The sequence below is a fragment of the Rutilus rutilus genome (assembly GCF_951802725.1).
Source record: "Rutilus rutilus genome assembly, chromosome: 20".
Classification (NCBI taxonomy): Eukaryota; Metazoa; Chordata; class Actinopteri; order Cypriniformes; family Leuciscidae; genus Rutilus; species Rutilus rutilus.
The window spans coordinates 24956866-25028954 of record NC_140225.1 but is presented as its reverse complement, the minus strand read 5'-3'; the positions used below and the strand labels follow the sequence as shown (position 1 = coordinate 25028954).

The 72089-nt window shown below is 38.2% G+C and overlaps 2 protein-coding genes across 2 annotated transcripts in view; one reads left to right on the top strand and one right to left on the bottom strand.

Annotated features, from left to right (window-relative positions):
- epcam (epithelial cell adhesion molecule) overlaps positions 1–4266 on the bottom strand; it is an 8596-nt gene extending 4330 nt beyond the window's left edge. The window contains exon 1 of the mRNA XM_084390523.1: positions 4202–4266. The gene's annotated coding sequence lies outside the window, so the exon portion shown is untranslated. The remainder of the gene's footprint in view (positions 1–4201) is intronic.
- A 55188-nt stretch (positions 4267–59454) lies between these two features.
- On the top strand, positions 59455–70688 carry LOC311279632 (mucin-like protein; the record flags this gene model as incomplete). Its single annotated transcript, XM_084391259.1, has 14 exons — positions 59455–59667; positions 59760–59835; positions 60636–60923; positions 61674–61910; positions 62989–63141; positions 63343–63521; positions 64129–64321; positions 64467–64586; positions 64666–64785; positions 67688–67752; positions 67871–68063; positions 69077–69205; positions 69301–69472; positions 70165–70688. 14 exons carry the CDS (start codon positions 59455–59457, stop codon positions 70307–70309), a joined length of 2283 nt encoding a protein of 760 aa, XP_084247385.1. The 3' UTR covers positions 70310–70688.
- Positions 70689–72089: the final 1401 nt, after the last annotated feature.

Genomic DNA, 72089 nt, shown 5'->3' with positions numbered 1-72089 from the left:
AAAATGGCCATAAATTAATATTCCCATTCAATGCAATGTATCTATACACTGTATCTAATGTGCACATTAATGTGTTCTTGGAGCAACATTTAATGAAAAAAGAAGTGTATTAATTGGAGTAATAATTAGCAACATTTTAATAATAATATCTAATATTTCATCGGAATATTGATGTATAACTTATTTCCATATTCACTTGTTGTGTCTCCCAAAATGCCTGATAAACACGATTTAAGTCTATGAAATACATGCCCTGTTCTGTAACAGAAAGTCATTTTTTGATTTGAAACCCCATAACATTTTCCTGAGATGTTGGTTTATGAAATACAAAAAAAAAAAAAAAAAAGTATTCCAATTTAAATTATAATTACAATATATTATCATATTTCCATAAGAGTGCTACATTTGATCACTAAATTAATGTCAGACATATTTAAAAACCAAGGAGAAGTTGTTTTCATGGTGAAACCTCCAAACATTTGGTATCTCTGAAAAGCCCTGAATGTGCTCTTTACAGGACACCCAGGTTGTGTCATGTGACATGTATGGTGTCAGAGAAATTCACTAAGTCTATTCTTGGGTTTATTCTACCACTGTTAATGGTCAGTGTTGGGACATCAGTGTTACAGGTAAAGCCATTCAACTAGGCATCAACACTCAGGCTCTCTCTGTTTCTCAAGGGAATGCAGTGAAAACCAGGTGAACAAGTTTGGACAGAAGTGGCCCAACCCCCAACCACTACTTTCTGAACATTTCACAATCAGGATATTTCCTGTAAACAATTGCTTAGACTCCTTAAAGCGATTCTGTGGACACCAAATTTTGGATTGTGTCGAAAATTCAAATTTGTCTTGTAGTTGTAGCCTACGGGTATCATGACCTCATGAGAAGCACAGCACTGTCAAAGCTTAGAAATTAGTCAAATGGACACACCCTTCCAAACTGATACCCACAACAACATCGAAACTGACGTCATACTCTCTGTATGTAGTGGTATCTTAAACAACATCACATAGACAATTTCAAATCATAGACATACATCTGGATTTGTGTTCTATGTATATATTTATGTTTATAAGTGTTTTATATAGGTCTGGTCATGTGGATCTGAAACCTTATTTTTATGGTAGTGAAACCTTTTTTTAATGTAATGATGTCTTAGTCTAAACTAAACAACAAGGGCAATGATCTGTGAGTCCAATTTAAAGTTACAGTCAGCCTATTTATCACACTCTTTGTTTATATATTGAAAAAAAAAAGATGTCAAGATGGCACACATATTGGTCTGGTCTGCACTGCTTGTGTTGAATGAAAATATGTAATAACTGACAACTGAATGCATTTAAAAGTTGTTCTTCTTTGTTATTTTTCCACATCGCCACTTGATGGCGCTCTTATATGTTTTTCTACATTGATACTGTGTCTTATATTTTTTTGTTTACACCCTGATCTACATCTTCAAATGTCCAGAATTGCAGTTCCAAAGGTATGACTGGATTCTGCAGAAACTATGACAGACACTACAGGTCATATTTTTTTGTTTTGTTTTTAGTTGTAAGCAATTGTATTTTGCCCATTTTTCATCAATATTTTTATTTCTCTACACCTAAAAACAACAAGCCTTATGAAAGGTGTCATCCACGAGAATACAACCATCTTAATTAAAATTAAAAGCGAGTGTTACTGAATAAAGCTAAATCATCTCAATAATTACTTAGGTTTCTCAAACTTTATTAAACATTGTAAGACATTTAAATTACGTGTGCTCATTTACAAATTTTAAAAACAATTATTTGTTGCAGCTTCTATTTTTTTCAAGTCAGCTTTAGCTGAAGATAGTTGATGAACCAGCTAACTTAAGAAACTGCTGAGAAATTGTATCCTTTTCTATTACTTTATAAATTAATTTATACACTATACTAGTGTTGCTTTCGTCAACGAAAATTATGACTAAATATTGTTGACGAATAAAAACGAGACTAAATGTGGTTTACAAAATAAAAACTATGCTAAAATGTCTCTTCATTTTCGTTTACCAAAACGAGACGAGACGAAATGTTATGACGTTATTTCGTCTATTATTTTTGCAGTATTTCTGTTTCCCGTGTCTCACTTCAGGGGCTGCATCAGGTCGCACTGCCAGACGCAGGCGATGTCGCTTCCTCAAGCCACACTCGCAGCATTATTTAGAAGATGCAGCTGCAGCGAGTTAGCGTAAACGACAACAAACAAAGTTAAGTCTGACGCCCGTTTCACACATAGCCTACTCTGTGTGCAGTGTGTATGCGGTGCAGGAGCAGCACACGCTATAGTGCTTTCAAATATGCTGCGATTGCAGTGCGTAACTGATCCATGGCTGGACCACAAACACATAGGCTACTCACTATTTTGATTTCAAATCCAATATCAGCTACTTTTATTTAAAAAAAAGTTTTGTCAGCATTGCGATTCTCTTTGTACACATACACTCTTTAATAGACGTAATTCACGTTTAAACACTATTTAAACAACGTATTATTCAATGCATTACTTTTATTTATATATTAAGTTGCTCAAGCAAGTGGTAAAATATTTAACCATGTACTTATATTAAAATCACAAACATTTTAAATTAAAACTTAAAATTGACATGTTTTGATTTAATACAATAAATCTTGCATGTCACAAAGAACTTGTTTATCCAGCTCCACGAATGAGACAGTGTTACTTTTCTGTTTGCTATTTTTGCTATTTTTCCATAGTGGTAGGCTACACTATGTTGACTGGGTTAAATAGAATTGCATTACTAAAAAGAGACTAAAATACAATTTTCATTGACTAAAACTAGACTAAATGTCATCATTTTTTGTCAACTAAAACTAGACAAAAATAGTCATGGATAATTCTGACTAAAATAAGACTAAAATGCTCAGACTTTAGTCGACTGAAACTTGACTAGACTAAAAAGAGTATGAACGTGACTAAAACTAATAAAAACTAAAATGACAGCTTGACACAAAGACTAAAACTAAAATTAAAACAGGCCGCCAAAAACAACACTATACCGTTCAAAAGTTTGGGGTCAGTACGATTTTTTTTATGTTTTTAAAAGAAGTATCTTCTGCTCACCAAGGCTGCATTTATTTGATTAAAAAAAATAATATTGTGAAATATTATGACAATTTAAAATGACTGTTTTCTATTTCAATATATTTTAAACTGTAATTTATTCCTGTGATCAAAGCTGAATTTTCAGCATCATTACTCCAGTCTTCAGTGTCACATGATCCTTCAGAAATCATTCTAATATGCTGATTGATGCTCAAGAAACATTCATTATTATTATCAATGTTGAAAACAGTTGTGTACAATTTTTTTTCAAAATTCTTTGATGAATTTTCTAACATTATAAATGTCTTTACTGTAACTTTTGATCAGTTTAACTCATCCTTGATGAATAAAAGTATTGATTTATTTTATTTATTTCCCCCCAAAATAAAATTAAAATTCTTATTGACCCCAAACTTGTAGTGTTTAATGTTACAAAAGCTTTAGATTTCAGATAAATGCTGTTCTTTTGAACTTTCTATTCATCATAGCATCATGAAATAAAAATTTAATTAACTGTTTTCAACATTGATAATAATAATAAATGTTTCTTGAGCATCATATTCGAATGATTTCTGAAGGATCATGTGACACTGAAGACTGGAGTAATGATGCTGAAAATTCAGCTTTGATCACAGGAATAAATTACATTTTAAAATATATTAAAAAAGAAAACAGTAATTTTAAATTGTCATAATATTTCACAATATTACTGTTTTTTTTATTTATTTTTTTATTGTTTTTTATCAAATAAATGCAGCCTTGGTGAGCAGAAGATACTTCTTTTAAAAACATAAAAAAATCTTACTGACCCCAAACTTTTGAACGATATTGTGTATATATACATATATGTATATATTACTTTACTGTATATTATATTATATATTACTTTATATATAAAGTGTGTGTGTGTGTGTATAATAACTTAAATAATGATACAAAAAGATAAAATTTCTCCGCAGTTTCTTAAGTTAACCGGTTAATATTTGTAAACAGGTCATGGAAACAATACTAATGCACTAAAAACATCTAACTATAGTTTTTTTTATCTTTGTCTGAAGAAATTTTAAGCTTATTTAACAAACAAAACGCAAAGAAATGACAATCTACTCACCTGAACTTCACAAATATTTAGTCATTAGGATAGAATCAACTCTGTCTCAAAAACTATTTTATTTAAATGAACACAGATGTTGGCTGCAACTTCCTGTAGCTGTTGTAACCACAGAGGCAAGGAGTGGTTTAAAAGTGTCACATCAAGAGTTTTTCAAATAACTAACTAAATAGAAGCATGATAAAAGGGTTAGGCTACTTTGCATTACCCTTCGTGTGAGAAATTAACCGAAATTAACCAAGTAAAAGTATAAAGTACAACATATTCCACCAGAAAAAGTCCCAAGCACAGGTGACTTTTGCAATTTGGAGGCCCTACAAGTGAACTTATAGCTGTAGGCTACTGATATTTTACTAGTTAAATACTTCTAGCATATTTTTTAGCTTATGTACAATTTGAAGTATATACTCTCAGTAAACTAGCTTAGTATTTGCACTTGAATGTGGGAAAGTTATTATTATTTTTATTTTGAACAAAATGCTATTTTTTAAAAACTTTTTGTCAACATCTAGGCTAGGCCTACATATGATTCAGCAATCTACGGATTTAGAACTATGATCAAAACAGGTCGAGTAGAACGTTTCCATCAACTCCCCCAAACTTTGTTTAGTCCTGTAATTCTTCTTGTGTTGACATTTCATTTGGTAACTTTTGGCAGTTTTGATTTATATCCGATTTATGTCTGATGATTGCGTTAGCTTACATGAGTGTAAGAAATGCTTTAGACCTTATAGCCCCGCCCCCTTTCCTTCTTCCGGTTTGTATTTCCACAGCTTGAAGGTAAGATCTTATGTATTTATGAATGAACCTCTCGTTTTGAAATCTTCCTGGTTTACTGACATTTGTAATGACATCTGCTTCAAACAATACAATGCCCATGATGACTTTCGTTAACTCTACAATAATCACTTCAACAGCTAATTCAGCCTGGTCTCATTGTTAATGACGTAATTTTCAAAGATAGAAAACGTACGTTTTGTACGTTTGGATAGATGCTGAAATGTATGATATGGACGTATCTGCAACAATTAAACGTAACATTATTACGTTTTTACAGCTACAAAACATAAAATATGTACGAATCTTTCATATCATTAAGATATCTGTATAATTTACCTTTTACCGTTTTATAGATAAATGGAAGATCCCTTAACCCTACTCCCAACCTAAACATAACGTTACCCATTTTATACTGAATATAAAAAGGATAAAACGTACAGAGATGTGTAGGGAAATGGAAATTTTATTAACAATATACTATAGCATTCAAATATTTTTTTAGTTTTAGCAGCTAATCCTACTCCTACCCCTAAACCTACCCATAACAATTTCTTAAAACTAACGTTACATAGGCTACAATTATGAAGAAAAACACCATATGTGTAATCACAATAATTTTTATTGCGAAAATGTCAAAACCGGTACCAAAAGTCGTTCACATGACGATGTGTTGCAGTCACAGTCCTCTCTTTCAGTATAATAGTTTTGAATGAGGTACAGAGCAGAATTTAAGTTATTAATCAATGAAAATGTTAATCCGGCTTCGCTCTGGCTCTGTGTGAAGGCGCGCGCGCTTCTCCATTTCAAATGTAGTTTACCGACTGAAATACGGCATGTAGCAATCTGTGACGAATATAGGCGAGAGCCAATGAGCGTTTGATATCACTGCCGTAAACATTTCGTAACACTTCTTGAGGGCGCAATTTTTGAATTTGAATTCATCACGAGCGCGAGATTTGACAGTTACGGACTGAGCTGCTGTGATAGCCTGTGGAATGGAGATAAAGATCACTCGCTGGATAAAGGGCTGAATGTGGATATCTTTCTTGCAAACGTATGGATTCTAAAGATTTGGATTATATCAAGCTAATAAAATTGATGTCTTTTGTGAATTTATGTTGGTTTTTGGTTTATTATTGTTCTATTGGACAAAACGCATTTTGTGTCTCACTGTAAATAAACTAAATATTGCAAAATGGTTAAACGATTAAATAAGGTTTTTAAGGTTTTAAAGTGTATTGTTTAACTGCATGTAGGCTAGCTAATCCTCCGAAACGAGTTTGCAGCAGAAGGCACGAACAGGGAAATGTTATTAGCCTGAGTAAACTGCATTTAAATGCGACTGAAAACGTTAACGTTAATTGATAAGACATTTTAATGCAATAGAGTCAAAACATAATGCCACTATTTTAATATGCATAAATAAGGTATACGTACAAATATGTACGTCGGTAGAGTTATTCATACGTAAATAATTTACGTTTTTGTGCTGTTAATACGTAAATATTTTACGTTTTAGTGCTGTAAATACGTCAGTATTATACGTTTCTGTGTGTATAAAACGTAAGTAAATGTACGTATAACGTATGGTAGTTTAAGTAAAAATACACACGTATTCTCATGAGATCACATTGGCTAATTACTCTTCGACAGCGATGCTAAATATACAGAGCTAAAAACGGAAGTTCAAAGACAAAATTCTAAAGATGGCTTGTTTCTCTGGCACATAAGGGCTGTATCCAAATTCAGAGAAGAATATAATGACAAAATCACATCATGACATAGACTGAGACGCGTGAATATAAACCACAGCAGCTCGGTGCCCACTGCCCAGTCTCTTTCACTTTCTTGCTTATTACTGTAGGTATTCGTTTTGCGCTGTCTCGTGCAGCTTACCTGAGTTGCGTATGGCAAGCCGTTTTAACTTTTATTCATTTCCAGGATATGAATTGTTGATATCAAGAATTACATTTTTGATATCAACAATTACATTTTTTGATATCAAAAATGTAATTCTTGATATCAACAATTTCATTTTTGATATCAACAATTGAATTCTTGATATCAACAATTGAATTCCTGATATCTGTAATTATTTTCACTAGTGAAATCTCACCATAGGCTGCCATTCAAAATCAATTGTTGATATCAAGAATTGATTTCTTACTAGTAGAAATATAATTTTTGATATCAATAATTACATTGTTACTAGTAAAAATGTGAATTACTGATATCAATAATTCAATTGTCACTAGTTGAAATGTCTATTCTTGACATCAACAATTGAATTGCTACTAGTAAAAATTTTCATTTTTGATATCTGAAAATGTATTTTTGATATCAATATTATTTCAGATATCTAAAATGGCTTTCTTTACTAGTAACGATCACATTCATGATATCAGAAATTAACATTGTCACTAGTGAAAATGGAATTATTGATATCAAAAATGAACATTGTTACTAGTAGGAATTCAATTGTTGATATCAAGAATAGAAATTTCAACTAGTGACAGTTTAATTCTTGATATCAAAAATAAAGGTTTTTACTAGTAAGAATTGTATTTCTGATATGTGTTTTCAGAATTTTAACTAGTAAGAAATCCATTTTTGATATCTGTAATAGTAGTCAAGTCCCAAAATAGATAAATAGCCCTGGATAAGATGCAGTAGGCATTTTTGAGGAAAAGTACTTCAAGTGTTGTTTCTATATGATTTTTAGGTGCTGAATCCATTTCTGCCATATAACAAGTTGTAAACATCACTGTTTTGGCATAAACAATAAAAACAAAATGGCTGCCAAAAAAAAAAAAAAAAACCTTTTTAATGCATTTATTGCAGTTTAAACATTAAACATTATAACTATAACTATAGCATTCTAAGAATATTTAAACATGTAAACAATGAAAAAACAACATTAACATGAAAGGGACAGTTTTTAATGGCTGCTGGAATTATGCCAAGGTACCAAGGTACACTGGGAAGCATATATCAGTGGAAATATGCAATTATGCCCAGCCCGAAGGGGGGAACTTGGAATACACATGACCCCAGGGGGCTGCATATTGAGAATCACTGGGGTGTCCAGCCGCAGGTGGAATATTTCAAACCCAGGGGTGGCAAGGTGGCTTGCCGAGGGAAAGACACATGCTCAGAGAGGCTTACAGTGGACTACACATGTGGGGTCGCCCAGAGGCCGTGTTAGGTGTCGCCCAGCCTGCAGCTCTACAGATGTCTGTTAGCGAGGCGCCATGCGCTAGAGCCCAAGAGGATGCCACACTCCGGGTGGAGTGGGCCGTCACACCAAGGGGGCATGGTCGACCTTGCTGCTGGTAAGCCAAAGCAATGGCGTCCACTATCCAGTGAGACAACCTTTGCTTGGAGAGAGCCTTTCCCTTCAGCTTCCCACCATGACAGACAAAGAGCTGGTCTGAAGTCCTGAAACACTGCATTCTGTCTACGTAAGCATGGAGGGTGCGTACTGAACAGAGCAGTGCCAAGGCTGGGTCTGCCTCCTCCGAGGGCAGCGCTTACAGGTTCACCACCTGGTCTCGAAAGGGTGTGGTGGGAACCTTGGGCACATATCCAGGCCGGGGTCTCAGGATCACGTAAGAGTTAGCCGGTCCAAATTCCAGGCACGCTTCGTCAACCGAAAATGCCTGCAGGTCCCCTACCCTCTTGATGGAGGCCAATGCAACCAGGAGCACTGTCTTCATTGACAGGAACTTAAGCTCCACTGATTGCAGAGGCTCAAAGGGAGCACTCTGCAGAGCAGTTAAAACCACTGAGAGGTCCCAAGAGGGAACGAGAGGAGGGCGAGGAGGATTCAGTCTCCTCGCTCCTCTCAGGAAACTGATGATCAGGTCGTGCTTTCCAATGGACTTACCATCAACTGCATCATGATGTGTGGCAATGGCGGCACCATACACTTTCAGGGTGGAGGGAGACAGCCTTCGCTCCAACCCTTCTTGCAGGAAGGAAAGCACGACACTGATCGGGCCTTTCGTGGGTTCTTGAAGTTTAGAAGAACACCAGTTGACGAAGAGGTTCCACTTCAGCGCATAGGCATGTCTCGTGGACGATGCTCTAGCGGAAGTGATGGTAGCCACCACCGCTGGTGGTAGGGTACTCAAACCTGCCTCGTCCCATCCAGGAACCACACATGGAGATTTCAAAGATCGGGACGAGGGTGCCATAGGGTGCCCCGTCCCTGAGAAAGCAGGTTCTTTCTCAGAGGAATTGGCCAGGGAGGTGCTGTCGCGAGGAGTACTAGTTCTTGGAACCAGGTGCGGTTGTGCCAATACGGGGCAACCAAAATTACCTGCTCCTCGTCCTCCCTGATCTTGCGCAAAGTCTGCGCAAGAAGGCTCACTGGGGGAAACGCATACTTGCAGAGGCCCCGCGGCCAGCTGTGCGCCAGTGCATCCATGCCGAGCGTGCCCTCGGTCAGAGAATAAAACAGGTCGCAGTGGGACGAGTCGTGGGAGGCAAACAGATCTACCTGTGCGTCCCCGAACTGATCCCAAATCAGCTGAACCGACTGGGGATGGAGTCTCCATTCTCCAGCGAGAGGCCGAAACCGAGACAGATCGGCTGCACGGTTCAGGTCTCCCGGGATATAAATGGCTCGAAGCGACCTCAGATGCTTCTGACTCCATATGAGGAGGTGGCGGGCGAGTTGCGACATACGACGGGAGCGCAGACCACCTTGTCGGTTGATGTAGGCTACTGTGGCGGTATTGTCTGATCGGAATAATACGTGCTGACCCCTGAGCAACGCACAGAAGCGGTGCAGGGCGAGACGTACAGCCTGCAACTCGAGGCAATTGACATGCCAAAGGCGCTGGGGTCTTGTCCAGGAGCCCGCGGCAGCATGTCCATTGCACATGGCGCCCCAGCTCATTGTGGAGGCATCTGTTGATATAACAACAGGAATGCCAGGAAACTCGTTCTATGGGCACTCCAGCCCATAGAAAACTGAGGTCCGTCCACGGGGTGAAGGTCTGACGGCAGGTCGAAGTCACTGGGACTCGGAGCGTGCCGTGTTGCCATGCCCACCTCGGGATTTGATCGCGAAGCGGTCTCATATGAAGCAAACCGAGTGACGTTACTGCGGCTGCGGATGCCATATGCCCCAGGAGCCTCTGAAATAGTTTCAGTGGAACCGCACTCTTACCCTCGAACTGACGAAGGCAAGTTAGCAGTGACTGCTCGCTCGTAAGCTGCGCGCACATGGCGACCGAGTCGATTTCCATACCGAGAAAAGAGATCCTCTGCACGGAGCAGAGTTTGTTCCTCTCCCAGTTGACCCGGAGGCCCAGACAAGCTAGGTGCCGGAGCACTAGGTCCCTGTGTTCGCAAACCTTGTCTCGAGAGTGAGCTAGGATCAGCCAGTCGTCGAGAGGAACAAGGGCTGCCTCGGCAACCTTCGTGAAGACGCGAGGAGACAGGGCTAGCCCGAAAGGGAGAACCGCGTACTGGTATGCCTGCCCCTCGAATTATATATATATATATATACTGGTATGCCTCATTTGCATATGTAAACATGACCTTTCAGAAAACTTGTAATACAAAAAATGTCTGTCTCTATGTAAGTGAAAAACTGGAAAGGTTTTATGGTGATATCTATAACTTAAAAATTTTACCCTATCCACCTGTAGTGTTTCGGCTGTGAATAATGCACCTATTGTTTCAATAACAATTACAAGAAAATGGGACCCTTATTTCAATGTTATACGGTGGATCCTTATTCAGGAGACATTGAACTTTCTAAAAATGTGGTATAACAACTTTTCCTCAAAAATGCCTACAGGGTTACACAATCTTGAAGATTCGGACCTGACTATAGTTTTGTCGCCCTTTTAACATTTAAAACACATGTAGGATATGAATTCTTGATATCAAAAATGTAATTGTTGATATCAAAAATGTAATTGTTGATATCAACAATTTAATTGTTGATATCAAGAATTATATTTTCACTAGTGAAATGTCACCATAGGCTGCCATTCAAAATCAATTGTTGATATCAAGAATTGAATTGTTGATATCAAGAATTGAATTGTTGATATCAAGAATTACATTGTTACTAGTAAAAATGCAAATTCCTGATATCAAGAATTCAATTGTCACTAGTTGAAATGTCTATTCTTGATATCAACAATTGAATTGCTACTAGTAAAATTTTTTATTTTTGATATCTGAAAATGTATTTCTGATATCAATAAAATTTCAGATATCTAAAATGTCTTTCTTACTAGTAACAATCACATTCATGATATCAGAAATTAACATTGTCACTAGTAAAAATGGAATTCTTGATATCAAAAATGAACATTGTTACTAGTAGCAATTCATATGTTGATATCAAGAATAGACATTTCAACTAGTGACAACTGAATTCTTGATATCAAAAATAAAGGTTTTCACTAGTAAGAATTGTATTTCTGATCTGTGAAACTAGAATTTCAACAAGTAAAAAATCAATTCTTGATATTAACAATTGATTTTGAATGGGGCAGCCTATGGTGACATTTCACTAGTGAAAATATAATTCTTGATATCAAGAATTATAGTTTTTACTAGTTGAAATTCAATTGTTGATATCAATAATTATCATTTTAACTAGTGAAAATGTAAATGCTGATATCAAGAATTAGCATTGTTACTAGTGGAAATGTAATTCCTGATATCAAAAATTGCCATTGTTACTAGTAGAAATCTAATTCCTGATATCAATAACCATCATTTTAACTAGTGAAAATGTAGTTGTTGATATCAAGAATTCATATCCTGCGAATGATTAAAAGTCAAAACGGCTTGCCTATTGCCATTCCCAGGATATAAATTGTTAATATCAAGAATTATAGTTTTTACTAGTTGAAATTCAATCGTTAATATCAAGAATTATAGGTTTTACTAGTTAAAATGTAATTGTGGATATCAAGAATTAGCATTGCTACTAGTGAAAATGTAATTCCTGATATCAAAAATTGCCATTGTTACTAGTAGAAACATTATTCCTGATATCAATAACTATCATTTTAACTAGTGAAAATTGAATTGTTGATATCAAGGATTCATATCCCGGAAATGAATAAAAGTTAAAACGGCTTGCCATAGTATGCGAGGATTCGCCCTCCCAAGCTGTGACAGCACACTAGTGGTGGTGGGCGATACTGCAAATTTCGGTATCGATCTGATACCAAGTAAATACAGGGCCAGTATCGCCGATATCGATACCGATACCAATACTTTTTCATTTTAAAAGCATGCACTTGAACTTGTATGCACTTTCCTGTGCTAGAGCAGTGTGTCATGATTTATGAGGTGAATGCATCATTAATATGCTAAATCTGAATACGTTTTCATGACTACTAAATATTTTGTGATTTGTGCTCTCAACTCGCCTGCAATTAGTCAGTGACTTTTACAAAACTACCCTAATTATAGTACTAGCCTACTGTTCAAAATTTTGGGGTCTGTAAGATTTTTTTTTTCTCTTCTGCATTTATTTGATCAAAAATACAGTAAACAACATAATATTACAATTTAACATAGGTTTTCTATGTCATAGTAAACTGTCATTTATTCATGTGATCAAAGCTGAATTTTCGGCATCATTACTCCAGTCATGATGATAATTCATTTTAATATGCTGATTTGCTGCTCAGGAAACATTTCTTATTATTATCAATGTTGAAAACAGTTTCATAATTTTGTGGAAACCATTTTATGCAGAATTATTTGATGAACAAAGTTGAAAGAACAGCATTTATATTTAGTAGATTTTTTTTTTTTTTTTTTGATTTTATGCAGAATTATTTGATGAACAAAGTTGAAAGAACAGCATTTATATTTAGTAGATTTTTTTTTTTTTTTTTTAACAGTGTAAAACCCTTGACTGTCACTTTTGATCAATTTAATGCATCGATCCTTGTTGAATAAAAATATTAATTTCATTAAAAAAATCTTACTGACGTCAACATTTTGAATCGTTACGTACACTTTTGGTTTGTTTATTGCGAAATAACTCCCGACTGTTTCTCTGTCATCTAAGCAAGGCTTCGTTTCCCAAACGCACTGGGACTGTGAGGTCAGTGAAGCACCAGCATCGAACGCTCTCTGTGATTGGTTCGTCTTGTATCCAGATGACTAGGAGAAAAAGTTCTATCCTACACAATTATCCGCTAACATTCGCTTATTTTTCCACTTAGAAGCTTATTTTACGCACTGAATTGTGTGCTAAATTAATAAAAAATTACTGGTAAAAAAACACACATTTGGATCGATATTTTTATGTGAGGATCGATCCTTTTCGATACCACGTCAGTATCGATACTTCAGGATCGATCCGCCCACCCCTACCGCACACTTTGCTCTACACTATCATCAGGACGGATATCTCTGATTCCCTTTCTTCACATGAGTGCATACTATTAAATTTGCGATACCCTGTGCTTCACGGTACTATCTGGTGACTGGTTTCGACCACGCTTTGGTAGAGTTTCACCGCAAACCTATATATCTGCTTCATATTATCCTAGATTTATCGCATACACAGTGTCGTGCTAGTTATTGTATGCCACGTGGTTCTATTCGAAGGCAGATTTGACTTTCACATGCGATTGTGTTTTCATGTTATAAACCTTTTGGTTCTATCTGAAGATTTAATCGGTCTTTCTGAGTGGGTGTTATCACAGTTTTGAGTGCCTACGGTGCTAACCGAGGATGTGTCATTGACGGAGTCATGGATCATAGCTCTCTCATCTGTTTCAAGTTGCAAATTGTGTCCGAATATGCTTCTTCCCGACGACGGACACGATCGATGCCCATCATGTTTAGGCATTCAACATCTGAAAGAGGCTCTGACTGATCCGTGTTTGTAATGTAGTATGCTACTATTGTCAGAGAGACACCTTCGCCTTGCTGAGTTAGACACTAACTCATCTGTTAACCTCGCACAACAGCCACGGCACGCTCAAAGCGCTGCACGGCAGCAGCTGAAATCTGTACCACAGACAGAAACTTCAGAACATTTCCTATCGAAGACTGTAGCTACTCTCTCTTCAGAACTGCTGGAGATGAAACGGCTTCTTCAGTCTCTACAACCACCTGTGTCGGCCGCACATACTGATAGCACACCAGTGTATGAGAGCGATTTCCAACCCCCACATGCTATAGATTTACAAGCTCTCTCTATGAGCGCGTATAATTCACATTTTCTTGATGAAGAATAGGTGGAACCTGCCATGCAACCCACACTACCACATGATGTTTTCTCCAACCGATCTGCTGCAGGTGGTTCGAGCGGTGGGTCTGTACATTCATCGGGCGCAGGCCCATCTTCTCCAGATGATGTTTTATCTGTTATGCAGATGTTTGTGGCTCGTTTGGGTCATGACAAATCACCTGTCCAGCCCATTCAAACCATTCTGTTCTTCAGACAGTAATGTGTTTGCAATGCCACATGTAAGGATTTTGTGACAGAATTCTCCAGTGCACTTACAAGTCCCAATGTGCCTAGAAGGAGGTCAAAGACAGCCCGCACTCTTGCCTCCATGGCCGAGACTGACTCCATTGGGTTAGGACGGGCGCCTGAAATTGAACATCCGGTAGCAGCATTAGTGATATCACCATGCACCATGAGGCTTTAAGAGGCAATGTACGCTGTCCGAGTGACACTTTCTTGAAGAAGGCATACGAGTCGGTAGCATATATAACTTGAGCAGAGAATACTATCTGCCAGCTGCTTCTTGCTTGTAATAACACATTAGAGTCAGCGAACATTGACGCTTCTATATCTCAGTTCTTACAGACGACTCTGTTGACTGTGAACTTGGGACACTTTCAGCGACCCTTCTAACAGCCCGTAACCAGGTATGGCTTGCTCTGGCAAGGTTACCTTAAGATTGTAAGAAGACATTGAGAGAACTGCCAATTGTACCGGGACATCTTTTTGGCCACAATATTTCTGAGGTATTGGAGAAGAGAATGAAGTTGACAGAGGCTACACGACAACTAACTTAGGTCCCACAGGCACCACCTTTTATAGGATGCCACTGGCTCCAGCTCACCCTCTCTACCCGGGCTTCAGAGCAACGAGTGCGCCAACAGAATGCTTCTCAGTTTCAGTCACCACAGGCAACATAGATGGGCTGAGGAGGCCCAGGGATGCCGCCCTTTTCACCGTCACCATCAGGAGGGACCACATCAGCTGGTCAACAAAATCCCACCACAGGTCCTAAAGGCAGAAGCCAAAAACCCTGAAGCTCTGGGGCCGGCGGTCGGTCGTTTCGCTGTGCAACATCTAGATTACTGGAAAAATTCAATGTCCGACCCTTGGGTTCTGGCGATTTTGAGCAGGGGATACACTCTGCAATTCCGACCTTCTGAAGTTTTCAGGAATCCTTCTGACAGTTGTCAAAAATTTCACCAGTTCAATGGCCCTTTCTTTAGAAATGAATTCACTGTTGCTGAAAGGAGCCATAGAAAAAGTTCTTCCCCTCAGTCAGAGGGATGGGTTTTACCCCACATACCCCGGGTGTAGTACAGTTGATTTGGCAACAGTTTGGCAAGGCAGAGGTCGACCTGTTTGCCTCAGAAATGACCACTCATTGCCACTGGTGGTTTGCGAGAGTCGAGACGTTGCCTGTTGTACACGCGCCCTCTTTTACACTTCTGTGGGAAACAATACACTGAACATTCATATACAAACACAGGGTGCTTTTAGTGGCGCCACGATGGCCAGCCAGGCTATGGTTTCCTCTTCTTCTGAGTCTGTTACAGGGAGAACCATGGCAGCTTCCCATCAGATGGGACCTCCTTTCTCAAATGCATGGCCGTGTGTGGCACCCAGATCCAAATTGTCTTCTGCTCTGGGTTTGGCCATTGAGTCCAGTTCACAGATAATGGATTGTGAACCTGCAATAGTGAACACTATCAGCAACGCTAGGGCTCCTTCGACACGACAGCTTTAGGCTGCTCGTTGGAGGATATTTTCTTCTTGGTGCGGGGATCAAGGAATTGACCCAGTTCAGTGTACTATGCCGAAAGTATTGAGTTTCTTGCAGCATCTATTAGATGACAACAAGGCAGCTTACACTTTAAAAGTTTATGTTGCTGCCATATCTGCTTATTACGACCCGGTTACTGGTGCTTCCTTGAGGTCTCATGTGTGTAGTTTTCTGAAGGGAGCAAGGCTTTAAAGCCTGTTTGTTCTACTCCGTTTCCTGTGTGGGACTTACCGCTTGTTCTAGAGTTCCTTTGTACACCACCATTTGAACCGTTGGCTGTTTAAAAGTGTCCTTAAAAGTGTCTTTTTTGTTGGCCGTTGCTTCCACTAAACGTGTTGGTGAACTTTATACCTTGTCAGGGAGTGAATTGTGCTTATGAAACAGAATGCTAGTTACATGTAACTGTGGTTCTGTGAATTGCGGATGACCGCCAGAATTTCAAACCGGTGTTAGTTTAGTTTATTTACGGGTCAATGCACATTAATAAACAAATGTAAGCGTTTTTCATCTGTAGACCCTTGACAGAATGTTAAAAGGTCACCCTAAAAACAGAGACAGAGCATCACACATAATACACATCATATGAAAAAAATAAATAAAATAAAATAAATAAATAATAATAATAGTAATTCAAAAAAACAAATTCACACACAACCAGAGAAATCACTATTAAAATACAAAATAAACGTGAATTATCTAAAACAAAGTAAACATGAGAGAAAGGAAAGAGAGAGAGAAAGAGAAAGATGGCAACAGAAAAGAGCAACATAGCCAAGAACAATTAGTAAAAAGAAGTTTGTCAAGAATACAATACTAATGTTGACAGTGCTGAATTGTCAGTAACCATTTTTTAAGATGAGACTGAAAAGAGCCAAAACCATGTAATCGTCTAATAGTTGATGGGACGGAGTTCCATTCCCTTGCAGCTTTGACCGAAAATACAGACTGGCTAAAGTTACTTCTTTTGAGAGGGATAATACAGTCCCCTTTTTCCCCACCCCTTGTAGATCGGTGAGCAGTTGTTCTAATATTCACAAACTGTTTTAGTGGTGAAGACAGGCTATGTGTAGTCTTAAACAGCAGACAAATATGTACATATTTGATCAAGTTATCCCAGCAGTTATTAGCAAGTTGTATTTTTGGTGATAAACATACACACTGTTTTAGAGATGTTTAACTGTAAGCAGCATTGTTCTAGCCAAGCTGCAACATGAACCAGGGATTCTGTAAGTTCATTTGCAACTTGTGACACACTACTTCTGTGTATATAACAGTATACACGGAAGTATTTACTTGGCTATCCGTAACAGTGTCATCTGCATACATTTGAATGTTAGTGTTAGGACAGACAGATGGAAGATCATTGATGTATAACGTAAAAAGTAAAGGACCCAGAACAGATCCTTGTGGAACACCAGTGGATATACTTAGAGGAGCTGACTTATAATTCTGTATACTAACATACTGTGTGCGACCTGACAAGTATGATTCGATCCATCTCAACGTGTGTGGAGAGAAATTAAAACTTAATCATTTAGACAACAGAATTCTGTGGTTTACGGTGTCAAAGGCCTTCCTGAAATCAAGAAACACAGCCCTGACAACCCCTCCTTTATCTAATAGAGACTTAACTTTTTCAGTGAAATAGCAATTTGCCATCTCAGTTGAGTAGTTTGCTCTGAAGCCAAATTGCATTGGATGTAAAACAAAATAACTATTATTCAAATAATTAGTGATTTGTGCAGCCATCAATTTCTCTGCAACCTTTGAGACTATAGGTAAAATACTAATAGGTGAGAGTGAGGAACACCACTTTTGAATATATGCACAATAACAGATGACTTCCAAGCACATGGGAACATCCCCTGAGAAACTGAAAGATTGATAATTTTAGTGATAGGGTTAACTAACGACTCACTAAGCTCTTTAAGCATTACCACATCCATACCAAATATATCCTTTGCTCTGGATGGTTTAAGAGGTGTAATTGTTCTTATGACGTCTAATTCAGAGACTGCCCTTAGAGTAAGGGCTTGTTCACCTGTATTAACTGTATACATTTCTGTATACTCAGGGGAAAAACATTGTGTAATTGTGACTACCGAGTCAACAAAATAATAATTTAGTGCTTCGGCTACATCAGCTGGATTGTTAGTCAGCTTCCCGTTAACCATTAATTCAAGTGATGAACTATCTTTTCTTTTGTCACCTTTTAAGTAGCTCAACTTATTCCAGATTGTTTTTGAATTACCTCTAGCCTCATTAATTATCCTCAGAAAAAAATCAGCCTTTGCTTTTCTCAACGACTTTACCACCTTGTTCCGTAACATAGCGAAATGTTGTCTATCATGACTAAACTTTGATCTATTTGCGGTTTTTAAAGCAAGATCCCGTTTTTTCATTAGTTTTAAGATATCTGAATTAATCCAAGGGACAGTATATTTTTTATTTTTAGGATTAAGTTTACAACTGAAATCATTAATAGTGCTCTCTAATTTTTTGGAACATATTTGACTGTCTTCGTCCTGATCTTTTCCGATTAATAAATCCTCCCATTCAATCTGATGAACTGCCTTTCTGAAATCATCTAGTTTACGTTTTGGAATGCCATAAGAGTCATATTTCCTTCTGAATTAATTGAATCTCTTGCTAGATAATTTTCTGGCCACTAGAATAAAATTGTGATCAGAAAGGCCTGTTAACAAAATAAAAGTTTTTAAAATTCTCTCTGCTCGGTTACTAAAAATTAAATCAATTTGAGAACTTGTTGAATTAGTTATTCTTGTAGGCCCATTAATCATTTGCTTCAGATCAAAGTGATCAGTTATCTGTTTGAGATTCTTTCTGACGGTTTTATCTTCCCAATTGATATTAAAGTCTCCCATTATAATAACTTCTTTGTTGAAATCACACTGCTTTAGTAATTGTTTCAAATTTTCATAAAAACTAATATTAGAAGATGGTGGGCGATAAATTACAATTAATACAAAAGACATTTGTGGTGATAATTTAAGGTTCAGACCAATACATTCCAAGTCCATACAATTTGCCCAGGCAATTTCATTACACTGGATGGTAGTTTTCACATAAATCATAACACCACCTCCCTTAGAATCAACTCTATCTCTCCTAAAAAAATTAAAACCAGGTACTTCTAATGCTGCAGACGGAGAATTTTCATGAAGCCATGTCTCAGATAAACAAAGAAAATCTAAGTTAGAGTCTAGTAAAATTGATGAATTTGATCACTTTTTGATGTAATACTTCGTATATTAAAATGCCCAAGAGACCCTTTGGCTTGACTTTAGGATCCCAAATTGTCCTTGATTGATTTACTGTCTGAAAGAATCCCCATTTCTTATTTTTTTAAATACCTTGATTTACAACTTTACTTTTTTTTACATTTTGCATAGACTTTGCAGACACTTGTGAAGTACCTAAACCAGAGTTAACAGAAATGGAATTGTTTGGTGACTCCAACGGAGCAGAACTCCCCTCACTCCCCATAGGTCCCCCATTACACACTACTTACAGTTGAAAAAGGTGCAAAAAAAAACATTCTATTCTTTTAAAAGAATATAAATGAAATGATTATATCACTCAATATAAAAAATAAACACCTTTCTAAATTTACTGAAACGCTGCATGTGAACCAATTATTTTAGTTTTAGATAAACAAAAAAATAAATAAAATGATCTTACATTTGAAAAAGAGCTGAAAAAGTAGTACCTACCACATCAATGTCCATACCACGTATGAATGGGTTTACAAAAATGCAAGTTTAAAGTTGAAATACAAAAGTGTTTCCTGAAGTGTTTCTCACTCACACCATTGTTTGACAGTCTCTGAGTCAGAGGGGAAGATGAGACATTGTGTATGTTTTGTTAGTGTTGAATTTATTTCAAAGTATAATCTTAAAAGTTTAAATTAGATCTTTTAAAAATAAAAGATGTTTTAAATTAAATTCAATTAATTATTTAAAGTCTTAATAAAAACAAATATTCTACATCGATGGTCTGTGGAAAAAACTTGACTTAAACTTAAAGTTATAGTGGAGGATTTTCTTTTTCCGGGTGGATCATCAAGACTATTGGTCCTCCTAGTTGTCAATCATTCTGGTGATATGTTTACGTGAGGCCGTCGTACGTGCTCGTCCTTAGGTAGTTTTCGCTTTCTGCGCATGCGCACTTTCGGGTGTATGTGTGTGGTGAGCTATGGTTTCAGCCATTCATTGAAGTTCGCCGTTCTCACCGGGTTTTTTCAAAATGTCTGAGGGTCGCAAGAGAAAAAGTGTCTACGAATTATATGACAAGAGAAAGGCCTCTGAAGAAAGAAACAAGACCAGAGTGTTTTTGGAAGAATATTTCACACGCTGGCGTGCGCTAAAAGTACAGGTTGGGCTTCCCACTGATGCCTCAGTCGCGAAGTTTCTACTCGACAGGTAAAGTTTGGCATGCTATTTGGAGAAATCCATTTAAAATCACTGCTAGTAAAAGTTAATGTAAGCTATGATTAGCAATGCTAGTCCTGGCACAAGTCACGCACTAGGCTCGTGCATGCTCTCTCGTGTGCACGTTTAATAGGCGTTCCCTCTCGGGAGCAGGTAGTGCATGTAAATTTTTTCAAAAAGTGGAGAGGGTGGTTCTTTTCTAAAATTCGGGGAAATCCTCCACTATACCTTTAAAGTATATTTTTTAGTTATCAGGGCGCATGTAAAAAAAACCTTTGAAATTTGGGGGGGTCTCACAAGTCATCTCACACATTGTGTGAAATGTTCAATAATTCCTTAAGTTGTATCAGTGAGAAAATCACCACATAGGCCTATCTTCAGAGAGAGAGAGAGCGAGAGAGAGCAACAATGAAGACATTTAGAACCTGTAATGCCTCAGGCCGCCCCTTATTGACGGGACACTTATAAGGTCCTTCTAATCACCACCACATCTTCAGAGAAATAAGTTCCTTGACAATCATTAATGATAGCTTCAAGATATAGGGTGACAGACCAAATGAGCCTCTGTGCATCATGTCACAGCGTATGTAATGAGTCTGCTAACGCCTTTCCAGAGCAAAAGTTTTGTTCGTACTAAATTTATTTCAAAGCATAATAAAATATATATATATATATATATATAAAAATTATATATATATATACTGTATATATATATATATATATATATATATATATATGATCTTTTAAAATGAAAAGATTGTTTAAATGAATTCCATAGCCAAAATTATATTTTGTACTATAACTGCATATTCTATCCCGTACACCTAAACACGACCATCACAGAAAACTGCATTTTTACATTTTCAAAAATAAATACATAAAAATAAATAGATAATTTAATATAATTTCTAAGCTGTTTAGCACACACACACACACACACACACACACACACACACACACACACACACACACACACACACACACACACACACACACACACACACACATAAATATATATAAATATAAAAACACCTTACATTTTCAGAGAGCTGAAGAAGTACTCCCAGATCCTTCAGGGATAAACTACACTGTGAAATGAATGCTTGAGACCCTCACAGAGACGGGAGGAGTTACAGACCAGATGAGCCTCTGTGCATCAATTCACACTTTGTTAATTTAGTCTGTTAACGCCTTTCCAGGGTGATTTGTTTGTTTGTACTAAATTAATTTAAAATATAATCTAAAAAAATGTATATTAGATCTTATTCAATTAATTAAATCTTTAAAGTTTTATAAACATCTTATCTTCTATTTATCTTCCTAGAAGATAACTGTATCCAGCTGATCCCCGATGGTAAAAAAAATGTTTTGCTTAAATTTAACCTAAAGTATACTTTTTATTAAACTGCGTCTGTTCAAAAACTTTAGATTGTTTAACATTTTTAAGCAAAAACTGTGCTTAGTCGTATTAGATTTATACAAAAAGATTAAATCAGCACTTTTGTCCATCCACGTGAAACATGTTGACAAAGTTTGTCACAAGAAATCTGTGTGTGTTTAAAAAAATTAACTGGAAATATTTCATTTATTTGATAAAGATTCCAAATGTGAAGGCATCTGTGTGTTTGATGCCGCACAGATGCAACTCTCACATGGGTTGTCAGATAAGGACTCAACATTGCTCTTATTCTTATTTAGTTTAAGTTGTATCTTTAAGAAAACCAGCACACATTTTCAGAGAGACTAGTTGCAGGGGTTGAAGCAAAAAATATTTTTTAATATAATAATTTTTCCTCGGCCGAACCCCATTCCACAGCCTGTCACACACCCAGTTTAAGAGCAGTTTTTTATTAGGAGTATAGTGAGTACATGCTTTACCTTCACAAATGAAATACTCAAAGAACATTTTCATTTAAAGAAAGGCCATTTTGAACTGCATTTCTATTGTTTACACACTTTATGAAATTTCAATGTTTTCTATCTAATGCTTTTACAAGACTTGACTCTTTGTGATGTCATACAAATAATGAACCATTTGCATAACTTTAACACAAGTTTGTATTTCTCAAATAATAAAAGCCAACAGAGCTTTTGCCGAAAAGTGAGCTAATATCACAAACTATACATAATATAATATCTGTTTTTAACCTAGCCATTATAAATAAATAATATAATGTTATATATATATATATATATATATATATATATATATATATAATATATATATATTATTATTATTTTTTATTTTTTTAACGTCCCTCTTAAGGTGGGGAAATTTGGTGATAAAATGTGAACAGTGGTCATGATAATCTTGTTAATATGACTAAGACTAGTGAAGGAAAATGACAATTGATCAAGAGTGGTTCTCTTGTTTCATCATGTATTAATTTAATATTCATCAGGCTGATAAAAGTAGCGTGAACCTTTGTAGAAATAAGAAAAGTAAATTTTATAAAACAAAGAGATCCAATTAATGGTATTGTGTCAGAATACAACAGGGATGAAGATAGGTTTGATTGTAACTTTTTTTTTTTTACTTTAAAGCATGATTATCCTTGAAAAAGTTGGAAACTAGCATACATATGTAGTGTTTTCACCCATTGTCCTGAACTGTGGGCCTTCTTTAATGGTGTTATTGTGACAGGAACTTTTGAACTTTTTGGAGTATGGTAAAATCCCTATTTCTTAAAAACATTGCAGCAAACATATTTATCATATATCATATCATATTTTTTTGTGTGTGTGTGTGTGTGCTTTATATTTACCAAAAAATTAAATAGAAACTTTGTAGAAACAAGAAAAGTAAAATCATATAGATCTGTTTAATGTGTGTCCCCTTAAAAATTAAAACAATACAAATATTAAAACAATAATCAGTCTACACTTTTTTTCCTTTTTAAAACAAAAAAAAGCATACATTTAATACATATTGTACTCTAGGTTTTTGCAGTATGTATGTATAGGCCTATATATATATATATTTTTTTTTTTTTCCTTTTTTTTACCGCAGGACATCAGAGTCTGATGTGGACATGCCAGGTATAGTCCAGTTGGGTAGTGCACATATTAAATAATACCGTTACCGAAGTGATAAAAGCACCAAATTTTACATGAAGCTTCTTTAGGACCTCCTAAATGATTTCAGCCTAGGAGCCCAGCTGAAATATTGAAATTTAGTGTCAAATCACTTAAAAAACAATATTCATGAAAAACGTTTTTAGTTTTTTTCCTCTCAAGTAAAACTTTCAGGGTAATTGCCTTTTAAGACCAATGAATAAGCTTCCTTTTGTTAATTTGTGCTCAGGCCAGTAGATCTTCCAAATTATAAGTGTAAAACAGAGTGCTAAGACACCTTATACCTAAAAAAAAGGTAAGGGTATGTAATCCTGTTCAGAAACATTTTTTTTATACTGGGTGAAATGGTCCTTCCATTCTGAGAGTAGTCAATACATTATGTGTTCAGAAAAAGGAATAAAAAAAATCTGACCTCTGTAGCAGCTGTAGGACAGTAAAAACTCTGACCAATCACTGCCATTCGGTGCGAATGTAAAGAACCAATCAGATGCCTTCATGTCTCGTGCTGTCACTCACTCTCGCAAACATGGCTACCACCCCTGTTGCTAGATCTGCCCATATGCGCGCGCACCCGTTTGATTTGAGGAGTCAAGAGTCAAGAGATGCGCGGAACCTACGAAGAGTAAAATTATGGCAGAGAAAGAGCATTCAAAATTCAAAGCACCTGCATATTCAGTCAGCGAAGGCAAACAAGGCAAAAACTACTTCCTCGGACCCTGGTTGCCCGCACTCTTGAACGACCTCCTCTGCTTCGCCCTCAACCCCGGACCTGTCTTCGAACCGACGATGAGGTACTTGTCACCGGACTGTAACGTTAGTCTTCATTAGAGTCAACAATGTTTTCATCATGGGAACTCTTACATGCAAAACACCGTATATGTTATAAATCTAACACGAAATTCACCTTCATCACAGTGTAACTGATGGTAATGGAAAAACGTGTATCAATGCAACCTGTTTTTAGCTTTGCCTTATAAATATAGCTCGTTAGCTATAAATATAGCTCGTTACCGAATCAAACAAAGTAGCCTATATTTTAAACTTTACCAGTATCGATATGCTAGCTTGATAGTGAGTACTAAAATAAATCTTATTTGTTTATATTTATAGTGATAAAGTTAGGTATTTTATTACATGTGAGTGATTCTGACATGATGTCACAGTATGTACTGCGCTCCTTCCTCTCCACTCGTCTCAGGTAATAAATGCGTCTTGTTCCAGCCTGAGCGTTTGGCGTCGCGCGTTCATGTGTTTTGGGGGCGTGGCTTTGGAAGGAGCTCAGAAGGGAGGGAGTGGGAGTGAATGGAAATAATGAGCTGTGTTTATTGCAGATTAAAAGGTCTACAGTCACTCGATTTTTATACTCTCTTTTTCAGAGCACTTACATTTTAATTATGTATTGGTATATAAAGACAGTTTAAACAAATTTGAAAATATAAAATTTGATAAAAATCCTACCTACCCTACCTTTAAATGTTAAGAGATATTGGTTTTCTCTTTTATTTTTCAATTCAACTAGGTCATTCATATAGCTATCTACTGAGTTCATAGTTTGGTCATATAGGGATTGTCAAAGTTTTTTTTTTTTTTTTTTCGTCATCTACTGAATTTTTCGTCAACGATACCAGGGACACCGAAACACCGGGGAACATGAAATTTGGTGGGCATGTAGCCCCACTAGACTTTTACGGAAAAATTTCGTTTGGTCCCCGGGGGCCACTCCCCCCCCGCGCTGGGCCACCCCAAACCCAAAAAATGCAGTTTTTCCTAAATAACTACCTGAACCGTGGCACCGAGGATGAAGACATTTTTATGGTATGTTGCTCTTAAGGGCCCACATCAACCTAGCCCATAATCACTCATTTGTGATTTGCGCCCCTCCCATAAAAAATGAAAATGCAATATTATTCTGCTTTAATCGCCCCTATCTTCAGTTGAGATGTTCAGAACTGCACCATATTTCATGTGTATGATTAACTTGACATCCTCTGGGGGTATGCTAAGTTTCGTAGAATTTCATCCATGGGGGGGGGTATAAAATAAATTCATTTATGTGCACATTTAGTGACTGTACACTCATCGGCCTGTAGAAGGTGGTGTTGAGCGAAGGGTTGCTGGTTTAGGATGATACTGTCACACACACACATGCAGGAATACAAACAAACGCAAGCATGCACACACACTGACATCCACACGCACAGCAAACACCCATACACACACATACAAATTCACATGCACAGACACACACACACAAACACACACGCGCACACGCATGTACGCACGCATACATACACGCACAGACACACACACAGACACACACATACACAAACACACACACATACACACACACACACAGACAGACATGCACATACTACTACTTTTTTTAGGTATATACATAAACACGCAATACAGCCAAATTGCTCCACGTCATTTATTTTTGTGGAAAGCCAGTGCAGGCCTGAGCGGTGGTCATATTTTGTACCGCCATGCGGTACATCTAGTTTTATGTTAGGCTGCATCACATCACATTAAATCCTATTTGTGTGTGACATTACATAGCTAGATGTACTTTCAGTTATTTTGGTTGCCTATTGTAGACATGTTGCAGGTCATAATTCGTTCGTTCTTTTATGCTTAATGTCCAACTAAGGAATACACTTGGCGACCTATTAGAGATTCCACAGCACATCAGAACTATAACATCAATAAGACTATTTAAAATAACATTTGCTCGCCATCTAATGGACAGGTATATCTGTGACCACTGAGATGGCTTCATGGCCCCCTCCTGATGCTCATTCTCTTGGTTTGTGTGTTTGTTGCTGTCTTGTCTAGGAGTTTTGTTCTGTATGTGGTATTTATGTTCTGCAGAGCAGGAACCTGCTGAAAATCAGTTTTATACTGAGTCAGGCCCGATTGTCTTTAATCTTTTCCTGTTTAAAAAAATAAAAATAAAAATAAAATTAGAGTGCTCTGGTTGGACGACAGCACTCACTGAAGCAGAAGTAGCATCTTCTGGAAAGGCTGACTCATTTCTGAAAGCAGCACACCTAACTCGCACCAGGCATGGTGCGAGTCATGGAGACCAAGTCACTCTACTGTCACTTCACAATCTACAGCAGGAAGCTTTTAGGCTTATTGCTGGCCACAAAGATAAAGATACCTTTACCTCTTGAGTATCTTGAGGTTCAACGAGGGTACGCTGGCGCGCTTTGGCTGCCGCTCCTCTCACAGTTTGTTTGTTTTTATGTTGACGTGGGGTTTTCTACCTGCTGTTTTTAGTCTTCTGACTTGTTGCAATGTCGCGGGACTATTTTACATTCGTTGGATTATTGCTTGTATCTGCCTGCGTTCTCTGGAGGACCCTGGAGCCTTATCGGAGGAGTTTACCCTGTGGCCTTACTTTGGACTTTCGCTGCCTTGGGACTGTTGCGATCCTGGATCAACGAAGCATGGCTCTAAGGTACACTGCACACCAGTTGCTGAACTTAAAACAAAACTACTATTTACAAAAAGATGCTTATGAACTCTGTCGTAACGCTGGCCTGCTGAGACAAAGACGGTACATACATCGGAGTTTTGGCCGCAGATATGGCCTCTCTTCCTCTAACAACATCTGCGTACCTATGTGTCGCCGTCAGGCTAAAAGCGCATTTCGTACTGGTGCTGTCTTGAGTAACTTATCTTCGTTCATTCGATCAGAGTTGCATTCTGCGATGTGCCAGAGCCCCGTAAATGTTGCGTTGCTCAATGCACGCTCAGTAAACAATAAAGCCCTGCTTTTATCGGATATCATCGCAGAGCGAAAACTGGACTTATTGTTTTTAACTGAAACATGGCATAAACAAAACGACGGTCTCCTCTTCAACCAGATCACTCCAGAGGGGTATGGACTGTTTGATCTCCCGCGACCTACTGGTCGAGGTGGGGGCATTATTGTGGTTCATAATCTACAATCAAACATCAGCGCTGTGAGTGTACCACAGTTCTCATCATTTGAATGCCTTGTTTTGAACCACCAAAGCCTTTGACCACCAAAGGCAAATGAAGCTTTTATGACTGAGTTTGCTGATTTGTTGTCAATGTTGTGTTATAAATTTGAGAGAATCCTCATTCTAGGGGACTTCAACATACACATTGATGAAAATGACTGTGTGATGGCAAAGGACTTCCTATTTTTATTAGACTGTTTTCATCTTAAACAGTTTATCAGCGGCCCTACACATAACAAAGGTCATACATTAGACCTTGTGATTGCAAACGAAGCAATTGTATCACAGCAGTGTTCAGTTGATATTGGTCTCTCTGATCATCTGGCAATCTTTTTTAATCTAGAACTGCCTCTTCCGCCTGTGTCTTCCTCACACTCTGTTCATTTTCGTAAATGGAAATCAATTAATCCGTCAGACTTTGCAGACTCTGTTGTTTCCTCTCTTAGTGGTCTTCCGTCAGCTCCTCTGGAAGATAAGATTTTGCACCTGAATACTGTTCTTGCCTCTAATTTAGATTATTTTGCTCCCTTGAAGTCACGCAGAGTCTCTTTTACTCGTTCTGCCCCTTGGTATAATGACGACCTGCGCTTTAGGAAAGCAGCTTGCCGTAAATTGGAGCGCAAGTGGCGTGACTCGGGCCTGAATGTGTTTTATCAAACCTGGAAAGATCACCTGGGGGAATATAGATCTGCAATTGAGTCTGCCAGATCTGTTTATTTTTCTCAGATAATAGATAATAATCAAAGAAATCCGAGGCATCTCTTTCATACTATAAACAGACTTCTCACATGTAATGTTGGTACCTCTCTGCCTGTCTCAAATCAGGTGTGTAATGACTTTCTTCATTTTTTTAGCTCAAAAATTGACAATGTTTATAAAATCATTCATGCTATACCTGGTTCCTCTTCTGTACTTTGCTTGCCTAGTTTCTCTGGCACATCCTTTACTGCCTTTTCTGAAGTTGACTCTGAGCTGCTCACTAGCGTGGTATCATGTATGAAAGTTACCACTTGCTTACTTGATCCCCTCCCTACAAGCTTGTTTAAATCTTGTTTTGACTCACTGTGCCCAGCTGTTCTTGGCATTGTCAATGAATCTTTGTGTTCTGGTGTTGTCCCAGCAGCATTGAAAACTGCTGCTGTAACACCTGTTCCGAAGAAGCATGATGTAGATTTGGACAACTTAAATAATTATCGCCCGATATCAAATCTTTCATTTGTGGCAAAAATTTTGGAACGTGTTGTGGCTTTGCAGCTACACAGTCATCTCACAGTAAATAATCTTTTTGAGCCCCTTCAGTCTGGTTTTCGGAAATTTCATAGTACTGAGACAGCCTTGGTCAAGGTCACCAATGATCTGTTAATAGCCTCAGATTCTGGTTCTCTTTCTATTCTTATCCTCCTTGATCTTAGTGCCGCTTTTGATACTGTTAATCACAATCTTTTACTCAACCGTCTGGAAACTGTCTTTGGTGTTTCTGAGATTGTTTTAACCTGGTTTAGATCTTACCTCTCTGATCGTAAGCAGTTTGTCTGTATGAGTGGCTTTCGGTCTGAGCTCGGCTCTGTCCGTACGGGTGTTCCTCAAGGTTCAATCCTAGGCCCGTTACTTTTTAGCATTTACATATTTCCACTTGGACTGCTACTAAGATCACTTGGGCTTAATTATCACTTTTATGCAGATGACACTCAGATTTATATTCACTCTAAACCTGGTCAAAATCTGGATGTTCCTTTTTTAACACATTATATTTCTGAGATAAAAACATGGATGTCCCAAAATTTCTTGTGTCTCAATAGTGATAAGACTGAGGTCTTGCTTATTGGCACCCCTCATCAGCTTCGTAAGGCTGGTTCACTAATTTTAAACATAGATGGCTCTGATTTGGAGGCACAGACTAAATTAAAAAACTTGGGAGTTATATTTGATTCTAGTCTGTCCTTTGACTCTCATGTGCGGTACATTGTTAAGAACTCTTTTTTTCATCTCAGAAACATTGCTAGACTCCGCTCTATGTTATCCCTCTCGGTGACTGAAAGGCTTATTAATACCTTTGTTTTTTCTCGCATTGACTATTGCAATGCACTTCTTGCTGGGGTTCCTAAAACCACACTTAACAAATTACAATGTGTACAAAATTCTGCTGCTAGGATTTTGACTGGAATCAGGAGAAATGAGCATATTACCCCGATTTTAAAGTCTTTGCACTGGCTCCCGGTCAGGCTCCGAGTTGATTTTAAAATCCTTATGCTCACATATAAGGCACTGCATGGTTTGGCACCTCAGTATCTGTCTGCGCTTTTAACTTTATACACACCTAAGCTTCACAAGCTGGTCTATTGGCAGTCCCACAGACTCGATTGCGTACTGTGGGGGACAGGGCTTTCTCATCCTATGCTCCTAGGCTTTGGAATGCTCTACCTCCAAATATCAGAGATGCACAGTCTCTGAGTAATTTCAAATCTCTTTTAAAAACGCATTTTTTTAGGTTAGCTTTTACTTGATTTTTTTTTTTTTTTTTTTTTTTTTTTTTTTTTTTGCATCTTGTTGTATTGTTGTATTGTATTTTATTGTAGTGCTGTATTTTAATTTTGCTTGTTCTAGTATGTAAAGCGCCTTGAGAAGCTGCTTTAAAGGCGCTATATAAGAATAAAGTTATTATTATTATTATTATTATTTATCACTTGGAGAAATGACATGCTGAAGAAGAGTCCAACTTTCATGTATTGGGGTCTAATACTAAGATATGAAACCCTCATTCTCATTTTTGTCAGAGCTCACAGAGAGAAGAACTTCCTTCTATATGTAGAAGTTTTAGAAGAACTCATCCCTCTATTTTTTGCCTTGGACCATAGAAACTATGCAAGAACTACAAGAACTATGCATGTCCGTCCACATCAGGGACATGAAGTCTTTGCCCAGCACCATCAAGGATGAGTTTGAAAAGCATTCACACTGGGTTCTCTCAAAGACATACAACAAGTTCTCTGCAATACCTTTCGACCAAGGTCAAGAACAAGAGAATATGATTGTGAAAGATTGCGGTGGTGCAGTTGGTCTCACAGAAAACCCAAATGATTTCAGACAATGGATGATCTCTGGACCAGAGTTGGGAAGATTGCTGAAAGAATTTGAAGAGGACTTTCTTCCTGAAAATGACATAGATAATCCTAAGAACTTCCAGCATCATGAACAGTGTCTTTCCACACAGAAAACATTTCAAAGACATGTAGCCAACCTGTCTGAAACTATTAAAAGAATGGGCAACCCTTTCTTAGATGATTTTAAAGATCTAGTCACTCTTCACAGCCGTAACTGTGCAGATGAATCTGTAGCTAAAACAGAGTTCATCTTATACCCCTTTTCCACCAAGGCAGTGTTGGTGCCGGTTCGGAGCCGGTGTCTACTCGCGAACCAGTTCTTTATGTTTCGACAGCCAAAGAACCGGTTTTCGACCAGGAAAATTGGTTCCAAAGCAGCACCAACTCTTTGCTGGACTAGAACCGTTCTTTTACCACGTCATGGTTACGTCGGGGGCAGGGGGCAGGGTTAGTGTCAAACTTCTTCTCGAACGTAACCTCCGTCTATAGTAATCCAGACGAGCAGCACAAATGTGTTCTAAACGTCTTCTTCTGACCCCAATATAGGATCGCAAAGCCAGGAGAAACATTTGCAGAAAGACGATGTAGTCCGCCATTGTAATTGTTATGCTTGAAGTTGGCGCAAGCGTTTCTAGGAAAGCAGGCTGATCTCATGAAATGGCGTATGTATGACACGCCAATTCGATTTCCATTTTGGGCGTGCTATCAACACGCATAATCGCTTTTCAGCGTGTTTATCAACGCCGTTGACTTAACGTTACATTATAAATATGACCTACCCCAACTCCGTCCCTAAACCTACCCGTCACTGGGGTTAATACCATGTATAGATTATAAATGTAAGATCCCTTAACTGTACTCCCACACCTAAACATACCCATTTTATGGACAATATTAAAATGTATAATCACAATAATTAACCTTACAACACAACATCGATTCACAAAATACACCAATTTTATTAGCTTGATGTAATCCAAACCTTCAGAATCCATTATTTGCAAGAAAAAGATCCAAACTCAGCCCTTTATCCAGTAATCGTCATCTTGACCGTAAACGTCAAACCCCGCGCTTGTTATGAATTCAAATTCAAAAATTGCGCCCTCAAGAAGCGTTACGACAGGTTACTATGGTTACGGCAGTAATATCAAACGCTCATTGGCTCTCGCCTCGCCTGCTTCGTCACAGATTGCGTCATGCACATTCACATTTGAAATGAAGCGCGCACTGCCGCGCAGGCGGCAGCCCTCAGAGCGAACCGAACCGAAGACGGATTAACATTTTCATGGATTTGAATTAATAAGTTAAATTCTGCTCTCATACAAAACCACTGCCAGAGAGGACACATCGTCACGTGAACAACTTTTGGTACCGATTTTGACATTTTCTCATTAAATAAATTATTGTGATTATATTTGTCTGTCTGTTGTTTTTCTTTATAATTGTAGCCTACGTAGTTTTAAGAAATGGTTATGATTAGATGGTAGGATTAGCAAACGTCCGGGGATAATGGTACGTGTAAGATTCACGTCTGAGGCTGTTAAACTGTGACATCTACACGTTTTCCAAAGGGGACCAACATGATTAATTTCACGTACATTTTGCTCCGTTTCGCTCGGACATTTAATGGCGTAGACATACACGCGGAAGATGACGGTTCGTTTCGGCGTGAACATACACGCGGATAGCTCAAAATGCGTATAAATAACACGCCACTTTTGACTTGAAAGTGGCGTGTATGTTTACGCAAAGTCATGATGTCATGTTGCGGAAAGCTAAGACGTAGCCTATAGCAACGTACACAGTGACGTAACAACGTCGTTCGCTGGGCTCTCTAGTCAGTGGAAAAACAAAAAAGGTTCTGAGAAGGTTCGCAAGTTGAACCAACTTTAAACCAGCACCAGTTCCGAACCAGTTCTTTTTTGGTGGAAAAGGGGTATTAGAAGACACAGGCTATATATCACATCAGGGCAAGCTGTATCTTCATTTGGTTCCAGCAGCACCATGAGCAGTTGCAATCATGAAGACACCTGGATTGTGGTTCATATACAGCATGAAGCAAGGAGCAAAAACTGTCCATATGCGTACTGTGGACACTGATGTCATTGTGATTCTTGAAGGTCTATTCCATGATTTACTTGTGATTCAACCTTTGACTGACATCTGGGTGGCTTTTGGCATGGGCAAAAAGTACAAATTTTACCATGTCAATTACATATGTAAAAGTCTGGGTAAGGACAAGTTTCAAGCACTGTTGATGTTGCATGCCTATTCAGGGTGTGATACAACATCTGCTTTCACTGGGAAGGGTAAGAAGTCAGTTTGGTGGGCCTGGCAAGCCTATGATAAAGCCACTGAAGTATTTGCTTCCCTTGCCAGAAATCCATTCCAAAAATTAGATGCTGCTTCATGGCAGTTTCAAAAGCTTGAGAGACTGACTGTTATCTTGTATCCATTGTCTCCATTGAGCTCCATTGTCCAGAAGAGGAAATAACTCCTCTGCCATGGGAGTAGGACAATGGAGAAACTGCCACCCACCCAAGATACTCTACTGCAGCACATCAGATGGGCAGTTTATCAGACTGGAATCTGGGCGACCAGCACACTCTCACAGCAAGGTATTCCTTCTCCAAGGGACTATGGATGGACCAAGGAATTAGGGTCTTGGGAACCAGTTTGGATGACACTTCCAGAAGTCCCCACAGCCTGCAGAGAACTTATCAAATGTTGCTGTAAGGGGGATTGTTCCACCTGCAAATGTGTCAAAGCAACTCTAGACTGCTCACCTCTTTGCAAATGCAACTGTAACGACTCGTAATTATCAATTACAGGGCCAATAAAGATCATATTGCTAATATTTTAACATGTATTGAAGCTTTAGTTATGTAAAAGTTCATAAACATAAATAAACATATAAAAATGTTAACTTTGGGATTCATTTAAATACTTTTTCTTGTGCAGGAACTTGAAAATCTCTGTGTTTTTAAGCATATTTCATTGATAATGTTATACTTCTAATATAACATGTTACAACATTTATTTCCAAGGGCTCCTAGGCCAAAATTACACTATAGACCCTAAGGAAACACCATGCAAAATTTGGTGCTTTTATCACCTCGGTAACGGTATTTTCACTACGCCACCAGACAAGTAGGGATTTGACTTAATCTTTGGTTTTTAAGCGCAACTAAATATTCCCAGGAGAACCATTAACCCAGAAAGTCACAGCTTCTGAAGACCTCTCATATGCAGATTCACTCAGTTGAAAAATGTTGTTTTGTAAATAACACAACTGAAATTAATGGCTACATTGTAGTGTAACACCCTCCAAAATCGTTGGAGTCAAAGGGCATCCTTCCACTTTTGCTAATTTAACGACGGGAAAAATGGTCGGTGCATGGTCTTAAAGGGTTGCCCCTATTCCTTAATAAGTAATGGGTGTGTTTTGGGATTTACGTGCGTTAAACCAATCAGAGTCTCATATCCCATTCCCTTCAAATGCCAGTTGCGCTCGCGCCATGGCAGATTCGCTATTTACATGACGGAATTTGATAGTGGAAAGACTGAACGCTTCTCTAGCGAGGAAACGGATCTGCTCGTGCACGAGGTAAAAGTGCGAAAGCAGACCATCTACAGGACAAGCCGGATTTCACCATATCTTTATGTAAACAATAATAATCTTTTACATTGTAATACTTTTATTTTAAATATTTGGCATGTTGGTGTGCTGCTGTGCATCCATGTGTGTGTAATAAGCAGAGTGTACACACGCTGTGGACCCGCCTATAGGCGCACATTACTAATACGCTCTTTAAATAACAAAAAAAAATTATATTGCGTCATTGACTTCAGACCAGGTTTCAGTTGGTCAATGGCACAGTCTATTGTTGCCTCAAAATAGCAACGTGCCAACAATGCGCCAGAACACACCTCGTTTTCAGACCAGCACACCCATGTGCTCACAAATGGGTGCAAATGCATTTGCTATTTAAACAACGTGGCACAGGACGTGAAAATTATATCTGCGTCGGACTGAAACTAGCAAAAAACACTTGCATTGCGCTTGCCTCTGCGTTGCGCCGGGTGTAAGATAGGGCCCTAAAATTACATACGCTGTGACATGATGCACAGAGACTCATTTGGTCTGTCACCCTATATCTTGAAGCTATCATTAATGATTGTCAAGGAACTTATTTCTCTGAAGATGTGGTGGTGATTAGAAGGACCTTATAAGTGTCCCGTCAATAAGGGGCGGCCTGAGGCATTACAGGTTCTAAATAGCCGCTTTCCGACCGGAGGAACCTTTTCACAGTTCCTAGAACTATTGGCTAAAGTACCCGGATGTCGGCGTGTTCGCACCGCAGGAACTAGGAACGATTTTAGTTCTAGGAACTCTATTTGGAGGAACTAATTTAGGTCCTACTTCAGAGTAGGGTCTAAACCAGCACTATAGGAACTACCCGTGACGTTAGTGTACGCTGATTGACCGAACGCACGCGGAACACCAGCACCCGCCATTTTTAAAACAGCTAGAATGTAAACACACAGATTATAGCCTATATATTTACTCCAGAAACTAACTATACAAACATGGAAAACAGTGATAGATGGGTCTCTAAACCTTTATGCTGAAGAGAAAATCCAACGCAACTTTGAGGGGACCAAGCCAAACATGATTATGTTTATCTGCCCAGCTAGCAACACTGGACATCAACCACACGGCATAGGCTAATAACCTTTTTTTCATATACTGTCTACTTTCTATAACAGTTCTATCTAATAACATATTAAACAGTACTGTTAGACAGATCGCTAACTAATAAACACAGAGAATGCGAGCATTGTTTGCTCTGGCGTTCTCAGCGCCGCCAAAATAAAGGTCTGTCGCGCCGTCAAAATAAAAGTCACCGTGCTTGCGTCACTCCCTTACCCCTCCTACCAGTTCCTATGGCCACTTGGCCAGTGCGAACGCAAACAGCAAAACCGAGTTTGGGGGAGAGTAGTTCTTAGAACTGTTTAGAAGTGGACAGTTCCTAGAACTAAGTTCCTGTAACTACTTGGTCGGAAAGCGGCTAATGTCTTCGTTGTTGCTCTCTCTCTCTCTGTGAAGATAGGCCTATGTGGTGATTTTCTCACTGATACAACTTAAGGAATTATTGAAGATTTCACACAATGTGTGAAATAACTTGTGAGACCCCCCCAAATTTCAACGTTTTTTACACACCCCTCCCCTCTGACTCAGAGACTGTCAAACGATGGTGTGAGTGAGAAACACACGGGTTGTATTTCAACTTTAAACTTATTGCATTTTTGTAAACCCATTCATCCGTGGTATGGACATTGATATGTTAGGTACTACTTTTTCAACTCTCTGAAAATGTAAGATGATTTTTTTTTTTTTTTTTTTTTTTATCTAAAACTAAAATAATTGGTTCACAGCGTTTCAGTAAATTTAGAAAAGTGTTTATTTTTTATATTGAGTGATATAATCATTTCAGTGTAATACTAATTTGAAATGCGTGCGTGTGTGTGTGTGTGTGTGTGTGTGTGTGTATGTGTGCATATTGTGATATGGTCTGTTAAAAATGTTCCTTAATCTCATCATTAGAGAGTGGACCCCCATAAAATATAATGAGATGGAATGCGGATCCAACATGTGGTGTACAGACCCAACCTGATGTCATAGGTCAAAAATAACCCTCATGACTTCAATTATAACATGTCAAAGCTCAAAAATGAATCAAAGGATATTATACTCAGGAGGTCATAGGCCAACATTGGCATTCCAATTATCCAATGGTCATAGGTCATTTTCATCCCCGGAGGATACCCAAGGTCAAAGGTGACACCAATATGGGTGGTCCAGGGGCGTGACAAAGGTCAAAAGGTCACAATCAATCATTTTTGACACATGGTGTTGTATACTAACTACTAAGTACTAGCACACTTGAATAAACTTCTTTTTCGTAAGGGTTCTGACGAGTTTAGTGATGGGAGGAATGTACTTTCTGAAGCTTTGAATCAATTGAAACCATTTGCTTCACAAAATGATTCACAGTTTTGTTTTTTTTTTTTTATATATATTACATGGAGGACATATGCTGGAACCCTACTGTGCTCCAGAGGTACAGTATGTACTGTAAGTACATTTCCCATTTCGCATTTGCACTGCATGCCTTAATGATCAACTTCGATTTATTGATCAGATTTTTTTTCCCCACATGGAATCTGATCTTTTCAATTCTGATTTGGGCCACTTCCATATGTGGTACTAAATCCGATACAGGTCAGATGTTTTGAAATGGTACCTCAGTCTGAACAGTATCGGAAATCATGCGACTTTGACATCAGTCTAGAGCAACGTTCGTCACAATTCTGCTCTCATGATGGGATTCACTTCAAAGATTAGGAAGGATAGTAATGTGTCAGAACTTATATGTATTACAGTGATAGGTCTACTGTATTGTACTGTCGCCTTTGGCTTTTGGCTTGCTTAGTTAGGGACATTTAATATTCAACAATATTTTTGATCTGCCTGCATTGACACCATTATATGAGAACTGAACTGAGCTGGACGATGACATCACTCCAGAGCAGATAAATATAAATAAATGAACTAAATTAATAACTTTTTTACAACAAAAATGAACCATCACTGAACTTACTTAGGCTGGACTATGACACTATTTTCTTCTAGATCTGCTGTACAGCAGAAACAAACTTCGTTGCATTATTTTCCTGTTATCACTGTAAAGCTGCTTTGAAACAATCTGTATTGTAAAAAGTGCTGTATAAATAAAGTTTATACAGTGATACACAGTGACGTTTATACAGTTTATAGTGACTTGACGTGACTATATACAATTGTAATCACGATTTCCTGATATACAAAAATGAATCCATCTGGCCTTCCACACGCTGCAGGTTTCCAGTGCCAGAGGATGCAAAGCAGCGCCAGAGCATCACCGAGCCCCACCATGCATAACTGTAGACAGAGTGTTCTTTTCGGCATATGCTTCATTCATTCTTCCTCCAGACATACCGCTGATCCATAGGGCCGGAAAGTTCCAGTTTTTTTGTTCATCGCTCCACAAAACAGAATCCCGAAACTTCTGTGGATTATTTATATGATTTTGAGCAAATTGGAGCCGACTTTTCTTGTGCTTTTTGGTCAGTAGTGGTGTACGTCTTGGAGTACTGGCATGGAAACCATCTGTGTGTTTAGTATGTAAGCTGAAACCTCAGTGCCTGTTGCCACCAAGTCTTACTGCAGGTCTTTTAGGGCACTTTCACACTTGGTTCGATTGCCTGTTCCGAACCCGAGTTCGATTGCTCCCCCCTCAAAGTGCTAGTGTGAAAGCGCCCTTACAGTCACTCAAGTGTTTTTCTGAACCTGCCTTCTCAGAAATCTGGTTGCAGTTTACAATTTATAGCTTCCTTTTTCTGCCCCGTTCAGGTAGTGTAACTACTGTTCCTTTAACTTTTAACTTGCGAACTATGCTTCCAACGGTGTCTCTAGGAACATTTAGTGCCTTCACTTTTTGTGAAGGGCGATGATGTCTTCTCTTAAGATATCATCTATGATATCTTCTCCCTTTTTGGACCATTCTTTTGACTTTGATATTTGTAACATGCAGTCAAACGTGAAACTCCACAAACCTAGCCAGTTCAGATATTTCATGTTCTAGCTCAACCACACCTGGTGCAACTAATGAAGCCCTTGATTAGTTGCATCAGGTATGCTTGAGACAACACCTGTTTTGCAGATTTGTGCTGTTGTGAGGGATTCTATTCAGGGGTTTGAATAATTTTGAGACTGCAGAAGTCATTAAAAGTTGCATTTTCAGTTGAATTTGGGGAAACCACTTGAAACATTTGTTGTGTTGAGCTATTTCAATTACTTTTTTTTATTTATTTGTTCAGTGCAAACAGCTGAAAGTCTGTACATTTTGCCATAAACCTAATTTGCAATGGGGTTGAATAATTTTGATTACAACTGTACAAGAATCACAACTCATATCATAAATGTTTAAAAACTCTACTTGCTTTAATGTTCTCCATGTTTACTTCCATTTGACAGCATGCTGCGTGATGTCTTTTTGTCGTTCTTTTGCGCATGCGGGTGAGTTCAGGACCATGATCTGTTTGCACTAGAATCTGATATTTGCCACATTTAAAACTATGTGAACAGCTATACAAAAAAAAAAAAAAAAAAAAAAAATAGCCATAGCCATAGCCTATGGAAGTGGCCCAAATCAGAATTGAAAAGATCACATTCCATGTGGTTTGTGCTGTTCACGTTGTCATGAGAACAGCAGATCTGAGTCACATATGAGCATCTTTAAAAAACAAAATTCAATACAATATCAAATTCACACAGTTTCTCTTAGGTTTGGTTTGGAAACTCAGATAGATTTGGTCTCACGGTTTCCAAATCCTTCTAAATTATCTCTTATTGTACATTTACATTGTACATATATATTTTTAGGCAGAGCAAGGCAAATCAAGTTTATTCTAGCACATTTCATGCTGTACATAGGCCTAACACTTAAGAAAATTAGAAGAAATAAAGATGGACATTACTGGTTTTGAATAATTAAGTTAAGTCTCTCATGCTCGCCAAGGCTGCAATTGTTTGCTCAAAAATATAGTAAAACAGTAAAGTTGTGAAATATTATTACAATATTAACTCTTAAAATAGCTGTTTTCTATTTGAATACATTTTAAAATGTAATTTATTTTATTTTCAGCATTACTTCAGTGTTCAGTGTCAGATATCTTATGTGATCAGATATCTCTCATACATTCTGCTGAGGTAAATCAGACAGTCACACGCTTGATAGCTTTTCTAAACAGCCTCTTTACCTTTTCACTTTAACATATTTCCAACCACATAAACATCCGGTTCCATCATGCCAGTGTGGAGAATATTCAATATTCACCCGTTTCCGTGAACGGGGACAATTCATTAGGCACACAGGTTCGCTACCACGGAGGACAGGAGACGTGGATATGAATACAAAACACTTTTATTTTCACAACAATAACTATATAAAATGTATAAAAACTGTTGCAAGAGTTTACACAACTTCAGTGTGCACCAGACCAAAAAAAAGGAACTTTCAGGCTGAGGCTTACCAGTAGGGCGGCTAGCTGAGCAGTGAGTATCAAGACCGCACCACTCACACAACTATACTACACACAAACACACTCACACTCCTGCACGCTAAGTGAGGGAAACACAGGTGCCAACCGCAAAACACTCTGTGAAGGAAACACCACCACAAAAATGACAAGGACAGCTAGCTTCCCTACACCGGGGGTCTTCAGCTCCTGAAAGAAAAAAATATATATATATTTCGCAATTAGCCAACAGACACACATTTATCAACAAATTATAGTAGAACAAGTTCAAACCATAAAGGAGGTAAAAAATTGGCGAGTTACTGGCCACAGAAATTAGACAGACTGGTTTACACCAAATTGCCAGTAAAACCTAGACACAAACAGTGGAGCAGCCAACTGCTATAAGAAAAAAAGGAACAAACAAACCAAAAATGTATTTAATTTTCAGCAGCCATTACTTCAGTGTCAGATATCTTATGTGATCAGATATCAGATATTTATCATTCATTCTGCGGTTAATCAGTCTCACGCTTTGATAGCTTTTCTTACTTTTCACTTTAACACATTTCCAACCACATAAACATCAGGTTCCATCATGCAAAACCGTCATTCCAAAATTCCATCATCCACTCTGACATCTTAAAAGATACAGACAATCATTGCACCTGTGCTAAGTTTATCATATATTGTAATCATTGTTCACAACTTATAATATTTACACAATGAGCTAATTGTTTCTGCTATAAATTAGCTAACTGCATGATATATGTACATTTCTGAATTCCATTAGCCTACTTGGACACAGTCACCTCTGATAACAGATCACTCTAAATTGTAATGTAGACACATGCATTTTCTGTAAATCTGCTTAGAAACTATATATATTGTGAAAATAAATGTGAATTGAATTGAATTGAATCATTCTAGTACATGACAATGTCATATTTAGCCAAAATCCTGTAAAACTCTGGAGGCATACAATGAGTCAATATAAATATTTACTTTCTGATTCTCGTGCAACTGACAGACTTGTATCAGAGCTGCTAGCTTCCTGTACCACAATGCAACACAATCTTGTGGTTTTTAACATGAAAATGTATGCCTTCTTGCATACTAGATCATGTACACACATGCACACTCTTCAAAAACGGCCCTTAAAATCTCTTGACAAACTAAAATACATAAATGAAATTTATATTCTAAATGAAATATATAGAGTGTATTGAACATCAGCTTGCTTATTTTGCTCAAGATAAGGATTGATTAAACGTACAGTATGTAAGCTTTTTCGCCGCTAGGGGTCGCTAACCTCTTACAATAACAAAGGCGTAGTTTGATCAAAGAGTATAGAAGTACCAAGAGGCGAAACTCAATAGAACGTTCCATTGCAACAAGCGCATGGGTGCAAGCTCTGCCATCTTGGACTGAACGCAACACAACTATCATAGAATTGACCGATACCTAAATAGTAGTTTCTAGTTTTTAATATCTCTATAGCAGACATCCCAAGTCTCCCGCATATTGATAGCGGCTCCCTGATGCCCGCTGTCGTAGAAATTTTAAACTGTATATTAAACTAACCATGTTTATAACATCTAACCTTATTTAACATCTAACATTGGAACAGGATGTACTGTACGAAACCAATGGAAAACTTGTGTCTTTGACTGTGTGCGTATGTATGTAAAAATAACTTAGTTTTGGGAAATGAAACTAGACAGTCTGTTAGAATCTTGTGATTACAGATGAAGTCACCGCAAGATCAGAGTTTGCTTTACCTAGTAACAGAGGGGTTTGCATATGAAGAACCAATCAAATAGTGGGGAAATTATGTAATGCAGCCTGACATTATGTCATACCTCTATACTATAAAAACTGTTGTATATGTGTTTTACGGTGGGATTCTCAATGGAATTTGCAAGAGATCCTCCGGCCTTGATTCTTCTTGGGAGAGTTCTCTGAGAACTGCTCGAAGACTCTCCCGGCCGTTATTAAAGCATTTAAAGGACAATTGCAGTTCTGTTTGTCAATTTATTCCTGCGCAGGAAGCTAGTTTAGGTAGGAAGCTAGTTTAGGTAGGAAGCTAGTTTAGGAAGTAATTTAGTTTAGGAAAAGCTGGTGATCTATAGAGTGGGGACGTGAAGAACGGGAACCAATAAATGGAGCCAGGTAGTCCGGTGATCTATAGAGTGGGGACGTCAGGGACGGGAACCAATAGATAGAGCCGGATAGTTAGGTTAAGGGAAAATTCCTTCACACCGCAAATTAGCTAAAATCTCCTGGAATCTACAGCGAGCGAGCAAGAGCGCGCAGCTCCAAACCGTGTAGCTGCTAACGTTTAGAGCACACGGCAGAAAGGGTGAGGGAGCGAGAGACCTTGCGTGTGTGTGCTAGTGTGCTCATTTTTTGAGATATCAATCTAAAATGTGGAACACAACTTGTTCTGATTTTTTGCTTTCATTTTCTTGCAGTTAAATATTTTGTAATAAATATATTTTATATAAAATATAAATAATAATATTTTTTAAATTTGTACATTTTAATAAACTCAAACTTATATAACTTTTTTTCTGTTTCACTTTCATAATTTATTTCACTTCAACAATAATCTGGCAAATGTCGTCTTTAAAACAAGACCAACCATATAGGTCTATATTCCAAAGCATTCATGAATTACAACCATTTAAGTTTGGATAACGTTAGTGATTTTCATGTTTATGCGAAAAAAGGTGGGTGACAGTTAAAAGTGATAACAATGAATTAATAAAGCGGTAATTTGCCAGGTTAGGTGTTCATATATCTCTGAAAATATGCGATTTAAAAAGCCCATTTCGAGTCTTGACCATAGACTGTAAAAAATAGGTCTTGACTCAATTTCGACCAAATACATAACGTTAGCAAACTATTACTGTGGTTATGGGATAGCCTAAGTTACATTAACTCACTTTAACGTTAATAAAAACCTTTTCTACTTTACCTCTCTGGATCTTTGGGGAATCTATGAAATGCTAGTTGATTGGTTGTACACTGGTAGTTGTTGCAGTTGATGGCAGAACACTGTTTTCTTTGTTTCCAATTATTTCCAGACATAATGTTAATGCTGTAGCTATACGGTAGTTGTGCTAACGGTAAAGCCGTTGGTTCAGTCCAAAATGGCGACAGCAGCGCCATCTAGCGATTGTTGTCAAAACTGCAACGGAGTTTCGCCTCTTGGTACTTCTATGCGCTTTGGTTTGATGACGCAACATTTGCTAAGAATTATGGATCTTGTCGTCAACGTCAAGCTGACCGATGTAATAATGTTTATGGATGAGTAAATACATCGATGTTTTTATCATGACTGTGATATGAAGCAGATCGGGATTGCTAAGAGACAGCTATCAGCTCCACACGCGACGCGAGTCCCGCGGATATAAAAGGAATAGCAGCTAGTGCTATGGACATTTCATTCAACCGAACTACACGCAAGTGCAGAATTACTACTTACAGGTCAGTTTATTAGACAAATTAAACTTGTGAGGTAACGCAGCGCTGTTTCACTTGGTCTAACATTACACTATCACACTAAACTGCATTTGAATGTGTTGAAATTGATGTTATTCTATGTGTTAGTTTGTCTGTATGAGACTAGCAGTAAGCTAGATCAACATTAGAATAACATACAGATCATCTTCTAACATTTTATCATTGTTGAACTATATAACATTGATTAGTTTTATGTAAATGTGCTCACCTGTTTAATAAAGTACGTGTAGGAGCGGTCGAAGTCTCGGACGTGGAGCTCTCGTTTATATACAGTCTATGGGAGCTCTAGGCATCTCGAAAACACCACGCTGATATTGATTCTCGTTTTAGTTCTCCTTTTTTATCCAAAGTCTGCTTGCCATGGTCCATAATGTTTGAACGAAACAACAACAGCGTGCAAATAGACATTGCGAACTACACAGTTGTCCATGTCTGTCGCCTTGGTTACTATCAGAGGGCTCTGGTTGCTATGGACAAGGCGGATATGACGCCATTGACGGTGACAAAACGGAAATAAAGAAACGTGATGTGTCTTCGAATTAAATTACAAATTTCTCCTGGTTTGAAAGTTGTTGGAAACAGTGGGGATAATGTAAGTACACAACTAAAAAATATACTGTATATATAACAGATATAGTGATTTTTGCTATTTTTAAAGCAAAAAAGTTACATATTGTGCCTTTAAGTGTCATACAAACAAGAAACCATGCTTCTAACCACAGGTCGAGAGCTGGCCACAGGTAATTTCCAACCACACAAATCTGCGATGCTGTTTGGAACTATGGTTTTGGAAAACACCAACTTGTTGAACTCTGCTGATAACGACAACACATGTGACCATAGTTGCCTAATGATGCTTTTGGGAAACGCATAACTAAAAATAACTAATTCTTCTTTCTGGCATTTATGTGCTGCCTGCTTCCACTTAATTTATTTTGTCAACTAATATATAATGTTAAATATTCAATGATTTTTTTTTTTCAGTTGCAGGTTTTTGAAACATCTTACAGTCGAACTGAAAATAGTTGAAGAATTCATTGATTATATCAAATTCAATGAAGGCTGACTAATCTTTAAACTAGGTAGTTATTTGCAACATGCCTCATCCATGAGGATGCAATGATGGAGAACAAGCTTTTGGGGATTTTATGAACCAGATCCAAGCTGTCTGAGCAAATTGAACTACAGAGTGAGCTCCTTTTCTCTTAATATGCTTGGAGTTGAGGAATTAGACAAAATTGTCAAATTTACAGATGATGTATTCCACCACCTTCTTAATTACAATTAAGTACACAAAAAGGGGCTTTCCCACTGGGTAATTCAAGAAACTTAGTTAGGAACTAGCCACCAGGGTGGTTCCCCCGATAACTAAATTCTCCTCTAGGAACATTTTCCTGGTTGCTTTTGCACCGCCAGTAAGCCACGCTTGTTGTTGTGACTTTATTTTGACGACGCTGAGAACACCAGAGCCTGAGCACACAGCTCTCACCGTCTTCATTAGTTTATGATCTGTTTAACAGTTCTGTCTAATACGTTATTAGATACAACTGTTATACAAAGAAAGTAGACAGTTTGTGAAAAAGTATTAGCATTTGCCGTGTGGTTGATGCCCAATGTCGCTAGCTGAGCAGAAATACATAATCATGTTTCGCTTGGTCCCCTCAAAGTCGCTTTGGACTTTCACCTTATACCGTAAAGGTTGAGAGGTCTACAGTATCTATCACGGGTTTCCAGTTAGTTCGAGGAGTAAATATATAGGCTATAATCTGTGTGTGTACACAGCTTTTTTTTAAAAGCGAGAGCTGGTGTTTCACATGCGTTCAGCCAATCAGTGTACGCTTACATCACTGGTAGTCCCTATTGTGCTGGGTTAGACCCTACTCTACTCAGTCGAACACGCAGGCACTTCTGCCATAAGTTCTAGGATCTCCGTTGCGAAAGCCCCAATTAATTGTATTCAGTTGTGTTGTAGGTACTAAAACAATCCAGTAATTTCTAGTAAAACTATGTTTTATGTTGAAAAAATTCTGTGCCACCCGACTGGTTGCTGCCCCCTGCCTGGCCACCCCTGCGAAAATATGTGGCTCCGCCACTGTTCTTGTTCACAGTAATTAAAAAAACTGATTAAAGATTAAAAGATAAGATAAAAAACATTATTGGACAATTGCCCCATATGTGGTAAATGGTGATATGCACTGAGAAAGTACATCACCATTAAACAAAAGAAGAAGAAATATGGACGGCCAAAACGTTTTTAGTTGAAAACATTGTCGTGTAAATTGTCACAAAGTGCAAGTTTTTGAAAATTATACCATTATTGTCTCCGTGTAAACTGCAAAAACTTGAATTTGTGAAAACGGTGACGTGATGCGCATGCGTATTACGTGTTCAGTCTATAGGCTACTCGTGTTTCTTTATAAAGTGACATCACCAACTACTGGCCTGGCAGCATAATGCAACAGTTTTAGTCCTTTTCCCAGATCCGTGTGAACGGGGATTATTTTAAAAACGTTGACACCTGTACTCGAAAAACACAAAGGAAAAGCTTTAGCTACATGTAAGTGACAGGTTGCAAGAGATAAGGGATTAAAACTCATCTGGCCATTGGACAACCTTATTACCTAGCCATTGTGTTGATGTGCATGTCATCACAGAAGAGATGTCTTTGTGAGGGGATGATGAAGATTATGAGGGCATGGAAATATTTATAATAAACACTGCAACATTCCATAAAAAATAAGAATTGTCAATTTTGATTCCATAGTGAATTTAACGCTTCCCAGCCATTGACAGAATTTTCCAGCAATCCATGTTCACTGTTATACAGTAGATGGTGCTATTACTCATCTTCTGAAAGAGTACAGAATCTCCGGATCCAAAAACATGCAAAGAAGAAGCAGAAACAAGCGAAAGAAGCATTGCTTACGCACATGTAAACTAAAGTGATCATCAAACATTAAACATCATATAAATCAAAACGTTTCAAAGCTGCCTCACTTTAACGAATGAAATATTGAACCCATGAATATGTAAAAAACTGTTCCAGCTTTGGGGGTGTTAATGGGCTCAATCTACTTCATTTTTAATCATCGTTCTGTATCCGTTCCGGACGTAGTCTTTGACAACAATGAGAATTTTCTCAGATTTTTGTTCAAAATGTTGCTTTTTTTATGAAGCCCACATTCAAGTGTTGATTAAAAAAAGAATACATGAAGCTAGAATTATTATTATTTATTTATTGTTTTTAAAGCAAAGGCTCTGTGCTTTGATACATTTTATGTAATGATCAAAAATGATGGTGCTGGCTGGCAACTTAAAAACAACAACAACAACAACAAAAATGTTTTTGTTTTTTTAAGTTGCTCTATAGGCAATAAGAAATGGAACTAAATTAAAACTAACCTAATTATGTTTCAGCTAAATTATAAAGCACTTAACATAGGGCTATAGAATATACTTACACTATATGATAGTACATTGCACCAACTACTTTGGATTATACAGTATTTGTGTGATGCTCATACATGGCTGTGAAGCTATATGAATCCAGGGCTGATTTTTTGTCCCAGTCCATCCCTGGTAATAACAATATGCTATTTGCGCATGAGGTAAAGGTACCCTCGACACAAAACACTAACTATTGTATGTTCTTTATTGTCTCGTCCTTTATTTTACACCCGGGGGCATGTTGAAGCCCAATGGGATTAGTACACTAAATAGGAGAGAGAAATATAATCATAGCAATATATGGGTGTTCCCTATTATGTTGGTTTAGGATGTCTCTGGTGCTGAGATGGGTCATTATGCTTTGTACCAGGATTTAAAAAAGTGTTGTAACTTGGGCAGAAGAGTCCATAGAGAAGGGAAGTCACACACCTCCCGAAGCCTGAAAGGGACCCACTTGCTCTGTATCCCAATGTCAGCCTTATAAAACAACCAGCCATCTGTCAGATATGCTGTAAGTACTCATTTAAATTTTTCATTTTCTTTAGTTTTTTCTTTTACAGTACCAATGGAAATTGTTAGCTTGTATCTGTACTAAGTACTAAGCGCTAAATATGTGTTAGTGAAGTGAAGTTATCACTCATGATTTATTTCCAGACAAATATGGAATTGAGCAATTTAACCTACTCATACTGTCATATGAGTTCTAGATTTACATTCTGATACACATAAACTATTTCTCAATATGAATGTTCTGAATGCGGATAAAATTCAATTTGATATATTGATACGGACAGTCTAGGAAGATTTAAAAAAAACAATTTTTATATTCTGTTACATAACAAATGGTCTTAATTGTTTTAATGGTTAATTTTAGTTGAAACATAATTCCAATCTGTAGCGGTAAATGTGCCTTTTGGGCTGTGATGTTCAGCATTGATGTGATGTTGAGAAGGACGTTCTTTCCAGTAAATTCTCTGTATGCTACACGTCTTGACGTAATTTGAGTCTGACACACACACACATTTCTAGAGATACCATCAACCAGACAATGGCTGAATCTGACACACAGGGAGGTAAAATATTCAGCATGTAATATAGTCAGAGATCAAGGATTATCATCATCATTTTTCTTATTCAGGGCACAATTCATGTTGACTTAAGTTACCAAACTTGAGAAATTCTTTATCTCACACTGTCTATTTTCTCAATGATAACAGCCATTATTTAATATAGAACTCTCCAAACATAATCAAGGCAATAAATGAACACAATTTTTAGGAACTATGCTATAATCAGATATACTATAATCTGAAATTATTGCTTCTGAAACAGTAGGATGACTTAGGTTTCTTTGAGTCTAATAAAGTTATTTTGATTTGGAATAATTAGGTCCTTTGAGCATATCCATCCCTTTTTGGTCTCATGAAATGAGGCTTAGGACAAAGTAACCACATTACCTCAGTATTTGTTATGGGTACACTTGTTTGACTTGATAGATGTAACTCTATAGATGTAAAGATATACACACATATAGGGAACCGGTAGGAATTCACCTAATTACTCGCACCAGGAAGTTGTGAGTCATTGTCAGGGATAAAAAAATAAAATAATTACAAAATAATTTATGGTTTTTTAGTTTCATTTTGTGTGTATCTTTGCACTGAGCTGAGGTGCTAGATTAATCAATAATAATGGACACAATTGAAATTCACAATATGTAGCTTTTGTGTTTTCTGAGGAAAATGTTTGGATCAAATGCGAGCGAAACAGTGACACATAATGGTCACTGCACGGTCACAAAAGCTCATGGAATTATTAACTTAGCAGTGAGTTGAGTCACTGGGGCTGCTAAAACTCCTTTGCTGGGGAATGCATCTGTGTTCACTGTATATTCATATTTGTTGACCTTCTTTTGCAGTAATCTGCTGCTGGACCTTCTGTGCCTGTGTACTGTGTTCAGATACACAACTGCAGGTGAGTAACAGTTCAGAGTCTATGATTAATCAACTCACAGCACAGAATAGAGTCACTTATTGCCAGACTAACCGATCTCTTATCAATTCTGTCTACACAGTTGCAGATCTCAGTGACTGTGCAGCTGCAGGCACCATATGCCACACCAATGCAGATTGCTACAAAGCACGTGAAGAAAAGTTTGTCTGCATGTGCCAAATTGGGTACCGGGGCAATGGAGTGCAGTGTCTGGACATTGATGAATGTACTACTGGTCTACACAGCTGCCATGGAAAAGCAATCTGCAGTAACACTCTGGGCAGTTACACCTGTTCATGTCAAAATGGTTATTTTGGTGATGGTTTCCAATGCCAAGATATTAATGAGTGTCAAAATAATAATGGTGGCTGCCATGTCAATGCGCTTTGCACCAACAGAGATGGAGGAAGGGACTGCAGTTGTAGGTCTGGTTTCAGTGGAAATGGATTTCAGTGCACTGATGAAAATGAGTGCGCAAGACCAGGAATCTGCCACTGGAATGCCACTTGCACAAACAACCCTGGATCCTACATGTGTACATGCAATACTGGCTACAAAGGCAATGGAAATTATCTCTGCCTAGACATTGATGAGTGTTCAGAGACTCCTAATGTATGCTCTGCTTTCTTTGGGTACAAAGGATGCAAGAACCTCCCAGGAACCTACACCTGCCTTTGCAACAGTGGCTACCAAAGCAATGGACAGACATGTGAGGACATCAATGAATGTGAAATCAACATTTGCAGCTCATTTGCTAATTGTACAAACTTGCCAGGATCTTTTCGTTGTACCTGTCCTGAAGGATTTGCAGGAAATGGCTTGGCATGCGTGGACATTAATGAGTGTGATAGAAAGAACAACTGTGACCCCAATGCAATATGTACCAATTTGCTAGGAAGCTACGAATGTTCCTGCCGCTTTGGCTTCTTGGGCACGGGTACACAGTGTACTGACATTGACGAATGTATCACCAGTAACATTTGCCCAGACAATGCTAAATGTGTCAACACAGCAGGTTCATTCTTCTGTGACTGTGGTCAAGGCTACAACTTTAGTCGAAACCAGTGTCTGGATGTGGATGAATGTGCCATAAAGCATTGCAGTCCTTACGCCTCTTGTGAAAACTCACCTGGTTCATTCATCTGCTCATGTCTTGCTGGTTTCGAAGGTGATGGATTAGTATGCAATGATGTGGATGAGTGTGCCATAGAAAAGCGGTGCCATGTTGATGCACTCTGTATTAATGTACCGGGAAAATTCAACTGCAGCTGTATGGTGGGATATACAGGGGATGGTGTGTTGCAATGCATAGATGTGAACGAGTGCCTTTTTGATAATGGTGGCTGCAAAAACAGAGCAACATGTGTCAACAGTAAGGGGTCTTTTTCTTGCCTTTGCCCCCCAGGCTTTCAGCTAGTCAATCGTACCACCTGCCAGGATATAGATGAATGCCAGCTACCTGAAAAGGCTTGTGGCACCAATGAACAGTGCTCAAACATGGAAGGGTCATATGCATGCCAGTGTAAAGCAGGCTTCAGTCGGATCAGTGATAATTTAGACTGCTCTGATATTGATGAATGTGAAAATCTGAAATCTTGTCACCAGAATGCCACATGCTTGAATTTAGCAGGCTCCTTCTCATGTACCTGCAAAAATGGCTTCTCAGGAAATGGTGTAACATGTGAGGATATAAATGAATGTGCAATCAAGGATATGTGCCATCTACATGCCAGTTGCTACAATTATCCTGGAGAATTTTTGTGTACATGCCACCGGGGCTTTACAGGAGATGGTTTCACCTGTACAGACGTAAATGAATGTGTCCTTTCCAATTATACTTGCCCAGATATCTCTGTATGTGTGAATTCCCCTGGAGCATATATCTGTTCTTGTCTGAATGGCACAGTAGCATACAACAACAGCTGTGTCCTCCCTAGTCGTGAATGCAATCCTGCCTGCCATACACATGGACTTTGTCATCCTTCACCTTCAGGGTATCAGTGTGTGTGTGATGTGGGATTCAAAGGGGATGGACTCATTTGCTCAGACATTGATGAATGTAAAGAAAATGTGTGCCCAAAGAAAGAGACACAGTGTGTCAATAAACCTGGATCCTTTGACTGCGTGTGCAAAGTGGGTTACACTCTTAATGGAACAGAATGCATAGGTATGTGCAATTCACATGTAATTTTTAAAATAATTTATATTTTCATAAGCCAAGGTCATGGATTCAGTTTTCCAGGAAATGTACAAACTAATACAATATTTACCTTGAATGCAGTGCACTTTAAGTCATTTTGGATAAAAGTGTCTACCAGATGCCTAAATGTAATCTTTCAATCTTCTCTTTTCATGTTATTCTTGTTCCTATCTTACAGATGTGGATGAATGTGAATCTGGAGCCAATAGCTGCAGCAAGCTTGCACAGTGTGCCAACACCATTGGGAGTCACCTGTGCTTCTGTCGCAATGGCTTCACTGGGGATGGAAAAAACTGCTCTGGTAAGTTTTTCTCCCTTTTCAAAATTAATTTGTGCATATCTTTGCTTGCTTGAGGACTCTCTTCTCAGTCTTTTAGGGAATTTTTTTTTCCTGACCCTGTCCCATTTTGGATGACTTATAGACATTAATGAGTGCCAATCCCAACATGGAGGATGCCATCCAGCTGCCAGATGCACTAACTCCCCTGGTTCCTACAAGTGTACCTGTCCCTTTGGCATGACCGGGTCTGGGTTTGATTGCCAAGATGTGAACGAGTGTAATGAAAACACAACTTTGCCTCATAACTGCAGCCTTCTCGCCATGTGCAACAACACCGAGGGCTCCTACATATGCAAGTGCATGGACGGATATCGGGGAGATGGGTTTACTTGTGAGGATATGGATGAGTGCTTGCTACCTTCAATCTGCAGGAACAACATGACCTGCCAAAACTTTCCTGGAACATATACCTGCACATGCACCATTGGTCTGGTCTATGATCTGGGTACCTGCGTGAATGAAAAGGACTGTAAGAATGTAACAAATGCGTGCAACACCCATGCTGAGTGCAAACACATCCGTGGGTCAAACTACTGCTCCTGCATTAAAGGGTTCCTTGGAAATGGCAGAGATTGCCGGGATATAGATGAATGTTCACAAACAGGAGCTTGCCCAAAGTTGTCCAACTGTTTCAACACAGAAGGGTCCTTTCATTGTGACTGCTGGGAAGGTTACCAGTACAATGGGACACACTGTGAAGACATAAATGAGTGCAGTGTAGGAAACTTTATTTGCCCAGACAACAGCACATGCTACAACAAAGAGGGAGGGTATAATTGTTCATGTGACAATGGCTTCCTCTACCTTAACAACTCTCTATGTTTGGATGTTGATGAATGTGCCACAGGGAAAGCACAGTGCCCAAATGCTTCTAACTGCCAAAACACAGTGGGATGGTATTTTTGTGAATGCTGGGATGGGTATACAGGTAATCAGACAGTCTGTGAGGATGTCGATGAATGCCTGAACAATTCTGTATGTTCAGACAACAGTATGTGTGTCAATACTGAAGGTTCATTTCTGTGCCTTTGTGATGATGGATTCTCCTCTAATGGTACCAGTAGTACCCAGTGTGAGGACATAGATGAGTGCTCACACCCAGAGTTTGGGCCACTCTGCACTTATGGGACTTGTATTAACACAGTTGGCTCATTCCACTGTGTTTGTGACATGGGATTCTGGAGCAATGACACTAGATGTCTTGACATAGATGAGTGTTCAGGATCAAAGAATGAATCCATATGTCAACCTCACTCTACATGTGTCAACATCCCTGGGTCTTACAAATGTAACTGCAAATTGGGTTTCCTTCTAAACAGAACAGAGTGTCAAGACATTGATGAATGTCTGGCAGACGAAAGTCCCTGCACTGCCAACGCTGTATGTGTGAACTCACCAGGGTCTTTCCAGTGTCCATGCACATCTGGTTTTGAGGCCCAAGGCCCAAAGTGTACAGATATCAATGAATGCCTTTCAAACAGAACTTGTCGCCCCGATCAGGTGTGCATGAATAAACCTGGATCATACCGGTGCTCCTGTCCACTGGGACATCATGAGGAAAATGGTACCTGCGTAGACAACAATGAATGTGCAAATAACACTACCTGCCACACCTTGGCAAGATGCTGGAATACAGTGGGGTCTTTCACATGCCAGTGTCGCTTAGGTTACGCTGGGAATGGGACATACTGTAAAGACATTGATGAGTGTTCCACATCGTCCTTACGTTGCCACAAGTCAAGCCAATGCATCAATACCCCTGGGTCTTATGTATGTGTATGTGCACCAGGTCTTATTAGATTAGGGTATTTTTGTGTGGATCTAGATGAATGTCAGTCTAGTAGGGGTGGATGCCATCCTGCTGCCACATGCTACAACTCTGTAGGTGGGTTTCAGTGCAAGTGTGGCAATGGATGGGATGCCTCAGTCAGAAATGGGCAAGGATTGGGTGGATGCATAGACCGGAATGAATGTCTTTCACCTTACGTATGTTATAGCAACAGAACATGCACCAATTTAATAGGATCTTACAGCTGTGCCTGCTCTACTGGAGATACTGACTGCCCACAGCTGCCACAAATGGGTGGGGTACTTTATTACAGTCATGAAAAATAATCTATGTAAAATTATACATCTATATTTTTTTACACCTAAACTTTATTTCTTATTCTCTCTCTCTCTTTGTGTTTTTAATATGTAGTATTCACAAATCACAGGAATAATTTAGTAATTAAAGAAATACTGAAAATAATACTGTTGATGCACTAAATTCTCACTCACTTTACATGAAGACTCCAGTTATATCAGGACTCCCTCTTAATGTTGCTCATTTATGTTGGGAGTTACTCTCTTTTGGTGACTGCCATTTTGATATCACATGACCATCCAACCAGAGTTAATAAACATAAGCTTAAAACAAACTCATATCAAACTCTCTGGTTAACCTAAATGCACAGATTATTATTATTATTATTATTATTATTTTGGTGACCAGAAGGTGTTTTTATGACATCTACCAGTAGTGGCTAACTGCTCATGCTAACCAGCCAAACCTTGTCCCCTTTGGGTGCATTTTGTATATATTTTACAGAAAGTTACCTGTATCCATTTGGAGAGGAAGTAGGTGATGCTGAGTTACCAATTACAGTGGCAGATGGAAATTCACCATACATCACTCCTCCTGCAGGCTTTCCATTCATGGGCAAACTATATGAGCGGCTGTTTGTAAGCACATTTAACTGTTCACATTTTAATAGCAATTTAATGGTGAGCAGGCTAATCTGAAATGTCAAAACTAATAAACCATAAATATCTCAGGAAACATTTGGGCTATTTACAATTATAGTCTTACCTCTGTTTACATTTTAAAAGTTAATAGAGTCTTGATATATGAACTTTTTCAGTTTTCAGATAACGGCTTGGTGCAGTTCCAATCAGTCAGTGAGAATGAGAAACTGTTGATCCCTGCTCCAATCCCAGGGGGTTTCCATGGTAATGAGGGTCTTCCCATGTTGGCAGTGTTTTGGGATGATGCAGACCTTACACTCGGAGATGGAAGACTGCTATACCAGGTTAGCATTGCAATAATAATGCAAAATTTTGTGGTCTTGCTTCTACTATTATATATATTTTTTATTTATGATTTTTTAATTAAAAATGTATTGAATGTATTGAAATGCAGTTGAATGACCTGGTTTTAAAGGTGCTCCAGGAAAAGAATTACTTTTTCAAACAGGTTTCACAAACATTTCACCTGTCTGCCAGTGGTTGTACAGATAGTCTCACCCTAAACACAGGTTAAAAGGTGAAAAGAGCCACTGTGTTTACACTTTTCAGGAGACTCACTATGCAAATGGTGTGGATATTGTTTTCTATGCACGTTAAATTGAGATTAACATAACAAATCTTAAGTTTTACTTAAGTGAACATTTCCCTATTTTGTAGAAGTACAACCACATCTTCTTGCGGTAATTACCCTGTTGACAAATTCAGCATAAACTCAACATGAAATCCATTTTGGTCCAGGCTGGTTTACGCTGCTTAAAGCTGGTATAGTGCTGGTCTAGCTGGTGGCCCACTAGCAAAGCTGGGGACCAGCAACCAGCATCCTATGCTGGTCCCAGGATACAAAACATATCTTATGATCAGTGTTGGGAAGGTTACTTTGGAAATGTAATAGGTTACAGATTACAAGTAACTCTATTTAAAATGTAATAAGTAGTGTAACTATTTCAATTACTTTATTAAAGTAAAGTAACTGATTACATTTGATTACTTATCTAAATTTCTTACCAATGTTTTCAACTGTTAATCATTTTCAAACATTTAAATCAGACAGGGTTAACCGTACAGTAGTACTCAACACTGATTATTGTCAGACTTTCAAAATCCTTCATCTCTTCAATTAACCACAAAATCAGACTTGACCACCTCTTTGCTTTGAGATCGTTCTGAGGTTAAATGCAGATATCTGGATGAAATTATTTTTAAATTGCAGCAATGGAATGCATTTTTATCACTTGGTGGCACCTCTCATAGAGGTTGTAGCCTAAATCTTTCATCGGCAACGTGGTGCGCTGCATATTCAAACAAGAGAACCAACCAAAATCATCAGAATAGCATCATTTAACTGAACAGCCTTTAAATGACAGGAGGCATCGTGCACATCAAAAATAGATGAAAGCAACACATTAATATTATTCAACATATCCTAGCTTTTTACAGAAAGTATTCAGATGTAATCCCCTTTGTAATCATTGACATTTTCATAATTAACTGTAGACTTTATTTTTAATAAATTGTATTTATATATTATCTATATATTATTTTTTTTCTCTGTAACAGATTACAGTTACATTTATTTTGTAATTCTAAATTATGTAACTCCATTACATGTAACTAGTTACTCCCCAACGCTGCTTATGCTGTTGACTAGCAATGCTGGATTTTTCAGCAGGGTACCATGAAGGAAATCTTGAACATTCTCCTTTTCTGTCCAACAGGAATACAGTCTGCTCAGTATATCTGACATCTACGCTGAGACAGTATTCAACCGAACAGCACAAGATGTTAACAGATTTGAGACTCAAAGGGGCAACCCCCCCTTTACTCCATCCTGGATAGTAAAAATCACATGGGATCACGTTTTGCCTGTGTCCTACCAAAAGCTCAACTTGTCTGAGGTGATTATTATTTTTCTAAGCAATCGGTTGTATTATTTTTGCCTGGAAGATGATCAAATTGGTGAAAAATTCCATAAACCTAAACATGAATTTAAAGCTAAATCAAATCTAGACGGAAGAATATCATAGAGACTTGGAAGCAGACTCCTTTGACTTGGGCCAAAAATTAAACACATAGGAGCCAGAACACAACCACACTTATCAACATTCTGGCAACCAACCACATATGAATTTAAAATTACATCGTAAGGCAAATGAGGAAATAGAAAAGCATAGTACAGAACATTTACATGCAACGTTATTTCAGGCAATAGAAAAAAAAACTTGTGGGTTATAGTCTCATTTTACAGAAAATGAAAGACACACCCTTTCTCAGTCTCACTAGTTCCTGATATGGGTAGTAAAAAGATGTGCTTGGTGTAATGCACTGCTGTTGTCTCCACCCTAACCCCCACTCTCTGCCCTAGTTTGTATTGTTAGCCAAATCAAGAGTTTTTGCAATGACTAAGGCTCTGTTTACACCTGGTATTAAGAAGACCCAAATTTGAAAAATGTGTTTTGGTCGATCAGATCACAAGTAGAAGAGGGAGACTTACCCATTTACACCTGGTGCTTTAATCTATTTCTTTTGTCCACTTTCACCACTTTTGTCCTGATTTCTTTGAGTGAGTGTCTATGGGCAGGTAAATATATGGGCTTTTTCAGATCTTTCGATCTAATGGACAAAATAAGCTTGCGCAATTTACACATGAACGCGACCGGAAACGACAGAAAAATATACGTAGAGTAGCAGCTTTCATTTCTGTTCTGACAGCCGCAAGACCAAAGCCGAATGTGGTGAGTGCATGTTAGAAATCAGGGATGGTGAGAGAACATAATGCTTGGTAAGTTTTTCAAATTTGGGTCTTCAGCCGACAAATTCTAAATCCCATCTGGCTTGCATGCTACTCACCATTATGTACGCATTAATTCAGCAGGGGGAGAGTAGGCGGACCTTTGCAGCTGTTCGAACACATTCGACCACATGAGCATTTACACTAAGAAAGCAATCCGGTCTAATGCGTTTTCGACTACCTCTGACAGTGATCGAAAGTGGACAAGCTCAAAACCCCATTTACACCTGTATTTAGCATCATCCACTTGTGATCCGATTGACCAAAACGCATCTTAATACAGGTGTAAACAGGGCCTAAGAGGTCATTCACACAGGTCGCGTACAAAATGGAACAGACCAATGGGGTCTTGAGACACATTTTCTAAAGTTGACATACTTTAAACCAAAACTGAAAAAAACAGTGCAAAGATCGTATGTAAACGGCTCTTTAAAGCTCATCTTAGTAATAATCATCCTAATGTCATTCGCAGACCAACACCTTCCAGAGCATTCTGACCACAGATGGACTACGTTCATTTGCTCTGCTCCGCTACAGTGACATGAACTGGGGTCCAGGACAGAGGACGGATCATAACGCTCTTATTGGCTATACTGATGGCAAGAATAACTTCCATAATGAGATTCCAAAGCAACCGAACAACCTGTTTGGCCCAGGAGGGCGCTATCGTCCCCAGACTGTCACTGGTAACACAGGCAAACTGGGGCAGCTGGTGTATGACCTGGCAGGATCTAATGAAATCAGTTCAGATCCTCAGAGGCAATGCCAGATATGGGCCTTCAACGAGCCAGATCCTAAAGAATGGGCATTAGGACTGGCACCATGTCCCTGCACCCGTGTTCAGGCACAGGAGGATTTGGCCTTTGGCCCTGAAACTCTTCCATCAGAACAGATGGCACATGTGAGGGATCTGAGATCTCTTAGGTGGGGTGGCAGCAGGAGCCGTGTCTTTCAGTCCATCCTCTTTAACAAACAAAAGGCAGGAAAGAGATGTGTGTATGATCCAGAGGGCCCCCTGCTGGCTGGATACAGTGAACGGTTCTTTACTGAGGACAAGACACAACTACATATAGGTAAAGCCATTCCAGATATATTTTTCTTTTATGAAGTTTGCAAAGGCATTGTGAGTTGAACATGTCAAATTATGGTCTTGCCTGATTTCTTTCTATTGATTTGATTTGTTTCATGCTGTCTTTGTTTCTAGACAAGGATCTATTACCATTCCAGTGGTGCTGTGTTCAATCCCCTCTGTGTAATATTTACTTGGCAAAGAGACCACTAGATCGGTGCCAAGGGTATAGCTGGAGCAGCTCTGACAGCAGTATACCTGGGAACAGGGGAGCACCAGGCATTGGTAAGGGCTTTAGGCCTTGCTAGCTCCCTTATGCATGACTACCAGCGGTATATTTGATTTGATTAGGGCTCCTTACAAAATTATGTAAAGCATCAAGAAATCTGATATTTAATCACAATTTGGTGAAATCGGTTTGAATTATTATGGGGCAATTTAAAATTATTTTCAAATTGTAGAGGCACAACACTGAAACTAGACTGGGGATCTGAGTTTGACAGACTTAAGAAAGTAGTTCAGGAAGTGTACTCTGGAAAACAAATCAACATGCAATACATTAAGCATGATAGATCATTATTTGGGATGCAAAATATTAAATTTTGACTGGTACCGATAAGCAAATAATTATTGTCATGTTATGGGCAGTAAATGATTATTGTGTGAGATTACGAGGTGTTAGTGAGGCCAGCAGGGGGTGCTCACCCTGTGGTCTGTGTGGGTCCTAACACCCCAGTATAGTGATGGGGACAATATACTGTCAAAGAGCACCGTCCTTCAGATGAGACATTAAACCGAGATCCTGACTCTCTGTGGTCATTAAAAATCCCAGAATGTTCTTCTGAAAAAAGAGTAGGGGTTTAACCCCGGCATCCTGGCCAAATTTGCCCATTGGCCTCTATCCATCATGGGCTCCTAATCATCCCTATATACTGATTGGCTTCATAACTCTGTCTCCTTTCCACCAATAAGCTGGTGTGTGGTGGGCGTTCTGGCGCAATATGGTTGCCGTCGCATCATCCAGGTGGATGCTGCACATTGGTGGTGGTTGAGGAGATTCCCCCCTTCCATATGTGAAGCGCTTTGAGTACCCAGAAAAGCGCTATATAAATGTAACGAATAATAATTCTATACTGCTGTCTAAAAAAAACAAAAAAATCAAACACTAAGTAAAAGCTACAATCAATTATTTTAAATTCTACAAATTAATTTAGGCATCACACCATTATACAGTATGAAAAATGGATATTCATTTTGAGATTTGCTAAAGATTAAATTTAAAAGTGTTATTAAACTTATAATGTTAACTTTTTGTTTGATTACAGCAAAGTTAATCTAAACGTAAAGGGGCAAATGAGCATGCTTAACCAATATTGTACCTATATTTTATGCAGCAATAATTATCATAAATTCCATAATCGATGCATTGAATTTTCTTTGTCCCATTTGTTCATTTTTACACTCCCAATGACTACTGATTGATTGATTTAATATAAAAAATAATTAATTTGAAGCTGTTGACAAGGAAGTTGCTTGTCTGTTCCACTCTCTGCTTTCATCCAGGCATGGTATACGGAAGTCTTCACTTTATCACCTTCGACGGAAGTGAGTATTCCTTCAAAGCCTTGGGTGAGTACGTCATAGTTCGCCTCTCCACCAGCACGGGATCAAACGTCTTCACCCTGCAGGGACAAACAGCTGCTCTAGTGGTCAACGGACAGCCCACACTTGTGCCTGCTCTGGTACGATTAGCCGCCTTCTTTCAGGGTGCTGGAAAGGTGAGTTTGACATTTGAAACATAAAATGTAGATAAATACATGCATAAATGAATGTGCCACAATTTAGAGATTGTAAATTGATTTCTTGAAAGGTGGAGTGGCAATGTGCTGAATCTGGAAATGGTCTTAAGGTCTTGGTCAATGATGTGGTCATTCCTGTGTCTGTTGGTAAGAACGAATTTAAAGGTTTTCAAATGCTCAGGCAAAGAAATAACACCGCTGTCCTTCTATTTACAATACTAGTCAAAAAGTTGAAAAACCTGCTGTTTTTCATGCCTATAAAATAACACAAATAGAATATATTTTTTGTATTATTTTTTGTTTCCATCCTTCCAAGCTCTTTCCTCAATGCTTTTTCTTCACTGTCAAGGTACAACTTATCCATTAAAGTCTTAGTTTTGCAAAGAAATTCTTACAGTAAACTCACAATTTAGATTCAAGTTCAGAGAAAAAAAAAAACCCTGTCAATTGGTTGACTGGTTGTGTGTGAGTGTGACTGGTTGTGTGTATAAAACCTGATAACAGATAAGACTAAATGGAAAGGTGTCTGAACATCTTGACTACGTCCGAAATAGCATGCTCTCTAAGTATACTTCTTTTGAATAAGTAATTACTTTGTGACCATTAAAAAAAGTATGTTCTATATAGCATTAATGCGTGTAATATGAATGTAATCCGGACGAACTATATGCGCACTACCAATGTCAGATGCATTACCTCACTGCCGTTCGCAAATCCTCTGCCTCATGGGATAGTAAAGTGTCATTATGCACACTTCAGAATCTAGCCCGAAGTAGCAGGTCATACTGTTCTACGAATACTGTGAATGTTTGGACATACTAGTACTCTTTTCACATACTGTTTTTCACCTACTATTTTGTCATAGATGCTATTTTGTAAGGAAGTATGTGATTTCAGAAGCAGTCCTTGTTTTAGTTTTAACCTAGCGCCCTCTGCTGTTCTGACAGGAGTGATACATGTAGAGGAGCAAGGTTTTGCAGTGCGCTGTACCTCTATGAGTCGCTGCGCAGTGGTGTATGCCGAGGGCCTGTATGTGGTGGTGTGGAGAGGTGATGCTGGGAGGCTGACCACTCTGGTGGAGGTTCCTCAGAGGTTCTACAACCGTACACTGGGTTTGCTGGGTCACTGGAGCTCCAACAGGACAGATGACTTCCTGCTTTCCAATGGCCGTCTGGTGCCTTCTCTAAATAACAACATCCCCTCTGAACAGAGTCTGCTTCCCTTCGGACAGTCATGTGCGTGTACTTAAAATTAACGACTAATGTGCATTTATCCTTTTTAACTAGGGTGTACCACTGTCTTGTTAGAATCATAATTTGAATATTTCCAATTCCTGTTAGAATGAAATTAGTTCCTACTGAATAAACAGGAACTTGCAGAACTTCCTGCTGGACAGTTACACAAAGGGTGTTATATGAATTTCAAATCCCTGGCAAATGTATTTGCGATCAGGGGCATTTTATCCTTCACTTTTAAAAATACAGGTTCCAAAAGGGGATTTCTTCATGATACCAGATGCCAATTAAGAACCTTTACTTTTAAGAGTGTTTGAGGAATTGGAAACTAGGGGCCCTATCATACACAACAAGCAAGTGTTTTTTTGCTAGTTTCAGCCTAACGCAGTTATCATTTGCACGTCCTGCGCCACATTGTTTTAATAGCAAATGCATTTGTGCCCATTTGTTCGCCCATGGGTGTGCTGGTCTGAAAACGAGGTGTGTTGGCGCGTTGCTATTTTTAGGCAACTGAAATAGACTGCGCCATTGACCAACAAAAACCTGGTCTAAAGTCAATGGCGCAGTATTTTTTTGTTATTTAAAGGGCACATTAGTAATATGCGCCTTTAGGCAGGTGCACAACACGCGTACACTCTGCTTATTACACACACAGGGACGTGCAGTAGCACACAAACACACCCTTCATATTTGCCTGGAGGGGGGATACTGTATATATTCATTTAAGGTTTCTTGACTTTTTTTCCACAGGGGCTGTTCCTGCTCCAGAAAGTCTTCTATTCTCAGAGCCTCCTAGTGCTCCATTCAGTCCCATCACGACAGAGCAACTGATGTCCTCAGTGAGCCCAGATGTGCTGGCCAAACACAGTCAGACCTGCCAGGGCAGCATGCAGTGTGTGCATGACATCCTAGCCACAGGAAACACAAACCTCGGCCTGGATGTTCTGAAAGACCAGCAGCAACTTCAGAACCGAACGCAAATCTACGGTTATATGCTCATCCACATTAACTGACCTAACACACAAAACTATCTTAACCAAAAGTATTTATTTTGATCACAAATACAGTAAAAACAGTAATAGTGTGAAATAGCCTATTATTACAGTTTAAGATAACTGTTTTCTATTTGAAGATAATGTAATTTATTCCTGTGTTGCAAAGCTGAATTTTCAGCATCATTACTCCAGTCTTCAGTGTCACATGATCCTTCAGAAATCATTCTAATATACTGATTTGCTGCTCAAGAAACATATTACTATTTATGTTGAAAACAGTTGTGCTGCTTAATATTTTTGTAGATTAATAAGTAGTTCAAAAGAACAGCATTTGTTTGACATTTTTTGTAAAGTTATAAATGCCTTTACATTATTAATAAATAATGCATCCTCAGTAAGAATCAATTTCTTAAAAAAAATAAAAATAAATCTTACTAACCTCAAACTTTTGAAAGGTGCTGTATTTTATGCTTATCACTTTGAAAAGAGAAAAATATATTTAATGAGATTAAATGGAGAGCAAATTGAGACTTTGCTTAAAGTCCCCCTCACCAAAATTACATATTTAAAAGTTTTTTCCCTGGAAAAAAAATGTCTTCATGCCTTAATATAGCTTGAATGTATCTCTACACCCTTGGCAGATTTAGTACATGCATATCTATGAATATGCAATAGCCCCGCCTCCACTCACTCACACCAGCACAGAGATCCACTCGTTGACGATCACACATTGACGTGATTGGTTACAAGGTAGTTTGTGACATCAGAAACACCAGCATTTTTTTCAAACCGTGTTTTTGAGGCTGTCTGTGATTCACTGCAGTTTTAAGGAGAAAATACTCAGCAATGGTTTTGACTTATGAATTTGCACATGATTTGTCTGAAAGCATATTTAAAACACCACATAGACATATAAACAACATTAAAAGTTTGGGGGACTTTGAGTCACTTTAACAATGTTACAAACTGTCCTCAGATTTGACAAGATTACCAAAGATATCTCAAGATGAACTCTTATTAAATTCTTCACATTTGAGTATAATAATCCTCCCTCTGCTTGTTTTCAACAGGTAACCTACCGCCCATTGTGACAGAGCCGACTGTTATCATGTGTAAGGTCAATAGTACAGTTAGAGTTCAGTTTAAAGCCCAGGATCCAAACAGAGACCAAATTACCTTCTCCCTAGCCTTACCACGCTCTCCACGGATCACCATCGGCAGCAGTAAGATTTACTGCAAAGCTTTCTATTTACAAACTTAGCCTGCTTACAGTGTAATATGCACATGTCTGAGAGATCATCTGTTAGATCTCTTTCTAGAGCTTTATCCTCTGTTAACTCTAATACTTATAAAACATTTTGCTCTACATTTTGGTGCATTGATATATGACAATACGATTCTTTTTTTGCATGTGTGTCTTGAAGGTGATGGTATCCTCGTGTGGTCTCCTTCCAGTATTCAGCCAGTGAATCTGACAGTTCAAGCGAGTGATCAAACATCCAGCTCCCTGATCACCCCTGTTCTGCAGCTCTGTAACTGTATGAATGGAGGAAGCTGCCAATACAACAGCGTGGCTGAGAACCTTCTGCTGGGAAAGTTTCAGGTACACAGCGTCTTTAACCATGCACACAGATACAGTACTTGTTTGCTGAGAAACTTTAGCTTTGTGTGATGATACCACCAGTTGGGAGCATATATGGTCAAAAATACAATAAATACAGTTTTCTATTTGAATCGATTTTAAAATGTAATTTATTCATATGATGGCAAGGCTGAATTTTCAGGATCATTAATCCAGTCCTCAGTGTCTGTCACATGATCCTTCAGAAATCATTCTAATTTGCTGATTTGCAAAGGAAACTTTTATTTATTATTATTATCAGTGTTGAAAACAGTTGTGCTGCTTACTATCTTTTATGTGTAAATGGTTATAGAATAGAATGGCTAAAAAAGGACAGCATTTATTTGAAATATACATCTTTTGAAACATTCTAAATGTCTTATTTATGCAATTTCAACAAAGTATAGTGCAAAATAATTGCGAAAAATATATGCATTTTACAATTAAATTTAGCTACAGCTTCATGTAGAGTCAAGTGAATTCTATGCTATTCAGTTGTGTACAGTGGTGTTGAGGGTAATTTGTACACACAGACATGTAATGCTTCCTAAACATAGACAAATGTGTTGTTCTGTATGTATTCATCTAGGTTGTGGGATGTCTTTGTCCACCGGGTTTCAGTGGCAAGTACTGTGATAACAGAACAGATGTGTGTAAAGGTAAACCCTGTTTTCCTGGTGTGGAATGCATCAGACAAAAAGAAGCAGAACTCTTCACATGTGGACAGTGCCCTCCTCCGACTGTATACAAGGACAAACAAGGATACAAATGCTTTGAAAATGGTCAGTAGTAACTTGAAAGGCCCACTTAGTATTTTATTTCGCTATTTTTCATTGCAACAGTTTCAAACGCAGCACATCAAATGAGATTTAAGAAACAGAACGGCTCTAAAACATTTTTTTTAAACAAAGTTAATCTGTCCCACAGACTTCTGCCTCCCTCCGTTCCCCTTCCCCTGCCATCAGATGGCAGACTGCACCAGCACTGGCTACAACTATACATGTAAATGTAAGCGTGGCTATGCTGGCAATGGAAAAGAGTGCTCAGGTATGCCACGTAAATGCACAGGCTCACAGGCATTCTTTAAGACACACTTGCACTCAAGTATGTTTTATTCTACCCACAGATATTGATGAGTGTCTGAACCCCTCAGCCTGTCCCAATGCTAAGTTTGAATGTGTGAACATGCCAGGATCAGTGCGGTGCTTATGCCGCTATCAGAACACCACTGATACTGATGGCTGTGGTAAGTTAAAAATCTCAAAAATCATAATTTCTTGAGTCATCAACACAACTTGAACTTTACATTTACCATACCCAGGTGCTGTAAGTGATCAAAGAAACAAACATTTTGAATCTTCGAATCAGTTTAAACAATTGTTTCGTATCAGGATAGACAAAACACCGCACCTTGAGGACATCTGCTGCTCAACATGCGTTAATGCTTTAGAGGTTATTGCAATGTAATAATAATAATATTTTAATAAAGGGCATGTGCACAAATATATGTAATACATTTCATATATAAATGAAATTTCATATATCGTTTTTATATTGTTGGTGTCAAATATCAATAGAATAATTTGTATTTTATTTGTATACTCAAAAATAATATTTATAAGTTATATATAGCATCTATGTAAAACATATGCAAACCGTTTGTTTACTTTTTTTTAGGTGAATCTGCTAATCCTACAGGTAAGACTGTGTATATTGATTCACTTTTTATATTATATTATATTATATTATATTATATTATATTATATTATATTATATTATATTATATTAAATATAAATGTTATAGGTTTCATCAGGGTGCTATTTGTTAAAGAATTAGAGGGGTGGACATTTGAGCTAGAACATCATCATTGAAATTGTAATGTAGGAATTTAGACAATGTAGAAATACAGTGTAATTTTTGTGGTTTCTATAACTGTTATTTCACGAGTTCACACTTACATATAATTTGAATGGGTAAGTTTAATGCGTATATGGCGTGCTGTCCGGAGGGAGGGCTCCGAGCTCGGAATTCAGCCCGAACCCAGAGTACTCCCCCCGTATGTAAGTGTTTAGTACTAGAAGTGTGGAGAAGGGGTGGTGGAGGGATGCTGCAAAAACTGTCAATGGAATGAGGTGAGACTGCTGAGTATTTATACCTCTCACCATTGATTGCTGAGTGCTTTCCACTTGTGTTAATTATCTGAACGTGCTCCTCCCGAACCTTGTTAATAAAACATCATTTAATAAACTAAGTTACATATTTTTTAACAATTAACTTAACAGCTATACATTTATTTATAAACAGTACAGGCCCCAAGAGGTATTAAGATAAGCTGTCAAACATTTTAACACATTTCAGCCCTCTATCCCAATACATTTGTATTATCTTTCTGTTTTATCATTCTGTCTTAATCTAGGATTAGTCATAGTATCACACTTTATAAACTGTAAAAAACACAAGATAAAATGAAAATCTGTTTTGGTCTCTTGAAAGAGTGGTGGCAGTGACATGTGTTGTGCTGACTACAGAAAATCTAGTCTCCTGTTGAGGACGGCAATGGCTAGTAAAACTGTTAACCTGCCATTTAAATACATTAAACCTAAAATGATAACATAATATTAATCCAATTATTTACCATTCCACTTGGAAAGAGTTTGTAGTATAGGGTGTCCAATCCTGCTCCTGCCAGGCCGACGTCCTGCAGAAATGACCTACGACCTGCTCCAACACACCTGCCTAAAAGAGTAGAGGTCCTGAAGACCTTGATTCAGGTATTTTTGGAGCCAAACTCAGCAGGACTGTAGCCCTCCAGAAGCAGGATTAGATATCCCAGCTATCCACCTTTTTCCTAACACACCTACTGCATTTTAGATTATGGGAGGCACTTGTGGAAAGTTCCACTCAAAAAGACTGAAGCAAATCATTTCAAATCATAATGTTGCCCTACAAATAATCCTTATCCATCAGTTTCACTGAATGAGCTGAAAAAAATGTCCTTCATGATTTTTATTTATTTATAAGTTTATTTATGTAGGGACAGTACAAAAAAAACATGATTCCATTCGAAAACTGGAAAATATGTATTGCACATCGAGTCAGTATAAGCTAATTTGCGTCTCGGGTCCCTAGAAAGGCTTTTCTAAAAAATAAAAAAACTACTAATCATAGAATAAAACTGCCACAGCATGTCATTAATACACATTAAAATACATACCTATTTTTTTTTAAACCTAATTATACCTAATTAGTACTATTTTTTTTTTATGTCAGGAGAATAATGTAGCGCTTGGCATTTGAATGTGACATGATATAACAAGAATATCTATGGCAAGAGCTCTGTTCGGTCGCTGCATTTCTTTTCCTCCTGATTATTATTATTTATTTTTTTTAAAAGACCACAGTATGAAAAAAAAGCACATACTTGTGATCTGCTCTCCCGGTTTAATTTACAATATATCCCATGAATAATTCACTCGAATACACTGGAATGCAAGAATCTCTTGGTTTTCCTCCCCAAATCCTCACGTCTCTTTTCAGGTTTGTCTTTAAAATGTAATTGTCTCCCCTTTACACTTCTAATCCCTAATATCCGTGTTTACTGGAATGTTTCTAAAGCAGGTCAGGCTGGAAATAGCTTTAAAATATTATCACTTAATGTTCCAGTTAATGGACATTTTTGATCAAGGCAACACACTTACATAATACAGACATAATTACTACAATGATAATTAACACGTCCGTAATAATGCTGTGGAAAGAATCAAGTTTTTTGGGTTATTCATTATCTGTTGTAGTAATTTGTTATTGCTTTTACAGTTTTAAATTCCTTTTAATGTTCGATGGTTGAAGGGTGAATAGAATAATGTCATCTCATTGTTTCCAGTTTTTGAAAATGATTATTATTGCATTCATAGAGTGAACCTTTCGCTGATTGTTTACAGTTTAACAAAAGTTACTCCCATAATTCACGCAAAGCGTCATGGGGCCCAGGAAAAAGGTGGATAGTGCTTGTTTTATTATAAGCTGGTAGGAAAACTTAAATCACCACAGTATCAAAAGCAGAGGCAGGGAAATCCTTCTCACCGGCAAATCGCACCCTGGGTTTCATATTTTAGGAGAGACCAACATCAATGTCTTTTTTCTCCAGGATGGAATGTTTTTAATGTGTCCATGAACTGGGATAATCAGGAGTCTGGACAGGGACTGAGTCAGGTCAGTGCGTGGATCTGAGAAATCAGATAAATGTCAGATAAATACAAAGACATGTCATGTCATAAACTCAGATTAACTTCATCTGTGTTCAGAGTTAACGTTTCTGCTTTCTCTGCAGCTGGAGAAGATCTTGTCACTGGGTTTCCAGAACAAGTTCTACAACGCCAGTGCTATAGCTCCTGATTCAGCATTAGCAGGCGGGCTGAGCGAGTACAGGATTAATGTGTCCAGCGACACACCGCACTGGTATGTCATGGACTACCTTTCCAGAGTCCGACAGTACTACGGCATCCGGTCAGCTCATGTGGAGGGTAAGAAAATGTAATATGTTATTTTCACTTATTACACAGCTCTGTGGAACATGATGGTCAATCACAGCATTATATATTTAATCAGACCTGACATTCAGCCTTATTGTGAGTGTGATATTTCTTTTATACATGAATTCAATAAACAAGTTTCTGTTGTGAATATTGAAGTTAACAATGCTTTATATTTTAGACACAGTATGGCCAAGTACTTTGGCTTTTTTTTTCATTGGCGAAGTAAAAATCGTTTGAGTGAATGATTTAAGTACTCTTTTATGAAGACTTGTTTAATTTCTGAATGAATCAGGCTGCATCCGAAATCACATACTTCACTACTATATAGTAGGTTTAAATTAAAGAGTAGGCAAAAAGTACCCAGGTGAGCCAATACTTCCGGCGAGATTTTGAAGTGCACGTACGATGGACACTTTACCATCCCATGAGACCACGGGAAAGGATTTGTCAATGGCAGTGAAGTGACGCAACTGACACTGTTATGTTATGATCACATGATAATGAGAACATGGCAAATATAAATGTAGTACGTCTGTATTACATTCCAACTACACACATTCATGCTTTATAGAACATGCTTTTTCAGTGGTTGCAAAGTAATTACTTATTCAAAATAAGTACCTAGTCACTCAGAGAGTATTCAATTTTGGATGCAACCATTGTGTTTTTGAATGAACCGCTTGAGTGAATGATTTAATGAATCACTCATTAACACATACATTTTTCCCCACCTTCTGGCGTAAAAAATATAACCTGCAGTAAGATTTACTGAAAAATCCCCACCACTAACTCTCTGGAACACAGACAACAAACATTACAAACAGGCCACAGTGCTGTTGAACTGAATTCTCTTGAAACATTGTTTAACCAATCATATTTGGGGACCGAATTAACTGTGGTATTGTATTAGATATAAAACGTGAACCTCTAATTCCACTGTGCTTGTGACTGCTTAAGTTCTACTCCTTGTCTTTAGACTTTGTATTCCTTGTTTTATTTAGACCTTGATGAATGCAAGACAAACGAGGCTCCATGTTCAAAAACATCCCAGTGTGTAAACACCTATGGTGGCTACAGGTGTGTGTGCAATGGCACTGATCTAAAGAAGGAGTCACAGTCATGCATAATTGGTAAGAGCATCACCAGAGAAAAGTGTTCAGGCCCTGAATCTGCTCATTAGATTTTGATACAAATGTTTTGATTTACCCCCCCTCCTCCTTCTCAGACCGGAACAGTGTTAACAGCACAGACCTGTCCGGTGATAAGACTATGGAGGATAAGAAGGCATTAATTTTGGGTCTGGTCCTGGGCATCGGTATCCCCCTCCTGCTGCTGCTGTTGTTGGCGGCCCTCGCCTGCTTCTGCTGCTGCTCACGAAAGAAAACCATCACTGGGGAGTGAGTGTCCTGACCACACATTCAATGACATTGTGGAGGATTTTTTAAAGCAATTTTAATTCAAGTCTGGTCACCTTCATTTATATAGCGCTTTTAACAATATAAATAGTTTCAAAGCAGCTTTACAGTGATAATAGGAAATTAAAGTAACAGAGATTGTTTGGGCTTTACAGCAGCTCTAGAATAAATATATTGTCCAGCTAAAGTTAGTTTTGATTGATTCACTTCCGTTGCAAAGATCATTAGTTATTAACTTAGGGGCCGCTAACACGACACCGTTCTAACAGAAAACCCTTAACGCGCTCCGGCACGCTCATCCGCACAACAACAGTGCCTGGCGGCTCGAGAACGCCAATCTTGAAATAGGTTCCAAGTTGCAAGAGTTGAAAAATGTTGAAAAATGTTGAAAAACGTTATCATCTCCACGTAAACTTTAAAAAACGCGAATCTGTGAGAATGCTGACGTGCATATACGTATTACGTGTTTAGCCTATAGATATGCGTGTTTGAATATATATATGTGCGCAGACGTGTAGTCTTTCTTTATAAATTGACCTCAACAAATTACTTAACATCCTTAAAAATTCATAATATGATTAAGCATATAAACCAACCAATCTGTCTCCCTGAAGTGCATTCACTGTGAATGCTGGATCTGAACTTTCTCTCTCTCTCTCTCTCTCTCCATCAAGTATTCCTCACCTGTTGCCCGAGTACATTCAGGAGCAGTTCAACCCCCCGTTCAACTTTGAAGATCCCTCTCTGCAATATAACACCCATTGCAGCCCACGTATCCTTGACAACCTCACACCACGACAGAAGCGTCGGTATCGATAACACAGGCCCAGTGCGCTTGTATTGTCTGGTTCATCCAGCATCAATGCAGATGCAGTACTTTTGTGTTTAAAGGAAATCCCAATACAGTCATATTTATACTAAAAAGAGACTGCTGACTTTTAAAGTCCCATGTGAGAGTGAAAGAGAAGAAACATGGAGTGATCTGTGAGCAACAAGCTCAGTTGAACAGCAATTGACTCAGTTGAAGACACTAATTCACGTGAATAAAAACATATGCAATGTTCTTACCAAAATGATCAACTGACACACATTAGTTGCACTCCTGTGGCACTGACATTAAAAAAAGAAGCTGCGGTTTAAAGATATTCAAATAAGAGGAGAAACATCTGAACAGCAGTGGCAGGACCATTACATTTTTTTAAAAGGTCTGGATGCATTATAGTAATATGAATTGTGGTAAAATGTGTTTAAATGCCATTAAATAATGTTAAATGTCTAATAATTGTTTGTTTCCCTTTGTTTTGGGGATGAAATATGACATTTTAATGTGATTCTTTTACAGAATGTGAAATAGTGGTTAATAATATATTGCACATAAGTCAAAGGTCTTATATACATTTCTGGTCAAAATGAGTCTGTTGAAAGCAAAGCAACTTAATGTATGCATGGTCAAACATATGGCATCATCAAATCCACTCAAATACTTTGTATCGGTTATGATATTTGTACACCCACTAGTACTTTTCCTTAAATAAAATGAACAAAAATAACCTTTTTAACAGAGTTCTGGACATAAACTGATTTTAAGCTGGTATAAGGATACATGATTTTTACAACAGCGGGCGCTAAAAGCCTGAGACCACTTGTGAATATACTTCTATTTTTCATTCATTCCTAATTCAGTACTAATTATATTACTATTTTTTTATTACTAATTATAAAACTAGTAAATATGTGTGTACGAATTTTTTAACATGGTCTCAAAATTTTTTGCATGTGCTAAATTAGCATGTGTTACTGAATAAGTGATGACGTATTAGTGTTGTGAAAGTGTAGTATGTACATTTCACCCCTGGGTGGCAGCAGTGCGTTTCTGTCCTTTTAGGGCAGATAGTCAATCACAAGAAGCACCAGGCAGACACCTGCACTTCTCCCTATGCAGTGTGTGTGTGTGTGTGTGTGTGTGTGTGTGTGTAGTGGGCCCTGCAAGATGAGATCATCAGAGTTGTTTGCAGCCCTGCACTGCAGATGAAGGCCCACACAGGGAGAGGGGGTCAAGAGCAGGGCAGCAGCCGCATGTACACTTTCCTTTCTCCCTCCCTTTATACCCCAACCTCCTCTCTCAACCATCCTTATCGCTTGCCCTTCCCATCCTCTTCTACAGTAATTGTTGTCATAAACCTTTCAATTGTCTTTCTCCCCATCAGCAGATCAGCCCCTCCTACTACCTTCTCTTGACTTCTTTCATTTTCCTCTATTAGCCTTGCAAATCTTGTTTTTTTAGTTTTTTTGTTTAAAAACTCTGCAGCCTATTTCTTTAGGTAACACCCTCATTCTGGCTTTAGGAATGGAGTATGGGTTTTAATGCATAGCATCAGCAAACCAAACTTAAATATGTAACCCTCATGTTCTGTTGTGGACTCTCAGGGCTTCTGTATTGTTGTGACTGACTTTATATATAAATACAATATTAGCTTGTAAAAAATATATTTTGAGTTTCATTTTATTTTACCTCCAGATTCTATTAATTCGGTCTTCTGAATAGAGTAGTCAGACATTATTAACAGTTTAACCCATCAGTTGTATCATAAAGCATTGA